The sequence below is a fragment of the Bufo gargarizans genome, chromosome 2 (genome assembly GCF_014858855.1).
Source record: "Bufo gargarizans isolate SCDJY-AF-19 chromosome 2, ASM1485885v1, whole genome shotgun sequence".
Classification (NCBI taxonomy): Eukaryota; Metazoa; Chordata; class Amphibia; order Anura; family Bufonidae; genus Bufo; species Bufo gargarizans.
Genome location: NC_058081.1, coordinates 224,432,499 through 224,504,587, shown reverse-complemented (window position 1 = coordinate 224,504,587; position 72,089 = coordinate 224,432,499).

The following is a 72,089-nucleotide window of genomic DNA, read 5'->3' as shown; positions in this document are numbered from 1 at the left end:
ATTCCAGCAGTAATGTCCTAACTAGCATGTGAGCCTGAGGTGCGCATCCATTTCATTCACACACTATATTGCTGTATTCACAGACACATGTAATATTGTACTATCTATTTTGCCATGGAAGATTCCACATGCAGACACAAATTGTGTTGAAGACTTGCTATAGCAACCTTACTGGAAGTTGACACTGACAAAGATCTCAGAACTTAAAACATGAGACTGTCCCCCAACATGTTTCGCCAGTTAATCTGGCTTCATCAGGGGTGACGGACAGCACAGTCAGCAGAGCGATGTTAGTGTGGGAGCCTGTCATCAGGGAAGAAGGTAAATATTATGTTCCTCCCCCCCCCCCATAAAGTGAGGGTGCACAAAAGAGCATAACCACTGTGAGGGGCACATATCTGGGTATAACAAATACTGTGAGAGGGCACAGATATATAGGCATAACTACTGTGAGGGGCACATATCTGTCATAACTGTTGTAAGGCAGCTCATATGTGGCATAAATATGCGCACATATCTGGCATAACCACTGTGAGGGGCATATATTTGTCATAACCACAATGAGGGGCACATCTGGCATAACTGCTGTAAAGGGGCTCATATCTGGCATAATTTGGGGCACATATCTGGCATAACTGCTGTGAGGGAGGCACATATTTGCCATAACTATTGTGAGGGGGCACATATCTGGGCATAACGACTGAGGGGGCACATATCTGTGCATAACGACTGAGGAGGCACATATCTGGCTATAACCACTGTGAGGGGCACATATTTGGCATAATGACTGTGAGGGGGCATATATCTGGACATAACGACAGAGGAGGCACATATCTGGCTATAACCACTGTGAAGGAGGCACATATCTGGACATAATGATTGTGAGGGGAACATATCTGGCAAAATGACTGTGAGGGGCACATATTTGGGCATAACGACTGTGAGGGAGGCACATATCTGGGCATAAACGACTATGAGAGGGGCACACATCTGGCCATAACTGTGATAGGGGCACATATCTGGGCATAACGACGTTGAAGCAGGCACATATCTGGGCATAACTACTGTGAGGGAGGCACATATCTGGGCATAACTACTGTGAGGGAGGCACATATCTGGCATAATGACTGTGAGGGGGCACTTATCTAGGCATAATGACTGTGAGGGGACACATATCTGGGCATAACGACTGTGAGGGAGGCACATATCTGGGCATAATGACTGAGGAGGCACATATGGGGTAAAATGACTGTGAGGGGGCACATATCAGGCCATAACTACTGTTAGAGGCACATATCTGGCATAACGACTGTGAGGGAGGCACATATCTGGGCATAACGACTGTGAAAGGGCACATAATTGGGCATAACGACTGTGCGGGGCACAAACCTGGCATAATGACTGTTAGAAAGGCACATATCTGGGCATAACGACTGTGAGAGGGACACATATCTGGGCATAACGACTGTGATGGAGGCACATATTTGGCCATAACTACTGTGAGGGGCACATATCTGGCATAATGACTGTGAGGGAGGCACATATCTGGGCATAACGACTGTGAAAGGGCACATAATTGGGCATAACGACTGTGCGGGGCACATATCTGGCATAACGACTGTGAGGGAGGCACATATCTGGGCATAACCACTGTGAGGGAGGCACATATTTGGCCATAATTACTGTGTGGGGCACATATCTGGCATAATGACTGTGAGGGGGCACATATCTGGCCATAACTACTGTGAGGGGCATATATCTGGCATAATGACTGTGAGGGGGCACATATCTGGGCATAACGACTGAGGAGGCACATATCTGGCTATAACCACTGTGAGGGAGGCACATGTCTGGCCATAACTACTGTAAGGGGGCACATATCTGGGCATAACTACTGTGAGGGGCACAAATCTGGCATAATGACTGTGAGAGGGCACATATCTGGCCATAACTACTGTGAGAGGGGCACATATCTGGGCATAATGACTGTGAGAGGGGCACATATCTGGGCATAACGACTGTGAGGGAGGCACATATCTGGGCATAACGACTGTGAGGGAGGCACATATCTGGGCATAACGACTGTGAGGGAGGCACATATCTAGGCATAACGAACATAAGGGAAGTACATATCTGGGCATAACTACTGTGAGGTAGGCACATATCTGGGCATAACTACTGTGAGGGAGGAACATATCTGGGCATAACTACTTTGTTCTGGATCCAGCAGACATCATGCCGACGCCAGTGACACCCTGGATACGGTAGAACCAGATTTTATTAGGACTGGGTGAGTGTAGCCATGCATTGGGCTTAGGGCTCTTTCACATGAGCGGATACTGTGTGAGTATTCTGCTGCGTAAAAGAGAGCCAACCCCCGCTCCGGACAGCAGAGACACTGAGCAGTAACATGACTGATAATGCTCCGTGCCTCTCTGTGATCATTTTACTACAAAATCACAGTGACACTGTATGTTTTGTATTGCTATAAGTAATGTTAGGACGGAATTGGTTATGTTGAAAACTTGTCTGGAAGGGGAGGGGGCCCAGGCACATTCTTTGCATAGGGGCTCTCTGCTGTCTGTGTCCGCCCCTGCTCCTCATCCTCTGTATCTGCTCCCTCCTCACTCTATGCTGTGTGCACCCCCAAAGGCACCATTACCACCAGCATCACCATAGCCCCTCCACTCGAGTAAGAGGAATTATTTTCCCATCAATTCCCAGACCTTACCGATGCTCACACATTCTTGGCAACGGATGAGGAAGAGGAGGTAGCAACGGCCCAGCGGTCTAACTACAGTTCCCAGACCATCCCAAGGAGGGTGGTACCCGCTGTTGCTGCCTACTCCAACATCTCTATTGTCAGTGGTGGTGAAGGTTACGATGATGACATTTCGATGGATGTCACGTGGGTGCCCACAAGCGAGGAAGAGGAGGAGAGTTCAAAGGGAGAGACGGAGCAGCAGATAGGGAGGAGAAGGAAGAGAAGCAGGCAGAACTCGCAGTGCACAGGAGGCAAAAATCAGACTGCAAATGTATCTGGAGCGAGCCATCCACCATGTACGGTCACATCTTGCGCTCTCAGGATTCTGGCACATGGCTCCGCAGTGTGGGCTTTTTTTTTACTTGTCAGCTGCTGATAATAGTGTTGCCATCTGCAGCCTGTGCTGTCAACGCACAGGGACGACCGCCTTAAGAAAGCACCTGGACTCCCATCACCGAGCCCAGTAGGAGGAACGCCATTAGAACCCACAAAGCCACACTCCTGGTGCTCCACGTCCTGCCTCTTCTTCTTATACTTCTCCTCTTTCCTCTCATTTGTCCTCCACTCCACCTTCTACCGTGCCATTGTCGCGTTCATCTAGCACAAGGCAGGCTTCCGTGGCCCAAATGTTCGAGCGCAGAAAAACGGTGACACCGGATAATCCTCTTGCCCAACGGCTGACCTCTGGCTTGTCGGAACTGCTAGCCCCCCAACTACTGCTATATAAATTGGTGGACTCAGAAGCCTTTAGAAAATTTGTGGCCATTGGCACACCACAATTGAAGATCCCCGGAAGGAAACATTTCTCCCAGAAGGGCATCCCTTAACCATATGGCCATGTTCAGCGGCAAGTTAATATATCTCTGGCACACAGTGTCGGCGCCAAGATACATCTGACCACAGACACGTGGTCTAGAAAACATGGGCAGGGGAGGTACATAACTTTTTCTGCCCACTGGGTGAACCTTCTGATGGCCATCAAGCATGTAACTCGTGGCACCCGTGTGGCTTTAATGTTACCACCACGGATTGCATGCAGGCCTGCCTCTTATTCTTATCCTCCTATTCCATCCTCTGTCTCCTCCTCAGCTGACTCCTCCTTTTCCACTGCTACCACCTTTTCCGCTGCACCCCCCAAGCTCCCAGAACCTATTTGACGCGCCAGGTGAGACGTTGCCATGTTAAGCTGCGGCTGTGGTGCCTGGAAGCCAAGAGCCACACCGATTCTGCACTGCTTTCAGCTCTGCTGTCACAGGCTGATCAGTGGTTAACCGCACTCAATTTGACAGTTGGTAAAGCGGTGTGTGACAACGGTGCCAAATGATACACATGCCATGAATGGCACACAACCTAAACTTAGTCATGCAGCGATTCTTTGCTAAATACCCCGGGGTCCATGACATCTTGCGGCAGGCCAGGAAAATCTCTGGCCATTTTAGAAGATCTTACACGGCCATGGCTCACCATCCTGACGTTCATCGGCAACACCACTTGCCCATCAGACGTCTGATTTTTGACTGCCCAACACGATTGAACTCCATTTTGTATATGCTTGATAGGCTTCTCCAGCAGAAAAGTGCTGTAAACGACTACCTGTATGAACTGTGCGGCAGGACAAGTTCTAGGGAGCTTGTATTTTTTTCACCGCGCCAGTGGCTGTTCATGCGCGAGGTCACCAAACTGGTCAGTCTCAGCCAAGGAGTCATCAGTGACATTGTACGTTACGCCTTCTTTCTGGAGCATGCATTGCGTTGTGTCATTGATCAAGCCGTCGAGGAGCAGGAAGATGAGGAAGTCGCAATTCTGAATAAACTCCCAGGGGGGCTACTCCATCTGAGACAAGTCAGCAGGAGTCTGAAGAGGAGTAAGAGGAGGATGGTGCCTGGAGGGAAGAGGAGCAATAAGAGCAGGCTTTAAACTTTTCTGGGATTCCTGATGTTATCCGTGGATGGGAGGAGGAGACCGAGGATGAAATTCTCATGAGCGATGAGCATGAGCCAGGCTACTCCACCACTTCCAATTTAATGCAAATGGGGCCTTCATGCTCCAGTGTTTGAAGAGGGACCCCCGTATAAAAAGCATAAAGAGCAAGGACCAGTACTGGGTGGAGACGTACTTAGACCGCCGCTACAAGCACAAATGGCGGACATGTTACCAGCATCACAGAGGGCCGTCAAAATGCAGCATTTCCAGGCCTTGCTGCGAGAGATGCTGCATTCTGCTGTTGCGCGCGCTGGCAGAGGATTATCCACCCACAGAAAAACTGGGTGCCCAGGCTTGACCTGTGGCCAGAGCTGGCACAATTTGCATGGAACTCTTGGCTTGTTCGAGAGGACGTTCAGCGTAGCAAGGGGGATCGTGAACGATAAGCACACTCGCCTAGCTCACGACACTGTGGACTACCAAATATTTCTAAAAAATAATAAGGCATGGATCTCGGAGGAATTCAACACCTGTGATGACCACATTTAATTGAATTTCCTCATGACAGCCCACAAATATCGGCCACCACGCACAACACATAATGGTCCCTGTCTTAGGTGAATACAGCAGCATAAAAGGCCTTTTCTGAACCATGAATGCCTAATGTTTGGGTCTCAGAGGAATTCAACACCTGTGACACTATTATCATTTGTGTTTTTTTTAAAAGGGGGGATTTCGGTAGAGATGCCCTTGTGGTTCGCCCTGGTGATCGTTTTGTGGTGAACGTTGCTCATTCGCCGAACGGGCGAACATATGGCAATGTCTGCCAGCGCCATATTCTTTTATATTGTGAAGAACTTTGACCCATGACACATCTATCACGTGGCATAGGACAGCCAATTCAGCACATGGACATACCCCCTACCCTATAATTAAACCTGATCTGGACGCCACTTTACATCAGACTTTTGCCAGTGTAGGGAGAGGTTGCTTTGTGGAGCAGGGACAGACTGTTAAAAACTCCAACTGCTAGCGAATAGGGCCATAAAAGTCCTTTTAAGGACTCATATAGGTGTGCTATCGATAGGTGTGTCTTACTGAGGGGTGCAATATACTTATAATTTACTTTCTAACATAGAAATTATATTATAGTGCATTTGTATTGTGCAGCAGTTTTGCACGGTTCTACTACGATACTGCAGCTACACAGAGTGCAAAACGCTATTGGAACAAATAATTTCTACTGGTGTGATATACCAGTTGCCCCCCAAGAAAACCGATTGAAGCAGGTGTGTGATATACCAATAATATACTTTCTATATAGTGCATTTGGGTAGTGCTGCATTTTTTTGTGGTTTAGCTGCAGTACCTCAGCTACAGATAGTGACAAACGACATTGGAACAAATGTTTGTTTGTGGTTTAGCTGTGTTACCTCAGTGACAAATGCCATTGGAACAAATCATTTCTACTGGTGTGATATACCAGTTGCCCCCCCAAAAAACTGAATGAAGCAGGGGGTGTTATATACCAATAATATACTTTCTAGTTAGTGCATTTGGGTAGTGCAGCATTTATTTGCGGTTTAGCTGCAATACCTCAGCTACAGATAGTGACAAACGACATTGGAACAAATAATTTGTTGGTGCCCCCCCAAAAAAGTGAAAAAAAAAAAGTGGGCTTCAGTAAAATTGTTATTCAGTGACTGCATAATGTACTTAGAGCCACATAATCACAATTTATTTTAATTCAGGTGAATGCCTAATTTTTAAGGCCAGTACTCCTGTGGCCTAAAATAAAAATTTCCCTGATTAAGATACATATTTTTTGTTGGAATTTTTGTCATTGATACCCCTTTAGTATGTCATTGTCCATGTTATGGGACTATTTGTACACTTCTTCTAAGTATTTGGTGGCTGCAAATATGACCTGAAGGTTTTTAAGGTTCACCTGCCATTAAAGTAAATGGGACCCGCTGCAAACTTGTGGTTCACAAACATTTTATCGCGTTCGGGTGATAGAGTTTGTGAACCGTCCCGGCCGATGTTAATCAATCACTTGATTTCGTTAGCCATCTTTTTAATCCAATTTTATATTTTTTGTTCTTTTAAACATATGAATTTGACTTCTTTTTGCCTACAGCCACATAATTGCTTGTTCTATTCTGTCCAGTGAATGCCTAATGTTTGGGGCCTGTAGTCCACTGGCCTGCAGTAAAATTGATATTAAATGGCCGTCTAATATACCTCCAGCCACATAATCACTTGATCATTAATGTACGGTGGAATGCATACATTTTGGGGCCTGTAATCTAACTGGCCAACAGTAAAATTGTTATACGGTGACCGCTTAATTTACCTCCAGCCACATTATAAATTGTGCTTTTCTGTACGGTGAATTAATAATTATTGGGGCCTGTAGTCCACTGGCCTGCTTTAAAATTCATATCCATTGACTGTCTAATATACCTCTGGCCACATAATCACTTGATCTTTTATGTACGGTGAATGCATAATTTTTGAGGCCTGTAATCTAATTGGCTAACAGTAAAATTTGTTATACGTGATTGCCTAATTTACCTCCAGCCACATTATCAATTGTGGTTTTCTGTACAGTGAATGAATAATTTTGGGGGCCTGTAGTCCACTGGCCTGCTGCAAAATTGATATCCATTGACCATCTACTATATACCTCCAGCTACATAATCACTTGATCTTTTATGTACGGTGAATGCATAATTTTTGTGGCAAGTAATCTAACTGGCCAACTGCAAAAATGTTATACGGTGACCGCCTAATCTACCTCCAGCCACATTATCAATTGTTCTTTTCTGTATAGTGAATTAATAATTTTTGGGGCCTGTAGTCCACTGGCCTGCAGTAAAATTGATATCAATTGGCCGTCTAATATACCTCCGGCTACATAATCACTTGATCTTTTATGTACGTTAAATGCATAATTTTTTAGGCCTGTAATGTAACTGGCCAACAGTAAAATTGTAATACGGTGACCGCCTAATCTACTTCCAGCCACATTATCAATTGTTCTTTTCTGTATGGTGAATTAAAAAATTTGGGGGCCTGTAGTCCACTGGCCTGCAGTAAAATTGATATCCATTGGCCGTCTAATATACCTCCGGCTACATAATCACTTGATCTTTTATGTACGGTGAATGCATAATTTTTGGGGCCTGTAATTAAACTGGCCAACAGTAAAATTGTTATACGTGACCACCTAATGTACCTACAGCCACATAATTTTTTGTTCATTTAAACATATGTATTGGACATCAATTTGTACTGGCCTGCAGTAAAATTGATATCCAATGACCGTCTAATATACTTTCAGCCACATAATCACAATGTTTTCTGTCAGGTGAATGCCTAATTTTTGGAGCCTGTACTCGCGTGGCCTAAAATAAAAAATTTCTAGGCTCCAGCAGGGCACATTTCTGAGAATTTCCCTTTAAGACGCATAAAAATGGCCCCTCATTAAAATACATATTTTTGGGGAGAATTTTTGCCAATGATCCCCCTCTGGTATGTCACTTTTCATGTTGTGGGGCGATTTGTGCACTTCTTGTAAGTATTTGGTGGCTGCAAATATGACCTGAAGGTTTTTCAGGTTTGCATGCTATTAAAGTGAATGGGGCCTGCCGTGAACCTGTGGTTCGCGAACATTTGATTGCGAGTCGTCTCGGCCGATGTTCGTCCTTCACTAGTGATGACTATTATAGGCTATGTAATGCTCCTTTTGGTCCTCATAAAAATATATGTAAATTAGTATGTGTTAAATCAACTGATATCAGAAAAAAATACTTTATCTTTTTGTCAGGAAAGCTAATTTACATATCTTTAATTTTTTGGGGGACATATTTAAATTGTCTTTTCTGACAAAACGGATAAGAAAGGTAATTCTGATGCCAGCTGATTTTAGACATGCTAATTTGCATATATTTTTGCCCAGAAAGCAAGGGTAGCATTGCCTAGCCTACATTAGTAATCACATATGTTAACTAGTCTGCATAATAGACATAGTACCCACCCAAAGGACCCCAAGGCCTCTCAACTGGAAAATCGGGCTTTTATTCTGTAAGAGCTAAGTATAGATATTAGACTGAATTACCTATTTGCTACTTTTGTTTTGTAAGTCTCTTTAAAAAGTTGTGAAACACTCTGTTTTATTAATTTATTTCAGAAGAATGAATTGAAATTCATTGTATGTTAGGTGATTTTGCTCTTGGGTTATAGGAAAAATATATGTAACATTAACATTAACATTGTTTTCATTTTTGAAAGAAACTAATTTGAATATTGTTCCCTTAAACCCAAATATATCCAAATTTGCTTGCCTGACTTAACAGAAAACAAAAGATACCCTGTCTAATGCCAGCAGAGTTAAAGGGGTTGTTTCAATTCAGCAAATCGCATTCATCATGTAGAAAAAAATAATAGAAGGCACTTATAATGTATTATGATTGTTCATATTGCCTCCTTTGTTGGCCTGATTCATTTTCCCATGACATTATTCACTGCTTGCATCCATGGATACAACCTCCCTTCTAAGGGAAAGCGCTGGTGGTCTTGGCCACCAGACAGGCCAGCGTTTCTTCCTATAGTGTTAAATCATGACGACTGCTGCTGGATTGCAGGGTAGTATAGTATAATGTGATAGAAAAATGATTCAAGTCAGCAAAGGAGGTACATTAGTAGATGCCTTGTATTAACTTTGTCTTCATAATGAATACCATTTGCTGAAATTAACCCAGCCCTTTTAGTACATGCACATTTGCATATATTTCTAGAAATAAACAGCAGTGTTGCTTGGCATACAATGCTTATCATGAATATTTTTTGTCTCCATAGTGATAAAGAACACTGTGAACAGTTCTCCCTATGGCCAGACAGAGAAGCAAAGCAATTGAGATGTTCTGGTTCTTTTGTCATTCTGAAAATAAATCTACCTTACATGTCTCATTGATGCAAGAGTAATCCTTTGTAGGATATTTGACTTCTCTTGTTTTAAATAGGTCTGCACATTTTAGTTAAGTAATATGTGGAGGTTGGGCTCTTGCTCCTCTTCTAGACTAAAACTGTTAAATCTGTGCTTTTTTAAGACTTTTTTTTATCTATTACTATGCTTGCATCACCACATAGTGCTACTCTGTAAAAGAGACATGCAAGCTAGTCTCCTTTACCAAATAAAAGGAAACAGTGTCTCATACCTGGATCCCAGATCTGTCTGGGTAAGTACATGTGAGCCGAGCAGATAAAACTAGTTTGGCTGCCTTGAGAGGCCTTGGTTATAATATTATTTCTATTTTGGAGGGTGCAGACTGCTGTTTCAGAGTTGCTCTGTTCATTGTGATGGGGGCATTGTGTACCCTACACTAGCTGTTACACCACCATAGAACAGCTATAGTTGCAGAACATCTAATTACATGCTGCCTGCAGAACATCTAATTACACACTTCCAGAACTTTTTTTTTGTTCATATGAACAGAAAATCAGCAATTTTTTCCCCACACCATGTAATTTTGTCAGATTACTCACAAGTGAGCGCTGTACATTTTACACATCTGTCTGTGGTGAATCCATACGTCAAGTGTTGGGGAAATTATTTCTGACGTCTGCATTATTCACAAAGTAATTTCTCAATAGCGCTGTCTTCAGTGTATTTTGATGAAAGCAATTAAAAATAAATGTCTGGAATATATAAGGCTTCCAAACGAAAGACCACCCAGGCCTTGTCCTTCAAAACTCAGAATGTGGCTAGTAGCAGCAGCAGCAGTAGTAGTAGTAGTAGTAGTAGTAGTAGTAGTAGTAGCAGCAGCAGTAGTAGTAGCAGTAGCAGCAGTAGTAGTAGTAGGTCACAGTTCCCCCGGCCCCCAAAAGGCGTGACACTATCATTGAGGAGAAAGATAATTAGACTGTGTACTTGATGACTTAGTCTTCCTCTCAGTGACAGCAGAATGACGTGCCTTCTGAGTCAAAAGAGCCTCCCTGTTGATGACTTGTGTAGGAGCAGACAGTGTTTTGACTGCCCAGAGGAGAAGGTTGAGTGAGAGGCGGGGGACCCCATGCAAAGCTGTATTGGTGGTAGAAGTAGTAGCACTTGTATCCATGGTGGTGGAAGTAGGGCAGTGGCAGATACAGTGGAAGTGAGTACATATTAAGATATTAAGAGGGGAATCTGGAGGGGGCCAAGGAGCCCAACATGAGCTATCACTGTCTGATAAGTGGCAGGGAGGGTGAGGAGGACCACGTGGATGATTGTATGTGGGCTAGGACCTGGGAGCTGGATCAGGGTGCTGAGAAGGAGGAGACATCAGTGGACAAGGGTTGTGGTGGCAGTGGCAATATAAAACAGAGGCAATGTGTGACCAAAACCTCTAAAAGATCTGTCAGGGCCAGATGCTTCTATTGTGGGCAGCTCGGGAATTGGTGATGCCGCTAAAACTATGGGCAGGCATTGATTCAAAATGTGTCAGGCCAAGGCCAAGCTGTGCTGTCTTTCACCTTGTGCCAGCTAGTTCCATCTTCCATTTTTTTCTCCAAAAGGCAGGCACAATAAACCACAGCCATGTGCTAAATCTATGGGATTAAAATAATGATGGGGTCGGACATTTAAACACAATCATATCATAGTGCTCTATTGCACCACATACGGCATTATCACCAGATCCTCTTGTAAAATAGAACTTGCCAGCATCCCTAAACACAACAAGTCTATCCTCCTTCTCCTGGTCTTTCTTGTGGCAGCCAGCCTGCATCCTCAAGCTGTACAGTGTCCTTGTCACCATCATCAGCTGTATCTTCTGCTACTCAGACTCCTCCCTCTTCTCCCTGTTCTCCACTCCATTGTGAAACATCCATAACAGAATGTTTAGCCCTGAGAAAACTTTTTGAGACTAGGAATGAGGACCAGGAATAGGGAAAAAAAATATATATATTTTTTTCTTTTTGGCTTGGACTTTTGGTCAGACATGAAAGGGTACCACTTTTATATGAAATTTTAAGGCATAAAACTGTAATCTGATTTACTAGCTGCTGTTAGAGCACATGTCTGTCATGCACCACTGAGCAACAAGGCCATGTTCTTTTGATGCCTTCACCTTTGTGTTGTCCTGCCTCCCACACCAGCCACATGGCTTGTTCATTGTACTTGTATTTACAGTACAATCCAGGAGAATTTACAGGCAGCTCCAGCTATTCATGCTATAGTACACCAAATTTTACTTTATATGGGCGCTGACTGGGGCTTTTGGACGGACATGCATTGGTACACCTTGTATCCGATATTTTAAGATATTAAACTGCCTAAAAAAATATTTATACTTAATCTATTTGGCAGACAGATCAGTGGCACTTCTGTGCTTTCAGCTGCATTTAAATTTCAGAGGGCTCAGAGCCTCTGGCCCAGGTCGTATGGTCTCTGGTAGGGCTCCTGGATAGACATGTAATGGTACCCCGTGTATGAGAAATTTGGCCTTATTAAACTGGTGAAAAAAAACATACTGTAATCTGGCTGTTCTGCTGGTAAGGTGCATTGCTGTGCCTACACCCAAATTTTAAGCTGTCTTGTCTCGGCTACAAGTAGCAGAGGCCTCAGCAGCCACTTCAGTTTGCTAGTCGTTACATGCTGCAACATGTTCTGCTACAACTGAGACACTTGCCAATTAGGAAATGTGCTGGAGCTATGGCCAGCTGCTTCTCCTTGCTGCTAATCCCCTACTACCACCACAAATAATGCTAAATATCTGCCACTACTATTACTACTACTACTACCTGTAAACTGTCATGTTATGTTGATACCGCTGCCACAACTGTTGTGGTCACATGCCAATAGTCACCATTAACACACTTTAATCCTGATGATCTATGCTTGGTTCCAACAAGCCACCCTTTCTTCTAACAATTAACACTGCGTGCATTCTGGCCCCTTGAAGGCATAATTTTTGGATGCCTGGTCCCTCATCAAGCAATTTTTTTAAATAACACTGTGCTTTTAAACTCTATCTGCCGACAATAAGGGGCATTTTTGGGAAGCTTTGGAATAGGAAAAAGCATAACACATAAAACAACATGGTATGCTTTTAAACACAACACTTTTTAATGCCATCAAACATGCCTTTACTCAAAGCTATGTTTGCCATTGTCACTCTGACATGATTTGCTATTGCTGTCATTGCAACCGAGAGCTCAGGGAGGGTGGAGGGAACATGAAAAAATATTTCAATAAAACATTTATAAAATGAGATAGGTTATTTTCCTAACAATTCTAAGGCTTAGAGAACTAGAGAGGGGTATATTCCAGGGCAATTGGAGCCACTCAGGTCTGAACTGAACATTTAAAACATTTTGGCAAATCGGATCAGAACCAAATGTTTAGTTATTAGCTAATCTCTAGTTACTAGTGTGAGTAGTTCCTTTCAAAACAATAGACGCATTGGTGGAACCTGAAAGACCCAATTTTAAATTACTGGGTCATTTGAATGCCACTGGTTTCACTATGGATTGGCTCTGTGTAAAGCAGTGGGTTTGGATACACTCATAAGTTTATCTGGACTTTGCTGAAGATGTCACAAGGCCGCTATTATTAGGGGTAGTCTCAGTTCAGAGGCTAATGATCAAAAGACACTGGCACCAAAGGGGCAGGCAAAAGCATGGTCACAGAGCAATCCAAGGTTAGAACTGAAAGAATTTGGGCAATAGGATAAACGCAGGGTAAGATAAGGGCAGGAAGAACAGAGTCAATATGGTAATCAGGTAGAGATAAGGACATGCACAGAATCAGTATGGTAAATGGCTAAAAGTCAGGCATAGGGATTCAGAACATACAATAGCATACTTCTGTAGGACTAAGCAAGCTGCTGGAGTAACCTGTTGCTTAAGCCTCTTCGATAGGAGAGGGTACCATATACTTCCCAGCCAACACTGTCATTGTGTGTGGACAAATTAGAATGTGCTGGCCTTTTAAGAGCTGGGAAGATCACAAACCCTATTGGAATTTGTGCCAGTTGGAAAGCAAAGGGGAAGGCAGCAAGCAGCCTAAGGCAGAAAGCAGCCTAAGGCAGAGAGAAGAGTGAATATTCCAGAGGCTGTATCCACCAGGCTAAAAGGTGCTTGCAGGTACAAACTACCAGCATCACAATCAGGCAAAGCATTGTTTGTACTAGAGATTATCAAATCGATTTCGATTCGAATTTCAGGAAAAATGTTATTCGCCTTAAAGCCGAATTTCCTTGTGCTTTGTGTCAGCAAATTGGTTTAACCGGAAATAGTGTAAAAAATAAATAAATAAAAAAAATCATACTTACCTCCTCCATTTGCTCGCGACTGGCCACCAGCCTCCATCTTGATTGAATATCTCGGCCGAAATCCTGTGCGTGGTGACGTGAGAAGTCACCACGACGGCTGGTGTGATGACGTAATGCCGCCCTGCGCAAGATTTTAAGATGGTGGTGGCCGGCCCGTCGCAAGCAAATGGAGGAGGTAATTTTTATATACATATATATTTTTTTACACTGTTTTTACACTCAGATGCCACGATCATGTATGAATGCGGCATCTGAGGGGTACAATGACGGGGGGGGGGGGGGGGGGGGCGGCGCTATCGCTGCTTCCTGTCATTGCGCCTGCTACTTACAAAAAAATGCACTTCATGACAAAGTTCATCGTCAATAAGCAAATTATTTTTGAAAATTCGGTGAATCATCAGAAATCGAACTTTTCATAAGTTTGCTCATCTCTAGTTTCTACCATTGTAAGTAGGAGCAACAACACAGATCTGAATATAGTCTTAGTCTTTCAATAAATGTTTGAAATGATCAAAGTTGATACTTTTTAACTCTGTACTGTGTAAGTTAGAATCCTACATGTTAGGCTACATGCTCACAACTGTAGTGTGTTTTGCGGTCCGCAAATTGCAGATTTCCACAAAACACGGATGGCATTCGTGTGCGTTCCGCAATTTGCGGAACGGCATGGACAGCCATTAATATAACTACCTATGCTTGTCTGCAAAATGGACAAGAATAGGACAGATTATATTTTTTTTCGGACCACGGAATGGAGCAACTGATGCGGACATCACACGGAGCATCTTTTGCAGCCCCATTGAAGTGAATAGGTCACCATCCAAGCCGCAAAAACTGCGTCCAAAACAACGGTCATGTGCATGTAGCCTTAATATGTTAATGAATGTCTTATCTTTTATGTTAATGAGCTTCTTAAATTTAACATGACAATTAAGTCCACATTTTCATATACTAATGTAAGGAGTGTCAAGTATTATCAGAGGTTAATGACACTGACATTATGGGCCCAGCTTTAGCATTTTGTGCAAGTGTTGGACACAGCTCAACCTATGCTGGAATTAAGCTAGCATGAGTATGGTTTTTGTAGGAAACAAAAATCAAATATCCTTGGACAGATTTGAACCTATGACTCCAAATATTTATTTGTAGGAACTACTGTTCATTCATCAGGTAATTGATCAGTTATTTTCCAGTATTGAGCACCTAGGATGGAACTCAATGCCAGAAAAGAATAACGCTAGTGTGAAAGTACCCTTAGCTAGCATAACTGACGCTCAAAATAACTGATTAATTTTTTTCTGTTTTTTCTGATGGATCAGAATAACGGAATGCTAAATGGTGATGTGGACCTAAAGGTCCCTTTACTCAGGAAGATTGTCGGGAAGGAAGCAGTCGTTCCAAACAATCTGCTAATTGCTAACAGAGGAGACCACTGCATTTGCATGCAGCTCCAACATCCATTGTGTTTACACTGGGAAATGATGATCTTTTGTGCTGCACAAAAGATCATCGTTTCCCAGTGTAAACACAATCTGATGCAGGAAAATAATGAGACAGTATGGGGAAGAGCGATGGCATTAGCGATCGCTCCTCCTCATACTCTGGAAGAGCTGGATGTTGGAGCTGCATGCAAATGCAGTGGTCTCCTCTGTTTAACTGAGTTCCATCCTAGGGGTTCAATACCAGAAAAGAACTGATCAGTTTTATCCCCATGCATTCTGAATGGAGAACAATCCGTTCAGGATGCATCAGGATGCATCAGTTCAGTCTTTTTAACTTTTCAGGACAGAGATAATACCGCAGCATGCTGCGGTTTTATCTCCGTCCAAAATTCCTGTATCACTTGCCGGAATGCCGGATCCGGCATTTTTTACCATTGACATGCAAAACGGATCCGGCATTGCGGTTTGCTCATACTCAGACTGTAAAAATGGGGGGAAAAAAATGCCGGATCCGTTTGTCCGGATGACACCGGAGAGACGGATCCGGCATTTCAATGCATTATTGTGGCTTCTTGAGTAATTTTTATTTGATGTTGAAATGGCGCTTTTATATAAACACTGAGCTTAATTATAGTTTAATAAGATACTTCTGGAAAATATATGTTAAGCCAATATTTATAAAGTAAAGCATGCAGAATTATAATTACAATAAAATGGGAAAAAAAAGTCAACATAATATCCTAAAGAATATCACAATGTTACCAGTTTAATAACAATTTTCACAAGTATCACTAATGGTTGTTTTATTTTACCATTTACCAACTAGGTACAAATTTAGCTACACCAATTATCACCAGTGTTGAGCGCGAATATTCGAATAGCGAATTTTAATCACAAATATCGGCACTTCGAGAATTCGCTAATATTTATAGTATAGCGATATATATTCGTAAATTAGAATTTTTATATATATATTATTTTTTTTTCACAGTACACATGATCCCTTCCTGCTTCTTGCTTGTGGGCCAGTGAGAAGGCTGCACTATCTTTGTGTTAGCTTAGCAACATCCCTAGCAACCAATAGGAAAGTTGCCTACCCCTTACTATATAACAAAATTTCCAGCAGCCATTTTGTGCTGTTTCATGCAGTTGTGAGAGAGAGAGAGAGAGAGAGAGAGGGGTGTGATAATTGTGTTGTGCTGAATTGCTGTTTTATAATACTTTGTATAAAATTCAGATATTTAGTGGTAGATAGTGTAGGTTAGTTAGGGAATAGGTTAGCTGATTAGGTTCCAGTGTAGGGTGTTAGGAACATTAGATAGATAGTTCAATAATATATATAATCTAGATAATTAGTGGTAGATAGAGATGGCCTTGCAGTTCACCATGCGGGCGATTTGCCGAACATTCGAACATATGGCGATATTCGCACCAGCCATATTTTGACTCATGACACATCCATCAGGTGGGACAGGACAGCCAATTGAGATGTTTTAGCCGCCATTTTACATTCAGTCTTTTGCCAGTGTAGGGAGGGGTTGCTGTGTGGAGAAGGGACAGGCTGTTAGAGAGTATAGGGACACAAAACGCTAGCTAATAGGGCCACAGAAGTCCATTTAAGAACTGGTATAGGTGTGCTATTTATAGGTGTGACTTACAGAGGGGTATGATATACCTATAATATACTCTCCATATAGTGCATGTGTATTGTGCAACATTTGTGTGCGGTTCTGCTGAGAAACTACAGCTATAAAGAGGAACAAACACTATTGGAACAAATAATTTCAACCGGTGTGATATACCAGCTGCCCCCCCCCCCCCAAAAAAAAAACTGAATAAGGCAGGGGTGTGATATACCTATAATATAATTTCCATATAGTACATTTGTAATTTGCAGGAGTTGTGCGCGGTTCTGCTGAGATACCCCAGCTATACAGAGAGACAAACGCTATTGGAACAACTAATTATACCAGTGATATACCAGTTGCTCCCAAAATAAAAATGATTAAGGAGTTTGATATACCTGCTTCCAGCAAATAATCATTAAGCGGTTCTATATACCTGCTTCCACAAATACTGCTCTTCTATAGGGACTTTGTCACAGGGTCATTTTGAAAATGACAGACAGAAGAAGAGGCCGGCCATTCCGCAGGGATGGTAGGGGTCGGGCAGGTGCACCAGGCCGGAGCCCAAGTGGGAGAAGGTGCATGCGATTAAGTCACATGACGCACCAGAGTTAGTTGAGTGGATCACTCAGCCTTCCACTTCTGAACCCTCCTCATCCTCTGTATCTGCACCCTCCTCACTCTCTGCTGTATGCACCCCGAAAGACACCACCACCAACACCACCATAGACCCTCCACTTGAGTCAGAGGAATTATTTTCCCATCAATTCCCAGATCTTACTGATGCGCAGCCGATTCTTGGCATCGGATGAGGAAGAGGAGGTAGCAACTGCCGCCACCCAGCAGTCTGACGACGGTACCCAGATCAGCCCAAGGAGGGTGGTCCCCGCTGTTGCTACCTACTCTGAGATCTCTAATGTCAGTGGTGGTAAAGGTGACGATGATGACGTGTCGATGGATGTCACATGGGTGCTCGCAAGAGAGGAAGAGGCGGGGAGTTCAGAGGAAGAGACGGAGCAGCAGATAGGGAGGAGAAGGAGGAGAAGCAGGCAGAACTCGCAGTGCACAGGAGGCAAAAAACAGACTGCAAATGTATATGGAGCGAGCCATCCACCATGCACGGCCACATGTTGTGCTCCCAGGACACATGGCTCCACAATGTGGGCTTTTTTTTTACTTGTCAGCTGCTGATAATAGTGTTGTCATCTGCAGCCTGTGTTGTTAACGCATAAGTGGCGGTAAGCCCAACACTCACATAGGGACGACCGCCTTAACCTCCTCACGACCGCCGTACGCAGGATTGCGTCTTCGCGGCGGTCGTGCTGTTCTGGGTGGACGCGCCGGTGCGTCCTCTCGCGAGACGCGAGATTTCCGGGTATGCCGGCCCGCGCATGCGCATCGCGGGCCGGCAAAATTCAAAGAAGAACTTCGTCATCAACCTGCCGGCCACGATCATTGGCTGGCAGGTTGATGATTTTCAAAAAAACGAATCAGCAGCCAGATAACCCATCATATTAGTAAATATGATGGGGTTATATGGCTGCTGTGCTCCTCTGCTCCTTCTTTTGGTCGGTTGGTTCCAGGAGAGGAGCAGAGGAGCACATCATTACTGTGAGTACCCACTACAGTACACTTAGCCCCCAGATCACCTCCCAGCACCCAATTAACCCTTTGATCACCCTGTCAATCACTAGTGAAAAGGAAAAAAAGTGATCGGTGCAAACTGTCACTTTTTTTTTTTTCACTGTTATTGACCGTTAGGTTTTAGGTATAGTTTAGGTCCCTTGGTTAGGTAGTTAGCGATCAGTTAGCGCCCAGCCCACCGCACCGCAGTCCGTTATTCGCTGATTAGCGTATCGCTAATCAGCATTTGTACTTTTATAGTATCTGAAAGTGATCAAAACTGATCACGGTCAGATCTATAATAGTACTAGTGTCACTTTAGTTCGCCCTCCACCCAAAACGCAGTGTTTGCCCGATCAGGCCCGATCGGTCGCCCACACGTGCGTTTGCCCACGCCCGCCCCACCGCAGTGACAAAAATATTTTTTTTTTTTGATCACTGCACATTCACTTTACACGCACTGCGGCGATAAAAAAATCAGTTTTGATATTTTTTATCAACCGCAGCGGCCTCCGGTACTTCACTAGGCTCCCCTTTGTAAGACAGGCTTGCTTTTTTTTTCTTGGGTAGTCTCAGGGAATACCCCGAAATTTAGTTGCCCACATGTCTAACAGGGGGTATTCTTCTGAAGAGGCCTACAGGCTTCTGACCCAGTCGGATGAGGAGTGGGAACCCTCATCTGATGAATCCAGCGGGTCAGAATACGAACCTGTAGAAAGCAGTGGCTCTCTGACCCAAAGTTCGGACGAGGAGGCTGAGGTCCCTGATAGCAGCAGGCGTACCCGGCCCCGTGTCGCTAGACCGCAGGTTGCGCAGGATCCGCTTCAAGAGCAGCAGAGTGGGGCTGGTGCTGTCGGATTACGTGGTGAGGCATACACCAGCAGCCCAGCCCTTCCTGGACCTAGTACCAGCACTGCCGTACAACCTGGTGAAGTAGCGAGCACCAGAAGGGCAGTTGAAGCTGGTACGGTGGCACGTGCAGTAGTGACCCCGTCGCAGCCACCGCAAAGACGTGCCCGTAGAGCCCCTAGAATCCCAGAGGTGCTGGCAAACCCTGATTGGCAGTCCCCAACTTCCGCCGCACCCGTAGTTTTCCCTTTCACTGCCCAGTCTGGAGTTCGGGTTGAGACAGCTCAGATCGGTTCGGCCCTGGGATTTTTTGAGCTGTTCTTGACTGCGGAGCTTTTAGACTTAGTTGTGGCCGAAACAAACAGATATGCCACACAATTTATAACCGCTAACCCGGGAAGCTCTTATGCCCAGTCTTTCCGGTGGAAACCAGTCCAAGTTTCCGAAATTAAAACTTTTCTGGGCCTCCTCCTCAACATGGGCCTGACAAAAAAACATGAATTGCGGTCATATTGGTCCACGAACCCAATTCATCACATGCCCATGTTCTCTGCTGCTATGTCCAGGACACGATTTGAGACCATCCTGCGTTTCCTGCACTTTAGTGATAACAGCACCTCCCGTCCCAGAGGCCACCCTGCTTTTGACCGGCTCCACAAAATTCGGCCCCTCATAGACCATTTCAACCTGAAATTTGCAGATATTTATACCCCAGAGCAAAACATCTGCATAGACGAGTCCCTAATACATTTTACCGGGCGCCTTGGCTTCAAACAATACATCCCAAGCAAGCGCGCCCGGTATGGGGTCAAATTGTATAAGCTCTGTGAAAGGGCCACAGGCTATACCCACAAATTTCGGGTCTATGAGGGAAAAGATCAGACCCTGGAGCCGGTCGGTTGCCCTGACTACCTGGGGAGCAGTGGGAAGACAGTTTGGGACTTGGTGTCACCCTTATTCGGCAAGGGGTACCATCTTTATGTGGACAATTTTTACACAAGTGTGGCCCTCTTTAGGCATTTGTTTCTAGAACGGATTGGCGCCTGTGGTACCGCGCGAACTAGTCGCGCGGGCTTCCCCCAACGGCTCGTTACCACCCGTCTTGCAAGGGGGCAGAGGGCCGCACTGTGTATCGAAGAACTGCTCGCGGTGAAATGGAGAGACAAGCGTGACGTTTACATGCTCTCCTCCATTCACGCAGACACGACAATCCAAATTGAGCGAGCAACCCGTGTCATTGAAAAGCCCCTCTCAGTCCACGACTATAACCTCCACATGGGAGGGGTCGACTTCAATGACCAGATGTTGGCTCCGTATTTAGTTTCCCGACGCACCAGACGCTGGTATAAGAAGGTGTCTGTATATTTAATTCAATTGGCTCTGTACAATAGTTTTGTTCTCTACAGTAAGGCTGGGAGAACTGGATCCTTCCTCAAATTTCAGGAAGAGATCATCGCGAACCTCCTGTATCCAGGAGGTTCCGTGGCCCCATCCACCAGTGTAGTTAGCCGTCTACACGAGCGACACTTCCCCAGTGTCGTTGCTGGTACCTCAAACCGACCGCCACCCCGAAAAAAATGTCGTGTCTGTAGCAGGAGTGGAATAAGGCGTGACACCCGCTATTTCTGTCCTGACTGTCCCGACCACCCTGCCCTATGCTTTGGAGAGTGTTTCCAGAAGTACCACTCACAGGTACACTATTAGCATAGGGATCATCTCACCAGGATAGGCACACAGGGCTATTAGGGCCCATTCACTCACAGCTGCTGCAAACGTCTCCTTTCACATGGGACAAAGTGCATAACGCACTTCGCCACATCTTTGGGCGATTTGCGCTTTGCACATTGACCCATGGGGAAGGAGAGGTTTGTTCTATAAAGGTAAAAAAAAAAAAAAAAAAAAAAAAAAAAAAAAAAACAGGTAAGCAAACAGGTTAATGTTTAGTTCCAAAAGTTAAAGTTACATGTTCTGTTCCAAAGTTAATAAAATTATTGCGTTGTGGCCTGGTTTTTTCATTTTTATTTTTTTTTGTCTTTTTACCTTCCAGGTGGACCAACCGATCGACCAGCTGCAGCACCGATGTGCATTCTGACAGAAGCATTGCGCTGCTGTCAGATTACACGCAAGTCGGTGTATGCGGCGCTGCAAGACGGGATTTTCTCCTCTGCAGTGACAGATACGTTTGCCGAGGCATACGAGCTGAGGAGGAGGCGGCGTTCCTATGCTTTGGCAAACACTTTGTATATATATATAAAAAAAAATAAAAAATCCCGGCAATGATTTATTCATCCACATCGATTGATGCGAATGGAGAAATCTGGTTTGCCAGGGCATACGAGCTAAGTGGGTATGGATGTAGGGCGGAGCTCCTATGTCCTGGCAGACGCCTTTCCCCTCCATTTTTTTTTTTGGGCAGAGATTTTTTCATCCACATTGATCGATGCGAATGAAGAAATCTGTGCCGTTCATTTTTTTCTTTCAGCCCAGAGGCTGAACGGAAAAAAAAATCTCATTACCTGTATGCTCAATATAAGGAGACTAGCAGAAACTCCTAATGCTGGCCATACATGTAATGATTGCGGAGACCCTCAAATGCCAGGGCAGTACAAACACCCCACAACTGACCCCATTTTGGAAAGAAGACACCCCAAGGTATTTGCTGAGGGGCATATTGAGTCCATGAAAGATTGAAATTTTTGTCCTAAGTTAGCGGAAAGTGAGACTTTGTGAGAAAAAACTAAAAAAAATCAATTTCCGCTAACTTTTGCGAAAAAAAAAAAAATTTCTATGAACTTGCCAGGCCCCTCATTGGATACCTTGGGGTGTCTTCTTTCCAAAGTGGGGTCACATGTGGGGTATTTATACTGCCCTGGCTTTTTAGGGGCCCTAAAGCGTGAGAAGAAGTCTGGGATCCAAATGTCTAAAAATGCCCTCCTAAAAGGAATTTGGGCACCTTTGCGCATCTAGGCTGCAAAAAAGTGTGACACATCTGGTATCGCCGTACTCAGAAGAAGTTGGGGAATGTGTTTTGGGGTGTCATTTTACATATACCCATACTGGGTGAGATAAATATCTTGGTCAAATGCCAACTTTGTATAAAAAAATGGGAAAAGTTGTCTTTTGCCAACATATTTCTCTCACCCAGCATGGGTATATGTAAAATGGCACCCCAAAACACATTCCCCAACTTCTCCTGAGTACGGCGATACCAGATGTGTGACACTTTTTTGATGCCAAGGTGGGCAAAGGGGCACATATTCCAAAGTGCACCTTTCGGATTTTGCAGGCCATTTTTTACACATTTTGATTGCAAAGTACTTCTCACACATATGGGCCCCTAAATTGCCAGGGCAGTATAACTACCCCACAAGTGACCCCATTTTGGAAAGAAGACACCCCAAGGTATTCTGTGAGGGGCATGGTGAGTTCCTAGAATTTTTTATTTTTTGTCGCAAGTTAGTGGAATATGAGACTTTGTAAGAAAAAAAAAAAAAAAAAAAAAAACATCATCATTTTCCGCTAACTTGTGACAAAAAAAAAAATTTCTAGGAACTCGCAGTGCCCCTCACGGAATACCTTGGGGTGTCTTCTTTCCAAAATGGGGTCACTTGTGGCGTAGTTATACTGCCCTGGCAATTTAGGGGCCCATATGTGTGAGAAGTACTTTGCAATCAAAATGTGTAAAAAATGGCCTGCAAAATCTGAAAGGTGCACTTTGGAATATGTGCCCCTTTGCCCACCTTGGCAGCAAAAAAGTGTGACACATCTGGTATCGCCGTACTCAGGAGAAGTTGGGGAATGTGTTTTGGGGTGTCATTTTACATATACCCATGCTGGGTGAGAAAAATATCTTGGTCAAATGCCAACTTTGTATAAAAAAATGGGAAAAGTTGTCGTTTGCCAAGATATTTCTCTCACCCAGCATGGGTATATGTAAAATGACATCCCAAAACACATTCCCCAACTTCTCCTGAGTACGGCGATACCAGATGTGTGACACTTTTTTGATGCCAAGGTGGGCAAAGGGGCGCATATTTCAAAGTGCACCTTTCGTATTTCACCGGTCATTTTTTACAGATTTTGATTGCAAAGTACTTCTCACACATATGGGCCCCTAAATTGCCAGGGCAGTATAACTACGCCACAAGTGACCCCATTTTGGAAAGAAGACACCCCAAGGTATTCCGTGAGGGGCATGGCGAGTTCCTAGAATTTTTTATTTTTTGTCGCAAGTTAGTGGAATATGAGACTTTGTAAGGAAAAAAGAGAAAAAAAAAAAATCATCATTTTCCGCTAACTTGTGACAAAAAATAAAAAATTCTAGGAACTCGCAGTGCCCCTCACGGAATACCTTAGGGTGTCTTCTTTCCAAAATGGGGTCACTTGTGGCGTAGTTATACTGCCCTGGCAATTTAGGGGCCCAAATGTGTGAGAAGTACCTTGCAATCAAAATGTGTAAAAAATGCCCTGCAAAATCCGAAAGGTGCACATTGGAATATGTGCCCCTTTGCCCACCTTGGCAGCAAAAAAGTGTGACACATCTGGTATCGCCGTACTCAGGAGAAGTTGGGGAATGTGTTTTGGGGTGTCATTTTACATATACCCATGCTGGGTGAGAAAAATATCTTGGTCAAATGCCAACTTTGTATAAAAAAATGGGAAAAGTTGTCTTTTGCCAAGATATTTCTCTCACCCAGCATGGGTATATGTAAAATGACACCCCAAAACACATTCCCCAACTTCTCCTGAGTACGGCGATACCACATGTGTGACACTTTTTTGCTGCCAAGGTGGGCAAAGGGGCGCATATTCCAAAGTGCACCTTTCGGATTTCACCGGTCATTTCTTACACATTTTGATTGCAAAGTTCTTCTCACACATTTGGGCCCCTAAATTGCCAGGGCAGTATAACTACCCCACAAGTGACCCCATTTTGGAAAGAAGACACCCCAAGGTATTCTGTGAGGGGCATGGTGAGTTCCTAGAATTTTTTATTTTTTGTCGCAAGTTAGTGGAATATGAGACTTTGTAAGAAAAAAATAAAAATAAAAAATCATCATCATTTTCCGCTAACTTGTGACAAAAAATAAAAAGTTCTATGAACTCACTATGCCCATCAGCGAATACCTTAGGGTGTCTACTTTCCGAAATGGGGTCATTTGTGGGGTTTTTCTACTGTTTGGGCATTGTAGAACCTCAGGAAACATGACAGGTGCTCAGAAAATCAGAGCCGTTTCAAAAAGCGGAAATTCACATTTTTGTACCATAGTTTGTAAATGCTATAACTTTTACCCAAACCATTTTTTTTTTTGCCCAAACATTTTTTTTTTTATCAAAGACATGTAGAACTATAAATTTAGTGAAAAATTTATATATGGATGTCGTTTTTTTTGCAAAATTTCACAGCTGAAAGTGAAAAATGTCATTTTTTTGCAAAAAAATCGTTACATTTTGATTAATAACAAAAAAAGTAAAAATGTCAGCAGCAATAAAATACCACCAAATGAAAGCTCTATTAGTGAGAAGAAAAGGAGGTAAAATTCATTTGGGTGGTAAGTTGCATGACCGAGCGATAAACGGTGAAAGGAGTGTAGTGCCGAAGTGTAAAAAGTGGCCTGGTCATGAAGGGGGTTTCACCTAGCGGGGCTGAAGTGGTTAAGAAGGCACCTGGCCTCCCATCACCGAGCCCAGTGGGAGCAACGCCGTCAGAACTCACAAAGCCACAATCCCGCCGCTCCACGTCCTGCCTCTTCTTCTCCTCTCTCGACCTATTTATCCTCCACTCCACCTTCCACCGCGCTGTCGTTGCGTTCTTCTGGCTCAAGGCAGGCTTCCGTGACCCAAATGTTCGAGTGTAAAAAAATGATGACGCCAGATATTCCTCTTGCCCAATGGCTGACCGCTTGTTTGTTGGAATTTCTAGCCCGCCAACTACTGCCATATAAATTGGTGGACTCGGAGGCCGTTAGAAAATTTGTGGCCATTGGCACGCCACAATGGAAGGTCCCCAGACAGAAATATTTCTCCCAGAAGGGCATCCCAGAGCTATATGGCCACGTTCAGCGGCAAGTGAATTTATCTCTGGCACACAGTGTCAGTGCTAAGATATATCTGACCACAGACACGTGGTCTAGCAACACGGGCAGGGAAGGTACATAACTTTTACTGCCCACTGGGTGAAACTTCTGACGTCAAGCATGTAACCCATGGCACCCATGTGGATTTGGTGTTACCGCCACGGATTGCATGCAGGCCTGCCTCTTCTTCTCCTCCTACTACTCCATCCTACGTCTCCTCCTCGGCTGACTCCTCCTTTTCCACTGCTACCGCCTCTTCCGCTGCACCACTCTAACTCCCCAGAACCTATTTGACGTGCCAGGTGAGACGTTGCCATGCTGTGGCTATTGTGCCTGGAAGCCAAGAGCCACACTGATCCTGCACTCCTTTCAGCTCTGTGGTCACAGGCCGATCAGTGGTGGTGCACAGGAAATCTAGCGGAAGGCCAGGAAAATCTCTGGCCATTTTAGAAGATCTTACACGGCCGTGACTGGCCTTGCTGACGTTCAGCGACGACACCACTTGCCCGTCAGACGTCTGATTTGTGACTGCCCGACGTGCTTGAACTCCATTTTATATATGCTTGATAGGCTTCTCCAGCAGACTACCTGTATGAACTCTGTGGCAGGACAGGTTCTTGGGAGCTTTTTTTTTTTCACTGCGTCAGTGGCTGCTCATGCGCGACACATGCAGACTTCTGCGGGCATTTGATGAGATCACCAAACTGGTCAGTCACAGCCAGGGAGCCATCAGTGACATTGTACCTTACGCTTTATTTCTGGAGCATGCATTGCATTGTGTCATTGATCAAGCCGTCGAGGAGCAGGAAGATGAGGAAATTACAATGCTGAATGAATTCCCAGGGTGGCTACTCTATCTGAGACAAGTCAGCAGGAGTCTGAGGAGGAGTCAGAGGAGGATGGTGCCTGGGGGGAGGAGAAGGAGCAAGAAGAGCAGGCTTTAAACATTTCTGGGATCCTTGGTGTTTTCCGTGGATGGGGTGAGGAGACAGAGGATGAAATTCTCGTGGGCGATGAGCAGGAGCCAGGCCACTCCACGGCTTCCAATTTAGTGCAAATGGGGCCTTCATGCACCAATGTTTGAACAGAGACCCCCGTATGAAAAGCATAAAGGGCAAGGACCAGTACTGGGTGGCAACGTACTTAGACCCCCGATGCAAACACAAAAGGGAGGACATGCTACCAGCATCACAGATGTCTGTGAGAATGCATCATTTCCAGGCCTTGCTGCGAGAGATGCTGCATTCTGCTATTGTGGGCACGGACAGAGGAATTTCCACCCACAGAGAAACAGTTGCGAGTACCAATCCTACAGTGTATGCAAGAATAAGGCGGTTTGAAAATGTGTTGGTCTCTTCGGATATGAGATCATTCTTGCATCCAACCCATCGACAGCTGCCCTCCGGATCCAGCCTCAGGGAACGCCTAAACCGACAGGTGTCTGACTACATCTGGTTAACTACCGATGTGGACGCTCTGAGAAGCGAGGAGCCCCTGGACTACTGGGTGTGCAGGCTTGACCTGTGGCCAGAGCTGGCGCAATTTGCCATGGAACTCTTGGCTTGCCCCTCGTCAAGTGTCCAGTCCGAAAGGACGTTCAGCGCAGCAAGGGGGATCTTGAACGATAAGCGCACTCGCCTAGCTCATGACAGTGTGGACTACCTCACATTTCTAAAAATTAATGAGGCATGGATCTTGGACGAATTCAACACCTATGACAACCACGTTTAATTGAATCTCCTCATGATTCACAAATATCCGCCACCACCCAGAACAAATAAAGGTCCCTGTCTTAGGTAAATACAGCAGCATAAAAGGCCTTTTCTGACCGGTGAATGCCTAATGTTTGGCGACCACATGTTATCGAATTTCATCTAATATCATTTGTTTTTTTTTAAAGAGGGGGGATTTTGTTAGCCATGTTTTTAATCCAATTTAAAGTGGATCCGAGTTTGTGGATCAGGACGTGATCCTCTAAAACTGTTTTTTAGCGAGAGGACACCCAGATTTATTTCTAAGGCCAGCTTAAAGGGAACCTGTCACCCAAAAATCGCCTATTAAGCTGTTTACAGTACCTTATAGTGCTGTATAGTCGTTTCCTGATGCACTTTTTGTTAGTTTTGCAGCATGTATGCTCAGTCAGAAATCGATGTTATATTCAGCTGCTGCCCCGTGCTTCAAGTCAGGCTTGAAGTCACGGGGGCAGCGGCCTCGGCGTCTTACATGGCCCTCTCCCCGCCCCCTGCCTCTGTGACTGACAGCCGAAATCCGATTCCGGGACCGCGCTCAACGGCCGCATGCGCAGTAAAGGGCGGCAGGAGCGCGGTCCCGGCTGCCGCGCGTACTACGCGCCGTCTTACTTTCGCCGCACTGCGCATGCGCCCGACATCCTGTATCAAACGCGCCCGCGCCCAGATGCCGGGCGCGGGCGCGTTTGATACAGGATGTCGGGCGCATGCGCAGTGCGGCGAAAGTAAGACGGCGCGTAGTACGCGCGGCAGCCGGGACCGCGCTCCTGCCGCCCTTTACTGCGCATGCGGCCGTTGAGCGCGGTCCCGGAATCGGATTTCGGCTGTCAGTCACAGAGGCAGGGGGCGGGGAGAGGGCCATGTAAGACGCCGAGGCCGCTGCCCCCGTGACTTCAAGCCTGACTTGAAGCACGGGGCAGCAGCTGAATATAACATCGATTTCTGACTGAGCATACATGCTGCAAAACTAACAAAAAGTGCATCAGGAAACGACTATACAGCACTATAAGGTACTGTAAACAGCTTAATAGGCGATTTTTGGGTGACAGGTTCCCTTTAACAAACTTCCCTGTCATCTACACGCACTGAACTATTAGTCCCTAGAACTAAACCGGATGTAAAGCAAAAAATTTGGCTAATAGCTACTGTCGATGAGGTGGCTGGCCCAATGAGAGACATTCTACAAAAACATTCTGCTAATGGACCCGGATGTTAAGGAGAGTATTCATGACTACCCACAGATTTTTTAAGGTGAGGAAATAGCTTGCATGACATTTTGGCACACAGCCACTACAACCCAACACCAAAGGATGGCAACAAGCCACAACTTTGTCACAAGCTATTGAAGCATCTTATGTCAGTGGCGTGCCTTGTGGCCCCGTTTTGATTACGCGAGATGTATTCGCACACATCATCAATGAACTCCTCCCCAGGCAGGCACTCTCGTTATCTGATGTCACCGCGCTGCGTCTCAGGTCTCGTTATGAGACCGGGTTTCCATTTAAATTCCGGGCGGGCGGCTGTTGGTAAACAGATTATCTTATTGCCTCAAGAGATACACCAGCCCACAGGACTGGCAGTTTCCTTTTCATCACAAGGTTCCCCCATTATCTGGCAAGTGCCCCACATCGTATGGTACTTGTATAGGCCCAGAATTTAGGAGTGGGGCTTACATTTTGGGCTACCACTTGTATTGAAACAGCCCAAACTATCTTTCTGGCATTTATACACATTATGTACTAGAATCCATTTGTACATTGACTTAACTTTTGCCCTTATGGATATGGTGTTTTGGATATGGATATTTCCTTTTCAGTTCATGTTTCCCCTGAAGAGAGTAAAATCGAAAACTGCATGCAGGAACTAGCTACACTTTGGCACCTGTCTGGCACTTGCTCTATTTTACAGGATCATACCAATCGTTGTAATTCTACAAAGTCCAGATGAACCTTATTATCTGGTAGGACTATCAGTTATTTTTTGGTGCCGCCGTGCACCTTTTTGTTGGATTTTATTGAGTACTCTGATAATTTGAACATTGTTTTTGTTTTGATACATTTTAAGGGATTATTATTAATCTGACTGATTCAAAGTTATGTTTTATTAAGGATCAACGTTTATTCTCTTCAGTTTCTGTAACTTGTGGTGATAATGTTATAAATTATCATACTGTACTTCCTGAATTGATTATATAGTTGGTTAATTAGTTATAGTTCAGTATAGTATAATGTTATATAGTTGGTTAGCTAGTGATAGTTCAGTAGAGTATAATGTTAATTACTTGAAAAGTTAATGGTTTTTATGTCGATCACATAGTGTCCAGTGTTCTTGTTTTCTATGACTGTAGTGTGTATTGTCCCATCAATGTTGGCCTATTCAATGTTTATGTACATGTTATGGATGCATAATTATATTGCTAATATTAATCACAAAATGGTCCAAGGCACTTCACCACAGGAAGTATGACAGTAAACTCCTCAGCATACTACCAAACACCATAAAAAATGTAGTGCAACAACACCTTAACCGTTTAAAAAAAAATATATATATATTTATTAAATGCAATCTTAAAAAATAATCATCATGACATTACATAATATAGTGTGATGGCAAGGAACAACAGCAGCACCCCACCTCTGTGACTCCCTCAAAACTAAAAGGAGGAATATATAGGCCATACCAAAAGCTAATATTGAACCGAACATATCCACATCAACAAATAGAGAGCAGTCAGCACTTACTAATTTGCTCAGTACTCACCTAGTGCCGCTCTAATATGCGACCAAACACATGCCTCATATCCTATATAAATATTCAAACCTTAATATATGGTAAACATACCTAATGAAAGATAGTGGGTGCAGAGGTGGTGGCGCTCCTCGACGTGCGTTCGCTTCCTCAGGAGGAGTGGTAATTATAATTATATTGCTGTGTGTACATATTTACCCTCCTGGCGGGGGCTGATGACATCCTACTCATCCTTCTCCTTATCATGAGCTGGGGGAAGGGAATCCAGCTGCTGGGAGGGTCTGGCCTGATCCAGCTCCGCCTCCACTACTTCAACAACTTCAGGTTAGGGGGGGGGGGGGAGACCACAGGCTTGGATGGTAAAGAATACAAATCGTCTAAGTTACTAGGTAGGATGAGGTAGCAGGGGATCGGTTAGAAAGTTGTACTATAGTTTACTGTTTTTGGGTTATTGAAGTTTACCCGACCAAAGGAACAATTAGGAGATTGGATAAGGGGTTATTGGGTGGTGTTATGGTTAGGGTTGAGCGAACTGTAAAGTTTGGGTTCATACCGAACTTTAGGTTTTTTGGACCCTTTTCAGTAAAAGTTTGAGTTCGGTGTTCGGCAATTTAATGGCGCTTTTTGAAAGGCTGCAGAGCAGCCAATCAACAAGTGTTTAACTTGTGTGCCCTTAGAAGCCATTACAACCATGCCTACTAAAGACATGGCTGTGATTGGCCAGTGCAGCATGTGACCCAGCCTCTCTATAAGCTGGAGTCATGTAGCGCTGCCCGTCACTCTGCCCTGATTAGTGTAGGGATAGGATGCTGCTGCTGTGAGAGAGAGAATAGGACAGAATCTTTAATCTGAAGTGCTTGTTAACTCAGTGATCTACAGGTCCTTCTAAAAAAATTTGCATATTGTGATAAAGTTCATTATTTTCTGTAATGTACTGATAAACATTAGACTTTCATATATTTTAGATTCATTACACACAACTGAAGTAGTTCAAGCCTTTTATTGTTTTAATATTGATGATTTTGGCTTACAGCTCATGAAAACCCCAAATTCCTATCTAAAAAAATTAACATATTTCATCCGACCAATAAAAGAAAAGTGTTTTTAATACAAAAAAAGTCAACCTTCAAATAATTATGTTCAGTTATGCACTCAATACTTGGTCGGGAATCCTTTCGTAGAAATGACTGCTTCAATGCGGCGTGGCATGGAGGCAATCAGCCTGTGGCACTGCTGAGGTGTTATGGAGGCCCAGGACGCTTCAATAGCGGCCTTAAGCTCATCCAGAGTGTTGGGTCTTGCGTCTCTCAACTTTCTCTTCCCAATATCCCACAGATTCTATATCGGGTTCAGGTCAGGAGAGTTGGCAGGCCAATTGAGCACAGTAATACCATGGTCAGTAAACCATTTACCAGTGGTTTCGGCACTGTGAGCAGGTGCCAGGTCGTGCTGAAAAATGAAATCATCTCCATAAAGCTTTTCAGCAGATGGAAGCATGAAGTGCTCCAAAATCTCCTGATAGCTAGCTGCATTGACCCTGCCCTTGATAAAACACAGTGGACCAACACCAGCAGCTAACATGGCACCCCAGACCAATACTGACTGTGGGTACTTGACACTGGACTTCAGGCATTTTGGCATTTCCCTCTCCCCAGTCTTCCTCCAGACTCTGGCACCTTGATTTCCGAATGACATGCAAAATTTGCTTTCATCCGAAAAAAGTACTTTGGACCACTGAGCAACAGTCCAGTGCTGCTTCTCTGTAGCCCAGGTCAGGCGCTTCTGCCGCTGTTTCTGGTTCAAAAGTGGCTTGACCTGGGGAATGCGGCACCTGTAGCCCATTTCCTGCACACGCCTGTACACGGTGGCTCTGGATGTTTCTACTCCAGACTCAGTCCACTGCTTCCGCAGGTCCCCCAAGGTCTGGAATCGGTCCTTCTCCACAATCTTCCTCAAGGTCCGGTCACCTCTTCTCGTTGTGCAGCGTTTTCTGCCACACTTTTTCCTTCCCACAGACTTCCCACTGAGGTGCCTTGATACAGCACTCTGGGAACAGCCTATTCGTTCAGAAATTTCTTTCTGTGTCTTACCCTCTTGCTTCAGGTCGTCAGTCTTACCCATGATTGCGGTTTTGAGTAATGAACCAGGCTGGGAGTTTTTAAAAGCCTCAGGAATCTTTTGCAGGTGTTTAGAGTTAATTAGTAGATTCAGATGATTAGGTTAATAGCTCGTTTAGAGAACCTTTTCATGATATGCTAATTTTTTTAGATAGAAATTTGGGGTTTTCATGAGCCAAAATCATCAATATTAAAACAATAAAAGGCTTGAACTACTTCAGTTGTGTGTAATGAATCTAAAATATATGAAAGTCTAATGTTTATCAGTACATTACAGAAAATAATGAACTTTATCACAATATGCTAATTTTTTTAGAAGGACCTGTAGCTAGATTTTGTTTTGTGGGTGCAGTGCACAATCTTTTTACCCTGCTCTGAGCTCAGTGACCGTGAAAAATAACTACTATCTGTCTGTTAGTTAGGTGGGCGGCGGCAGCCGTTTTATGCAAGTTCTGTGCACCAGCACAACATATGTGCATTTGTGACAGTCAAATAGAAGCTTGAAATACTGCAATTATATTATGGGTTTAAAAAAATCTCCCATTTTTGGCAAGACCCTACATCTGTTTCCTTTGCAGCATTTGTCTGTGTGCAATTTAAGCTTGAAATACTGAAATATTTTCTGGGTTTTAAAAAACACCCATTTTTTGCAATACCCTCCATCTGGGACCTATGCCACATTTGTCAGCTTGCAATTTAAGCTTGAAATACAGCAATAATTTTCAGGGTTTAAAAAAACACCCTTTTTGGGCAAAAGACAAAATTTTACAGCCCTTGCTGCATCTGTCAGTGTGAAATACAAGTGTTATATACTGCTGTCATATTCTGTTATAAAAAAAAAAACATTTAGGGCAAATTCCAAATTTTGTGGCATTTGCTGCATATGTCATTGTTAAATACAAGCTTGAAATACAGCAATCATTTTTTGGGTTTAAAAAAGCACCCATTTTTGGCAATACCCTCCATCTGGGGCCTATGGAGGTTTTGTCAGTGTGCAATTTAAGCTTGAAATACTGCAATAATTTTCAGGTTTTTAAAAACACCCATTTTTGACAATACCCTTCATCTGGGACCTATGCTACATTTGTCAGTGTGCAATTTAAGCTTGAAATACAGTAATAATTTTCTGAGTTTTAAAAAACAGCCTTTTTAGGCAAAAGACAAAATTTTACAGCCCTTGCTGCATCTGTCAGTGTAAAATGCAAGCGTTATATACTGCTATCATATTCTGTTATTTAAAAAAAAAAAACCATTTAGGGCAAAATCCTAATTTTGCGGCGTTCGCTGCATCTGTCATTGTCAAATACAAGCTTGAAATACTGCAATAATTTTCTGGGTTCAAAAATGCACCCCTTTTTGGCAATACCCTCCATCAGGGGCCTATGCAGCATTAGTCAGTGTGAAACTTAAGCTTGAAATACTGCAATCATTTTTTTGAGCTAAAGACTACATTTTACAGCCCTTGCTGCATCTGTCAGGGTAAAATACAAGCGTTAGATTCTACTGTCATATTCTGTTATTTAAAAAAAAAAAGCACCCATTTTGGGGAAAATACTAAATGTGTGGCGTTTGCTGCATCTTTCATTGTTACATATAAGCTCGAAATACTGCAATAATTTTCTGGGTTTAAAAAAAACAACTCAATATCCTTCATCTGGGGCCTTTGCAGCATAAGTCAGTGTGAAATTTAAGCTTGAAATACTGTAATGATTTTCTGGGTTTAAAAAAAAACACCCTTTTTGGGCAAAAGACAAAATTTTACAGCCTTTGCTGCTTCTGTAAGTGTGAAATACATGTGTTAGAACTGCTGTTATCTTCTGTTATTAAAAAAAAAAACACCCATTTTGGGCCAAATACTACATTTGCGGAGAATAAGGAGAGCGTCAAATAAGGAATGTGGCCCGGATCGTGGTGCTGCTGGTAGAGCTCCTGTTGCAGGGAGAGGACGTGGCCGATCTGTGCCTAATGCCTTTACGAATGGTGATGCCAGAACAAGTACAGGCGATAGTAGATTGGGTTGCTGACAGTGGCTTCAATTCCTTCACATTGTCTCCCACCCAGTCTCCTGCTGAAAGATCAGAGTTAGCACCTGCAGCCGATGTCCATCATTCTTTCACCTCAACCCCTTGCAAATCAGCCAAGCAGTCTGAGCCCCAAGTCATGCAGTAGTCTCTTCTGCTTTTTGATGACTCTGCTAGCAGTGTTTCCCAGAGCCATCCACATAGCCCTGCCCCAGAAGTGGAAGAGAAAGGCACTGATGCCCAACCACTTATCTTTCAAGATGATTACATGGGAGGACCAAGTCTCGGATGATGACGAAACACAGGTGCCAACTGCTGTGGCTTTCGAAAGTGTGCAGACCGACAAGGAGAGCAGGGGTGAAGACAGGGTGGAAGATGATGTGGAGGACGATGAGGTCCTCGACCCCACATGGAATCAAGGTGATGCAAGTGACCTGTGTAGTTCGGAGGAAGAGGCGGTGGTCGCACAGAGCCACCAACACAGCAGACGAGTGAGCAGGGTGCAAAAGCGGAGTGGCCGTCCTCTAGACAGTACGCCTGCTACTGCCCAACGCAGCAAGGGACCGAACACACCAAATCCAACTCCAAGGAGTTCCCTGGCATGGCAGTTCTTCAGACAATGTGCTGATGACAAGACACGAGTGGTTTGCACGCTGTGAAATCATAGCCAGAAGCGAGGCATAAACGTTCTCAACCTGAGCACAACCTGCATGACCAGGCATCTAAGTGCAAAGCACTGTGCAATGCCATCTGTAGCAAGGTCCACCGAACTATGGATACGTGGACCAGTAAGCACGGTCAGGGACGTTATATCTCCCTAATAGCACACTGGGTAAATGCAGTGGCGGCTGGGACTGAGGCGTATAGCAGTTTGGTGCATGTCCTTTCACAACCAAGGATCGCAGGACGTTTCAGTTTGCCTCTTGTTACTTCCTCGTCCTACTCTGCTTCCTCATCCTCTACTGTCTCCTCATCTGGTCAGCGTAACACCTTCACCACCAACTTCAGCACAGCCAGGGGTAAACAACAGCAGGCAGTTTTAAAACTTATCTGATTGGGGATAAATCCCACAAAGCGCAGAAGCTATGGACGGGCATGGAACAAAAGACCGATGAGTGGTTGGTGCCAGTGAGCCTCAAGCCCGGCCTGGTGGTGTGCGTTTATGGGCGAAATCTTGTAGCAACTCTGGGACTAGACGGTTTGACGCATGTCCCTTGCCTGGCACATATGCTGAATTTGGTGTTGCCGAGGTTCCTTAAAAATTACCCCGATATGCCAGAGCTGCTGCAGTAAGTGCGGGTCGTCTGTGCGCACTTTCGGCGTTCTCACTCTGCTTTCTTCTCAGCGCTGCAGTGTAACTACGACCTTCCCGCTCACCACCTCATATGCGATGTGCCCACAAGGTGGAACTCCACCTTACACATGCTGTCCAGACTGTGCGAGCAGCAGCAGGCGATAGTGGAGTTTCAGCTGCAGCACGCATGGGTGAGTCGCTCTGCGAAACAGCACCACTTCACCACCAATGACTGGGCCTCCATGCGAGACCTGTGTTCCTTGCTGCGCTGTTTCGAGTACTCCACCAACATGGCCAGTGCCGATAACGCTGTTCTCAGCGTTACTATGCCACTTCTCTGCCTCCTTGAAAAAACACTTCTGGCGATGATGGAAGAGGATGTGGCACAGGAGGAGGAAGAGGGATCATTTCATAGGGTTTCCGGCCAGTCATTGTACTGCTGAGGATGGGGGAAACCCTCAGCCGTGCGATGCCAGAAGATGTTAGTGGGTGCTTGGCCAGAACAACAGAATTAGGGAGCAGGTCACCTCCTAGTGCATCCCTAATCTGACCCTGACTCCTAGCTGTATGAGCCGACCTTGATGGTAGAAGGGCTCATACTCAGGAACCTCGGATCCCTACTGACCCTCCGACAGATCCCTGAGCTAGATGCTGGGTAGACAACCTGTTCCTCCTGGACGCAGAGAAACAGGAGTCTAAAGTGGCCCAGCTACATAGAAAGGGGAACCTAAACAACTTATGGCAATGGCAGGTAAATGCAACAAGAATAACACCTACCTGTCGCAGACACAAAGCCTGGAACACATGTGCAAGTGCTGCTGTCCACACCAAACATAAACGGACACAGCACACAGCACACATCACACAGGAACCCAGGACCATAAGCTGCAATAGAGAAGCATACAAAAGACACACCTTCATAACATCGTGTATAACATAAACTTATACTTGTGGTCAGTACCTATTATTAGAAGATGCCCAACCACCACCCCTCTACCTGATAGGCCTGAGGTGTGCCTTGGCCTCACTAGGTCGGTATGCCTGAAAAAGGGGGCATACTCTGATTGTGACGCTTAAATGACTGAATGAAGAATGGGAATGGGTGGGCAGGGAACGTCCGAATGCCGACGTGCTGCCTGAGTGAGCCGGACCGCTTAAGACAGGTACCGGCCCCTCCCACAAATCCAGGCTAGCCTGCAGCCAGCCTTAACACTTGAGGTCAGTACCTATTATTAGAAGATGCCCAACCACCACCCCTCTACCTGATAGGCCTGAGGTGTGCCTTGGCCTCACTAGGTCGGTATGCCTGAAAAAGGGGGCAAAGACCCACCAGTGAGGGAAGGATTGGTCTGACGTGTTACTCTGCCAGTGAACTGAACGTCTGGACCAGCTCCGCCTGTGGCTCCGAGATGTACCGTACAAAGCACCCCGAGCGCCAGCGCCCCAAGTGTTTGATGATATGCACTGGGACCCCATGCTTGGATGCTGCGGATGCTGCCCCAATGCGGAAAGAATGCCCCGAGAAATGCACCGGATTTAACCCTGCATTGGTCAACAGGATTCGGATATGCTTGATGAACTGGCTAGACGTCAGTGGACCATCAGGAAATGGGAGTAACGGGTCAGTGGGGCTGTGAAGCCTAATGGCCAGCAAGAGGTTGTCCAAGACTGTCACTGGACACCACGCGTTTGTAGTCTGAAAGAACTTTACTTCGTGGCCGGGACCAACCTGCCTGGTTTTGTTGTGAGGCAACTGTAAGTGATAGTTGCTGCCCACCCTAACTAAATCTCCCTTGCGGAGAGCCACCGTCCCTTGTCTGGCCTGAGTCACTTCACCTGGTCTCAAGAACCCGTAAAGTGCCAAGTACATTGCAGCTTTGATCACCAGGCTGGGAAGGACTCCGAACGGTGACAATGTGAGAACTTCCGACAGACTGCGAAACATGTCCCCCGTAATAGGTCGACGGACCGACTTGTCCGTGACCTGGCTTTTCTAAATGCCTCTGAGGACGGCCTTGATCGGGTGAGCCGAAAATATAGAGGGTCTATCAGGCTCTTGAAGTGCCAAAAAATGCTGCACCCCTGCCAGATATAGCCTAATAGTATTGTAGGATAGAGCCAATACCGAATGACAATATGACACGAAAGCCACCATATACTTGACCTGACCAGTGTCACCCCTAGGATATACCAACTGGAAGTCTGAGAAAACCATCCACGCTCGGCGGTATGACCTCAATATACTGGTCGACAAAGACTTTGTAATGAGTGAACTGGTGACCACCATCAGAGAGTCTAGTCCAAGACCAGCAGCCACCAGTCCGGTACCGGGGTGCCCACTGAGTCTGCTTCTGGGTTCTGTAAGAAAAAGCGTGAAAAATCAAAACGAGATAAAGCATCAGCTGCAATATTGCTGACCCCATCCAAAAACAGGGCATGAAAATGAAACCCCTGTTCCAGGGCTATCCAGGTCAACCTATGCATGAAAGACATGATGAGTAACGATTTAGATCTACCCTTGTTAATGATCTCTGCAGTCGCCATGTTGTCAGTGTGGAAAACCACCGTGTGACCCGACCACCTATGCCCCCAAACTATAGCAGCTGCTACGATAGGATAGATCTCGAACAATGCCGACGTCTTAGAAAACCCCGGCATCTGTAGTACATGCGTGGGCCATGAGCCAGCGAACCAATGTGAGCCAAATATGGCCGCGAAACCTATCGACGCAGCTGCGTCTGAAAATACGTGTGGAGAATCAGAAGTGGCCCTTGGAATAAACATGGAAATGCCATTCCACCCACTGAGAAATCTGTCCCACATGAACAGATCTGCCCAGGCATTGGCATTGAGATGCACTGATGCGTCCAAATCACTGGTCTGTTGTAGTAAGACTAACAGTCTTGAAATAAATGATCTACCCTGAGGAATGATCCTCATGGCAAAGTTTAACATACCCAACAGAGACTGCAATTCTCTCTTGGTGCAAACCTGAGACATGAGCAAGGAACGGACACCTGACTTGATCCTGTCGAGTTTGTCTTGTGGAAGACTGGCCGACATGTCGCGTGAATCCAGGGAGATCCCCAAGAATGTGACAACCTGCGCAGGCCCTTCTGTTTTGTGGGCAGCCATCGGAATTTTTAACTCCTTGAAAATTTGCAAGAGAACCTGCAAGTCAACAGAAAATCATCCAGGTAGTGAATGACATTCTGGCAACCCCGTACTTCCAACAAAATCTATGCCAGAGCCTGCGCTAATTTATCAAACAGACTGGGGCTGCTCTTGGAACCAAACGTCAACTTGGTGGCGAAATAGTAAGCATCTCTCCATTTGATGCCATGCCACTGCCAGAGAGATGGGCTAATGGGCAGCAGTTTGAACGCATCAGAGACATCTGCTTTGGACAGCCAAGCACCCTTGCCTGTCTGTAGAATGACCTGGATAGCCTGGTCCACGGAAGTATATTTCAACGAAAATTCCTCAGACGGAATCAATGAGTTAAGACTTGGAACGTGGGAAGAATGTGGAGCAGACAAATCATAAATCAAACGAAATTAATTGGAGTATTTCCCCTGCACCACCCCCACCGGGCTCACCCTCCATGTGCAAAAAGGAGATGACTGGAAAGGACCAATTATGAAGCCTTTCTCCAGGTCACTTGCCAACAGCAGATCCACCAGACCAGCATGTTTGGAAGCCGACTGCAGGTTGGGGCATTCATAAGTCTGCTGTGGCAAGGTGATGAGCCCAGTGTGGAACCCCCGTGAAAATCCTTCCACCAGAAAAGCGCGAACGGCTGAACCGGATGAAGCCGCAGCAGCTGGTCTAGTACCTCGACATTCACCCGGCTCAGTCATGCCGGCTTCAAGGTGCAGACCGTGACCGGATGTGCCCTGAAACATGTGGCACAGATATGCAGGAGCCTGCACTGGCTGAAATTGCAGACAGCATAGTTAAAGTTATTGCAGAGCTGGGCTTTTCCCAAGTAATGAATGGGTCTCCCCAGCTTGTCAGCTTGACTGCTGGCTAGGACCCGGGTTGATCCCACCTCTGGAGGTACTGGGGGCAGCTGTAAGGTCAGCCAATGGGCACCAGGCGGTAGTATGAGCAGGAGACTGACATGTGGCGCACCCTGGGGACTTCAAGCTGGCGAAGTGCCTACAAAATAACTCCATGTCAATATTGCTCCAGTCCGTGACTACCTGGAACTGGGCCCAAATGGCTGCCGCTTTGGCCGAGAAGGACCTATGATAATCATAGAACGCTGTACCCCCGTACTTGTGTGCCAAATCTACCACCCTGTAGAGGTAAATGTCCAACTCTTCTCTCCTGTTGGGGCTGGCAGAACACAAAACGTCTCTGAACAGGCTGAAAGCCAGGACGAACTCGGCCAGGGTCAGCTTGCGACTGAGCCTGGGGTCTTTGGACTTAAGTACCACTGATAACTCGCTACAGCCGAAGGACTTGTTTTCTGTTACGTCATGGGACGTAATTAACAAGGATGCCAAGTTGACATCCTTGCCCTCTAAGATGCCTTTTTTTATGCTGGGCCTAACAAAATATACCGGCGCCACTGAAGGTACTCCCCCGCCCTGTGACAGGTTAGCTGTCGATAGTAGAGTAGGCACAGTACCTGTGAGCACAGCCGGAGGTGCCGCGCCACCAGCTGGCCCAACTGCTGGGGGGGGGGGGGGTTGCGAAGCTGTTCCATTACCTCCACCCGGGCTTGTAAATCCTGGATGGAACTAGTGAGTGTGTTCAACACCGAGTGAATCTGTACCAATGGTGGTATTGTCGCTGGTAGCGGCAGGCCTGGCCTGTGGTGTAGCGGGAAAAAGAAGTCTAAATAGTTCCGCCTTTCTGGCTGTAGCTGCGAACGGAATCACCCTCCTGAGCAATTCGGCCGTCAATTTAGGCACTGTCCAAGCCCTGAGGGATGGAGTGCTGCTGTGTTTGGACCCTCTTGGAGACGGAGGCAAGGACACAAACTCCTCAATATCTGAAGGCTGAGACATGACGACAGAAACAACACAACAACAAAACAACGAAGAAAGAAAAAGAGAAGAGAGAGGAGAAAAAACAAACAAAAAAAAAACCTGTTAACCCTACGACCTGCTGCCCATAAGCCGACAGACAAGGTGACAGAATCTAATCTCCCCCCAACAGCGTGAAAAGCCGACGAGGCTGACAGGGAGTATGATAGTCGTTACCACTGACGTATGAGACGAGCCCGAGTTTGTCTGAATCAGTGACGTGGCAGATTCATTAAAAACTAACACTGCGGGCTAACGAACCTACAGACGTGGTAGGTGATGTATGTAAGTATAGGATTTGTGGAAAACAGACCGTATGACGTATGACACTATTCTACGAGATGATGCGAGGTGTCTCTGACTGTCGTGCGAGAGTGTGGCTGTACTAGCGAATGTACCTATGCTAGTGGTGTATGCATGAAGCTTGGTGGAAAAAGGTTTCCGCGTTACCTTAATTTATTTTTAACCACCTCCCGACCGCCTAACGCAGATATGCGTCCGGGAGGTGGTTGCTTTACTCCTCCTGGACGCATATACGCGTCATCTCGCGAGACGTGAGATTTCCTGTGAACGTGCGCACACAAGCGCGCGCGCTCAGAGGAACGGAAGGTAAGCGAGTGGATCTCCAGCCTGCCAGCGGCGATCGCTCGCTGGCAGGCTGGAGATCCGAATTTTTTAACCCCTAACAGGTATATTAGACGCTGTTTTCATAACAGCGTCTAATATACCTCCTACCTGGTCCTCTGGTGGTCCCTTTTGTTAGGATCAGTAAAGTCGCACCAAACACTACACTACACTACACCCCCCGTCACTTATTAACCCTTTATGAACCCCTGATCACCCATAATCACCCCATATAAACTCCCTGATCACCCCCCTGTCATTGATCACCCCCCTGTCATTGATCACCCCCCTGTCAGGCTCCGTTCAGACGTCCGTATGATTTTTACGGCTCCACGGATACATGGATCGGATCCGCAAAACGCATACGGACGTCTGAATGGAGCCTTACAGGGGGGTGATCAATGACAGGCGGGTGATCACCCATATACACTCCCTGATCACCCCCTGTCATTGATCACCCCCCTGTCATTGATCACCCCCCTGTAAGGCTCCATTCAGACGTCCGCATGATTTTTACGGATCCATGGATACATGGATCGGATCCGCAAAACACATGCGGACGTCTGAATGGAGCCTTACATGGGGGTGATCAATGACAGTCGGGTGATCACCCATATACACTCCCTGATCACCCCCCTGTCATTGATCACCCCCCTGTAAGGCTCCATTCAGACGTCCGCATGTGTTTTGTGGATCCGATCCATGTATCCATGGATCCGTAAAAATCATGCGGACATCTGAATGGAGCCTTACAGGGGGGGTGATTAGTGACAGGGGGGTGATCACCCTGATCACCCCCTGTCATTGATAACCCCCCTGTAGGGCTCCATTCAGACGTCCGCATGTGTTTTGTGGATCCGATCCATGTATCCATGGATCCGTAAAAATCATGCGGACGTCTGAATGGAGCCTTACAGGGGGGGTGATCAGTGACAGGGGGGTGATCACCCTGATCACCCCCTGTCATTGATAACCCCCCTGTAAGGCTCCATTCAGACGTCCGCATGTGTTTTTTGGAACCGATCCATGTATCCATGGATCCGTAAAAATCATGCGGACGTCTGAATGGAGCCTTACAGGGGGGGTGATCAGTGATAGGGGGGTGATCACCCTGATTACCCCCTGTCATTGATCACCCCCCTGTAAGGCTCCATTCAGACGTCCGCATGTGTTTTGTGGATCCGATCCATGTATCCATGGATCCGTAAAAATCATGCGGACGTCTGAATGGAGAATGGAGCCTTACAGGGGGGGTGATCAGTGACAGGGGGGTGATCAGGGAGTCTATATGGGTGATCACCCCCCTGTCATTGATCACCCCCCTGTCATTGATCACCCCCCTGTAAGGCTCCATTCAGACGTCCGCATGTGTTTTGCGGATCCGATCCATGGATCCGTAAAAATTATACGGACGTCTGAATGGAGCCTTACCAGGGGGGTGATCAATGACAGGGGGGTGATCAGGGAGTCTATATGGGTGATCACCCCCCTGTCATTGATCACCCCCCTGTCATTGATCACCCCCCCTCTAAGGCTCCATTCAGACATTTTTTTGGCCCAAGTTAGCGGAAATTTTTTGTTTGTTTTTGTTTTGTTTTTTCTTACTAAGTCTCATATTCCACTAACTTGTGTCAAAAAATAAAATCTCACATGATCTCACCATACCCCTCACGGAATCCAAATGCGTAAACATTTTTAGACATTTATATTCCAGACTTCTTCTCACGCTTTAGGGCCCCTCAAAAGCCAGGGCAGTATAAATACCCCACATGTGACCCCATTTCGGAAAGAAGACACCCCAAGGTATTCCGTGAGGGGCATATTGAGTCCATGAAAGATTGAAATTTTTGTCCTAAGTTAGCGGAAAGTGAGACTTTGTGAGAAAAAAACAAAAAAAATCAATATCCGCTAACTTATGCAAAAAAAATTAAAATTTCTAGGAACTCGCCAGGCCCCTCATTGAATACCTTGGGGTGTCTTCTTTCCAAAGTGGGGTCACATGTGGGGTATTTATACTGCCCTGGCTTTTTAGGAGCCCGAAAGTGTGAGAAGAAGTCTGGGATCCAAATGTCTAAAAATGCCCTCCTAAAAGGAATTTGGGCCCCTTTGCGCATCTAGGCTGCAAAAAAGTGTCACACATGTGGTATCGCTGTACTCAGAAGAAGTTGGGGAATGTGTTTTGCGTTGTCATTTTACATATACCAATGCTGGGTGAGAAAAATATCTTGGTCAAATGCCAACTTTGTATAAAAAAATTGGAAAAGTTGTCTTTTGCCAAGATATTTCTCTCACCCAGCATGGGTATATGTAAAATGACACCCCAAAACACATTCCCCAACTTCTCCTGAGTACGGCGATACCAGATGTGTGACACTTTTTTGCAGCCAAGGTGGGCAAAGGGGCACATATTCCAAAGTGCACCTTTCGGATTTCGCAGGCCATTTTTTACAGATTTTGATTGCAAGGTACTTCTTACACATTTGGGCCCCTAAATTGCCAGGGCAGTATAACTACCCCACAAGTGACCCCATTTTGGAAAGAAGACACCCCAAGGTATTCCGTGAGGGGCACGGCGAGTTCCTAGAATTTTTTATTTTTTGTCACAAGTTAGCGGAAAATGATGATTTTTCTTTTTTTTTCTTTTTTCCTTACAAAGTCTCATATTCCACTAACTTGCGACAAAAAATAAAAAATTCTAGGAACTCGCCGCGCCCCTCACGGAATACCTTGGGGTGTCTTCTTTCCAAAATGGGGTCACTTGTGGGGTAGTTATACTGCCCTGGCAATTTAGGGGCCCAAATGTGTGAGAAGTACTTTGCAATCGAAATGTGTAAAAAATGACCGGTGAAATCCGAAAGGTGCACTTTGGAATATGTGCCCCTTTGCCCACCTTGGCTGCAAAAAAGTGTCACACATGTGGTATCGCCAGTACTCAGGAGAAGTTGGGGAATGTGTTTTGGGGTGTCATTTTACATATACCCATGCTGGGTGAGAGAAATATCTTGGCAAAAGACAACTTTTCCAAATTTTTTATACAAAGTTGGCATTTGACCAAGATATTTTTCTCACCCAGCATGGGTATATGTAAAATGACACCCCAAAACACATTCCCCAACTTCTCCTGAGTACGGCGATACCAGATGTGTGACACTTTTTGCATGCCAAGGTGGGCAAAGGGGCACATATTCCAAAGTGCACCTTTCGGATTTCACCGGTCATTTTTTACACATTTCGATTGCAAAGTTCTTCTCACACATTTGGGCCCCTAAATTGCCAGGGCAGTATAACTACCCCACAAGTGACCCCATTTTGGAAAGAAGACACCCCAAGGTATTCCGTGAGGGGCATGGCGAGTTCCTAGAATTTTTTATTTTTTGTCGCAAGTTAGTGGAATATGAGACTTTGTAAGAAAAAAATAAAAATAAAAATCATCATCATTTTCCGCTAACTTGTGACAAAAAATAAAAAGTTCTATGAACTCACTATGCCCATCAGCGAATACCTTAGGGTGTCTACTTTCCGAAATGGGGTCATTTGTGGGGTTTTTCTACTGTCTGGGCATTGTAGAACCTCAGGAATCATGACAGGTGCTCAGAAAGTCAGAGCTGCTTCAAAAAGCGGAAATTCACATTTTTGTACCATAGTTTGTAAACTGCTATAACTTTTACCCAAACCATTTTTTTTTTTGCCCAAACATTTTTTTTTATCAAAGACATGTAGAACTATAAAGTTAGTGAAAAATTTATATATGGATGTCGTTTTTTTTGCAAAATTTTACAGCTGAAAGTGAAAAATGTCATTTTTTTGCAAAAAAATCGTTACATTTCGATTAATAACAAAAAAAGTAAAAATGTCAGCAGCAATAAAATACCACCCAATGAAAGCTCTATTAGTGAGAAGAAAAGGAGGTAAAATTCATTTGGGTGGTAAGTTGCATGACCGAGCGATAAACGGTGAAAGTAGTGTAGTGCCGAAGTGTAAAAAGTGCTCTGGTCATGAAGGGGGTTTCAGCTAGCGGGGCTGAAGTGGTTAAGGAGTCTTACAGGGGAGTGATCAATGACAGGCGGGTGATCACCCATATACACTCCCTGATCACCCCCTGTCATTGATCACCCCCCTGTCATTGATCACCCCCCTGTAAGGCTCCATTCAGACGTCCGCATGTGTTTTGCGGATCCGATCCATGTATCCATGTATCCGTAAAAATCATACGGACGTCTGAATGGAGCCTTACAGGGGGGTGATCAATGACAGGGGGGTGATCACCCATATACACTCCCTGATCACCCCCTGTCATTGATCACCCCCCTGTAAGGCTCCATTCAGACGTCCGTATGATTTTTACGGATACATGGATACATGGATCGGATCCGCAAAACACATGCGGACGTCTGAATGGAGCCTTACAGGGGGGTGATCAATGACAGGGGGGTGATCACCCATATAGACTCCCTGATCACCCCCCTGTCATTGATCACCCCCCTGTAAGGCTCCATTCAGACGTCCGCATGTGTTTTGCGGATCGGATCCATGTATCCATGGATCCGTAAAAATCATACGGACGTCTGAATGGAGCCTTATCAGGGGGGTGATCAATGACAGGGGGGTGATCAGGGAGTCTATATGGGTGATCACCCCCCTGTCATTGATCACCCCCCTGTCATTGATCACCCCCCTGTCATTGATCACCCCCCTGTCATTGATCACCCCCCTGTAAGGCGCCATTCAGACGTCCGCATGTGTTTTGCGGATCCGATCCATGTATCCATGTATCCGTAAAAATCATACGGACGTCTGAATGGAGCCTTACAGGGGGGTGATCAATGACAGGGGGGTGATCACCCATATACACTCCCTGATCACCCCCTGTCATTGATCACCCCCCTGTAAGGCTCCATTCAGACGTCCGTATGATTTTTACGGATACATGGATACATGGATCGGATCCGCAAAACACATGCGGACGTCTGAATGGAGCCTTACAGGGGGGTGATCAATGACAGGGGGGTGATCACCCATATAGACTCCCTGATCACCCCCCTGTCATTGATCACCCCCCTGTAAGGCTCCATTCAGACGTCCGCATGTGTTTTGCGGATCGGATCCATGTATCCATGGATCCGTAAAAATCATACGGACGTCTGAATGGAGCCTTATCAGGGGGGTGATCAATGACAGGGGGGTGATCAGGGAGTCTATATGGGTGATCACCCCCCTGTCATTGATCACCCCCCTGTCATTGATCACCCCCCTGTCATTGATCACCCTCCTGTAAGGCTCCATTCAGACATTTTTTTGGCCCAAGTTAGTGGAAATATATATATTTTTTTGTTTGTTTTTTCTTACAAAGTCTCATATTCCACTAACTTGTGTCAAAAAATAAAATCTCACATGAACTCACCATACCCCTCACGGAATCCAAATGCATTTTTAGACATTTATATTCCAGACTTCTTCTCACGCTTTAGGGCCCCTAAAAAGACAGGGCAGTATAAATACCCCACATGTGACCCCATTTCGGAAAGAAGACACCCCAAGGTATTCCGTGAGGGGCATATTGAGTCCATGAAAGATTGAAATTGTTGTCCTAAGTTAGCGGAAAGTGAGACTTTGTGAGAAAAAAAAAAAAAAAAACAATTTCCGCTAACTTAAGCAAAAAAAAAAATAATTTCTAGGAACTCGCCATGCCCCTCATTGAATACCTTGGGGTGTCTTCTTTCCAAAGTGGGGTCACATGTGGGGTATTTATACTGCCCTGGCTTTTTAGGGGCCCGAAAGTGTGAGAAGAAGTCTGGGATCCAAATGTCTAAAAATGCCCTCCTAAAAGGAATTTGGGCACCTTTGCGCATCTAGGCTGCAAAAAAGTGTCACACATCTGGTATCGCCGTACTTGGGAGAAGTTGGGCAATGTGTTTTGGGGTGTCATTTTACATATACCCATGCTGGGTGAGAAAATATCTTGGTCAAATGCCAACTTTTACAGATTTTGATTGCAAGGTACTTCTCACACATTTGGGCCCCTAAATTGCCAGGGCAGCATAACTACGCCACAAGTGACCCCATTTTGGAAAGAAGACACGCCAAGGTATTCCATGAGGGGCACGGCGAGTTCCTAGAATTTTTTATTTTTTGTCACAAGTTAGCGGAAAATGATGATTTTTCTTTTTTTTTCTTTTTTCCTTACAAAGTCTCATATAAAAAATTCGAGGAACTCGCCATGCCCCTCACGGAATACCTTGGGGTGTCTTCTTTCCAAAATGGTGTCACTTGTGGCGTAGTTATACTGCCCTGGCAATTTAGGGGCCCATATGTGTGAGAAGTACTTTGCAATCAAAATGTGTAAAAAATGGCCTGCAAAATCTGAAAGGTGCACTTTGGAATATGTGCCCCTTTGCCCACCTTGGCAGCAAAAAAGTGTGACACATCTGGTATCGCCGTACTCAGGAGAAGTTGGGGAATGTGTTTTGGGGTGTCATTTTACATATACCCATGCTGGGTGAGAAAAATATCTTGGTCAAATGCCAACTTTGTATAAAAAAATTGGAAAAGTTGTCTTTTGCCAAGATATTTCTCTCACCCAGCATGGGTATATGTAAAATGACACCCCAAAACACATTCCCCAACTTCTCCTGAGTACGGTGATACCAGATGTGTGACACTTTTTGCAGCCAAGGTGGGCAAAGGGGCACATATTCCAAAGTGCACCTTTCGGATTTTGCAGGCCATTTTTTACACATTTTGATTGCAAACTACTTCTCACACATTTGGGTCCCTAAATTGCCAGGGCAGTATAACTACCCCACAAGTGACCCCATTTTGGAAAGAAGACACCCCAAGGTATTCCGTGAGGGGCATGGCGAGTTTCTAGAATTTTTTATTTTTTGTCGTAAGTTAGTGGAATATGAGACTTTGTAAGAAAAAAAATAATTAAAATAAAAATCATCATTTTCCGCTAACTTGTGACAAAAAATAAAAAGTTCTATGAACTCACTATGCCCATCAGCGAATACCTTAGGGTGTCTACTTTCCGAACTGGGGTCATTTGTGGGGTTTTTCTACTGTCTGGGCATTGTAGAACCTCAGGAAACATGACAGGTGCTCAGAAAGTCAGAGCTGCTTCAAAAAGCGGAAATTCACATTTTTGTACCATAGTTTGTAAACGCTATAACTTTTAACCAAACTATTTTTTTTTTTTGCCCAAACATTTTTTTATTTATCAAAGACATGTAGAACAATAAATTTAGCGAAAAATTTATATATGGATGTCGTTTTTTTTGCAAAATTTTACAGCTGAAAGTGAAAAATTTCATTTTTTTTGCAAAAAAATCGTTACATTTCGATTAATAACAAAAAAAGAAAAAATGTCAGCAGCAATGAAATACCACCAAATAAAAGCTCTATTAGTGAGAAGAAAAGGAGGTAAAATTCATTTGGGTGGTAAGTTGCATGACCGAGCGATAAACGGTGAAAGTAGTGTAGTGCTGAAGTGTAAAAAGTGGCCTGGTCATGAAGGGGGTTTTAGCTAGCGGGGTTGAAGTGGTTAAGGACTTGGCCATTTTTTGCAAATCTGACCAGTGTCACTTAAGTGCTCATAACTTTAAAACGCTTTGACTTACCCAGGCTGTTCTGAGATTGTTTTTTCGTCACATATTGTACTTCATGCTAAAATTGGGTCAAAAAAGTAGTATTTTTTGCATAAAAAATACAATTTATACCAAAAATTTAGAAAAATTTTCAAATTTCAAAGTTTCAGTTTCTATACTTCTGTAATACATAGTAATACCCCCAAAATTTGTGATGATTTTACATTCCCCATATGTCTACTTCGTGTTTGTAGCATTTTGGGAATGATATTTTATTTTTGAGGGATGTTACAAGGCTTAGAAGTTTAGAAGCAAATTTTGAAATTTTTCAGAAATCTTCAAAATCCCACTTTTTATGGACCAGTTCAGGTTTGAAGTCATATTGTGAGGCTTAGATAATAGAAACCTCCCAAAAATGACCCCATTCTAGAAACTACACCCCTCAAGGTATTCAAAGCTGTTTTTTCAAACGTTATTAACCCTTTAGGTCTTCCACAAGAGTTAATGGCAGATTGAGAAACAATTTCAAAATTTCTATTTGTTTGAAAATTTTCCAATATAATCAATTTTTTTCAGGAGTAAAACAAGGGTTAACTGGAAAACAAAACTCTAAATGGGTTGCCCTGATTTTGTAGTTTGCAGAAACACCCCATATGTGGTCGTAAACTACTGTTTGGCCGAACGGGGGCACATAGAAGGAGGGGAACACCATATGGGTTTTGGAAGGCAGATTTTGCAGGACTGGTTTTGTTTATACCATGTCCCATTTGAAGCCCCCTGTTGCACCCCTTGAATAGAAATTTCAAAAAAGGGACTCCATCTAAGAAAGTACACCCCTCAAGGTATTCAAAACTGGGTTTACAAACTTTGTTAACCCTTTAGGTGTTCCACAAGAGTTAATGGCAGATGGAGAAACAATTTTAAAATTTAAATTTTTTGGAAATTTTTCCAATATAATCATTTTTTTCCAGGAGTAAAACAAGGGTTAACTGCCAAACGAGTAAATGACAGATGGAGAAACAATTTGGAAATTTCTATTTTTTTTTAATTTTCACCCTTACTTTATTACTGGAAAAAATGGGTTAACAGCCAAACAAAACTCAAAATGGGTTGCCCTGATTCTGTAGTTTGCAGAAACACCCCATATGTGGTCGTAAACTACTATTTGGCGAAACGGCAGGACATAGAAGAAGAGGAACGTGGTTTTTGGAAGGCAGATTTTGCTGGACTGGTTTATTTACACCATCTACCCTTTCAAGCCCCCTGATGCACCCCTAGAGTAGAAACTCCATAAAAGTGACCCCATCTAGGAAACTACGGGAAAAGATGGTTGTTGTTTTGGGACTATTTTAGGGGTAAATATGATTTTTGGTTGCTCTATATTACTCTTTTTTGAGGCAATGTAGCAAAAAAATGAAATTCTAAAATTGTTTCTACATTCGCTATTTAGTTTTGTGGAACACCTAAAGGGTTAACATAGTTTGTAAAGTAACTTTTGAATACCTCGAGGGGTGTAGTTTCTTACATGGGGTCACTTTTTTGGAGTTTATAGTCTAGGCTACATCAGGGGGGGCTTCTAATGGGACATGGTGTAAAAAAAAAAAAAAAATGTCCATCAAAATCTGCCTTCCAGAAACCGTATGGAGTTCCCTTCGTTCTATGCCCTGCCGTGCGGCTATATAGCCATTTACGACCACATATGGGGTGTTTCTGCAAACTACAGAATCAGGGCAATAAATATTGAGTTTTGTTTGGCTGTTAACCCTTGCTTTATTACCGGCAAAAAGGATTCAAATGGAAATTTTGCCCAAAAATTTGTGTTTTTGGCACCGTTTTTATTTTATATTTTTAACACCGTTCATCCGAGGCGTTTGGTCAAAAGTTATTTTTATAGCGACGACTTTTACATACGCGACGATGCCCAATATGTATGGCTCTCAGACTTTGAAGACACTAAGCAGGCATCCTAAAAACTGCGGCCCTCCAGATGTTGTAAAACTACAATTCCCACCATGCCCTGCTGATGGCTGTAGGTTGTCTGGGCATGCTGGGAGTTATAGTTTTACAACACCTGGAGGGCCGCAGTTTGAGGATGCCTGCACTAAAGCTAATATTTTTTGTGGAAAAAAAAAATAAAATTGTGTCTCCAAAGTCTGAGAGCCATAGTTTTTTATGTTCTCTAGTGGACTGTTGGGGATTATAAAAATTTAGTACTCCATGGAAGTGTGATACTCCCTGAAGCAATCGATAATGCAGAGGCCCGGATGATCGGGGCACGTGTCGCACTGAGTGGTGGTGTCCTACCGTATCCCCCTCCTGCGACACACTCTGCACTTTTTTTGAGTTCGTCCCTTCTTTCCAGTATGGGGGACCACACCTGGAAAGTGTTGGCCAGGGATGATCCGGGCGCCTCCAGTTCCCGAGGTACTCCAGCCTGCTCTTTCCCGGTCCGAAAAGATCAGGTCCTTGAGGACTGCCTCATAGAATTGGAGGAATGTCCCTGTGCTGCCAGCGCTTCGGGATAGTACAAAAGAGTTGTACATGGCAACTTTTTTGCACCATGCCCGGGTTTTGCGCATGGCGTTATGTGGCTTGAGGACTTGATCAGAGAGATCAACTCCTCCCATATACCGATTATAGTCGACGATACAATCGGGCTTGAGGACCGTTGCCGTGGTACCTCGCACAGCGACTGGGGTTGTGCTGTTACCGTGGATTGTGGACATCATAAGGACATCCCTCTTGTCCTTATACCTGACCAGCAACAAGTTTCCACTGGTAAGTGCACGGGTCTCACCCCTGGGGATAGGTACCTGGAGGGGGTAGGCAGGGAGGCCGCGTTGATTTTTCCGCACGGTCCCACAAGCGAACGTGGATCTGGCGGCAAGGGACCTGAACAAGGGAATGCTGGTATAAAAGTTATCCACGTACAAGTGGTAACCGTTATCCAGCAGTGGGTACATAAGGTCCCACACGAGTTTCCCGCTAACACCCAGAGTGGGGGGACATTCTGGGGGTTGAATACGGGAATCTCGCCCCTCGTACACACGAAATTTGTAAGTGTACCCTGAGGTACTCTCACAAATTTTGTATAGCTTCACGCCATACCTTGCCCGCTTTGTGGGAATATATTGGCGGAAACTGAGTCTCCCCTTGAACGCAACAAGAGACTCATCAACCGCGACCTCCCTTCCATGTACGTAGGCCTCCATGAATTTGGCCCCAAAGTGATCGATGACCGGCCGTATCTTATACAGCCGGTCATAGGCAGGATCACCTCGGGGTGGACATGCTGCATTATTGGAATAATGCAGACATTTCCGGGTGGCCTCAAACCGGGGACGTGTCATGACCATACTGTACAGTGGGGTCTGGTATAGGACGTCTGGTATAGGACGGTGGTGGGGGGCTAGTAGGGGGGGCAAGTGGCGGGGGGGGGGGCTGGGGTCTGATAGATGGATCAAAGAAAGTTTGGAATAAAAGTGATTTTTTTCCCCCCTTCTTTCCCTGCCTAACGGGGCCTCTCCCTCTCTGACCCTAACCTACCTGGGTGGTGATGGGTGCAGGAGGGTGATGGATGGCGATTAGGGGGACACAGGAGCTGGTTCTGGACGATGCTGCCGGGTGCTCGTGCAGAACAGGAAGAGGAGGGGAGAGAGGAGCGCAGGAAGTTTGAATCTCACGCCTCTCTCCCCTGCACCAATCAGCACCCTGGACAGCAGTGTTCAGCACCAGGGCCAGCACTGCCTCTCCAAATCTTCGCACTGCGATTGGTGGTGTGTAATCACGCCACTGATCGCAGTCTTTTCCGGTTCATCGGGTCACAGGACCCCAGAATGGACCGGAAATGCAGAAAACCGCAGGTCTGAATTGACCTGCGGTTTTCTGCGATCGCCGATACAGGGGGGGTCAAATGACCCCCCCCTGCGTTGTTACGGGATGCCGGCTGAATGATTTCAGCCGGCATCCCGTTGCGATTAACCCCAGCGCCGCCGGAATCCCGATTTAAAGTTAGGACGTACCGGTACGCCCTGAGTCTTTAAGGGGTTAATCCTGCAACATCCACCCCTGTCATTGAAGCTCAAAGTCTCTTTTCAGATCTCTGGAGATTGTCAACATCATCCGCTCCATTTTGAGACCTTTCTTATGCTTCAAGATGGCTCCAAACCGGAGATACAAGTGAGGCCTAGCTGAAGAAGAGACCTCGGCCTAAATTGGATCCGGAGCTCGGCTGTACCCGATCGCTACACCTGCAATTCTCCTCCCTCAAGGACCGCAATACTGCCTACCAAGGTATATTAATCTAAGTGGCGCCTTCTTATGATCTCAGACTCTGCTTTGAGCTCAGCCAGTCTCCCGTTCCCTCAGCAGTCCCAGGACCTATATTACAGTTGACCTCTCCCTGCTAATGGGAGTCCTGTTGATCGGTCCTGCCGGTATTATCATAGCGGTGCAGTGTCAGAATAACCGGTGCATCACATTGCAGCCACTGTTGGCTGAGGGGCTGCTGGCAGTTTATTCAGACTTTCCTGGGATGAAAAGCAGCATATGCTTACCCTGCACTTATTCAGCTGCATACTGGGAAATTATTAAAAGGTTCACCAGCTTTAATATACTGTGTTTTTCATATTACCTTCACATTTAAAGGGCCAGCAACGCTGCTGTTTTAAGTGCATCTTTAGTGCTTCCTATTGAAACATCAATTTCAAGGTCGCATGATGTTATAGCCAGTGGATTTGAACCAATATCCACATAAGAACTCAGGAATGTATTAATGCACCTTTAATAAATAAAGTAGTGAGTAATCTGCATCAGGGGCTTTTCATATGCACTTATGGTGAAAGTTGGAAGATATAGGGGGGCTTATCAGGACTCTCACAGACAACCAAAGGCGCCTTCCTTAGCACAGTCTGATTTAGACAGATTTATGATGAAAAAAAAATCCGGGCAATCAAGGGGCATCCCTGGCCACCCCTCAAAGTAATTCCCAAAGACAACCGTCATCTCATCAAGAAAGGGATAGTGATGAAGATCAATTAGATATAGCATCTGACCTCCCAAAATCAAGATCTGTCATCTCTCAAGCTTTAGCTAAAGCATTAAATCCTGTTCTAGAGGAATTATCTGAAAGTAAGAAAGAGGTGAAGTCCGCTCAATCCGCAGTAGCTGACTACACCAGTAAAAATTCAACTGCTCTCTCTGTCTACCAACAACACATCAATTATCTGTACGACTATATTGAGGATCAGGAAAATAGAGGGAGGAGAAATAACATCCGCATTAGAGGAGTCCCAGAGACTGTTGCTATGGAAGCTGCACCTTCTGCTGTAAAAGAGATATGCCTAGCCTTGTTGGGTGAAGAATATACAGATAGAGTTGAGCGAACACCTGGATGTTCGGGTTCGAGAAGTTCGGCCGAACTTCCCGGAAATGTTTGGGTTCGGGATCCGAACCCGATCCGAACTTCGTCCCGAACCCCATTGAAGTCAATGGGGACCCGAACTTTTCGGTACTAAAAAGGCTGTAAAACAGCCCAGGAAAGGGCTAGAGGGCTGCAAAAGGCAGCAACATGTAGGTAAATCCCCTGCAAACAAATGTGGATAGGGAAATGAATTAAAATAAAAATTTAATAAATAAAAATTAACCAAAATCAATTGGAGAGAGGTCCCATAGCAGAGAATCTGGCTTCACGTCACCCACCACCGGAACAGTCCATTCTCAGATATTTAGGCCCCGGCACCCAGGCAGAGGAGAGAGGTCCCGTAACAGAGAATCTGTCTTCATGTCAGCAGAGAATCAGTCTGCATGTCATAGCAGAGAATCAGGCTTCATGTCAGCCACCACTGCAACAGTCCATTGTCATAAATTTAGGCCAAGCACCCAAGCAGAGGAGAGAGGTCCCGTAACAGACAATCTGGCTTCATGTCAGCAGAGAATCAGTCTTCATATCATAGCAGAGAATCAGGCTTCACGTCAGCCACCAATGCAACAGTCCATTGTCAGATATTTAGGCCCAGCACCCAGGCAGAGGAGAGAGGTCCCGTAACAGACAATCAGGCTTCACGTCAGCCACCAGTGCAACAGTCCATTGGCATATATTTAGGCCCAGCACCCAGGCAGAGGAGAGAGGTCCCGTAACAGAGAATCTGTCTTCATGTCAGCAGAGAATCAGTCTGCATGTCATAGCAGAGAATCAGGCTTCACGTCAGCCACCACTGCAACAGTCCATTGTCATAAATTTAGGCCAAGCACCCAGGCAGAGGAGAGAGGTCCCGTAACAGACAATCTGGCTTCATGTCAGCAGAGAATCAGTCTTCATATCATAGCAGAGAATCAGGCTTCACGTCAGCCACCAATGCAACAGTCCATTGTCAGATATTTAGGCCCAGCACCCAGGCAGAGGAGAGAGGTCCCGTAACAGACAATCAGGCTTCACGTCAGCCACCAGTGCAACAGTCCATTGGCATATATTTAGGCCCAGCACCCAAGCAGAGGAGAGAGGTCCCGTAACAGAGAATCTGTCTTCATGTCAGCAGAGAATCAGTCTGCATGTCATAGCAGAGAATCAGGCTTCACGTCAGCCACCACTGCAACAGTCCATTTTCATAAATTTAGGCCCAGCACCCAGGCAGAGGAGAGAGGTCCCGTAACAGACAATCAGGTTTCACGTCAGCCACCAGTGCAACAGTCCATTGGCATATATTTAGGCCCAGCACCCAGGCAGAGGAGAGAGGTCCCGTAACAGAGAATCTGGCTTCATGTCAGCAGAGAATTAGTCTGCATGTCATAGCAGAGAGTCAGGCTTCACGTCACCCAACATTGGAACAGTCCATTGGCATATATTTAGGCCCCGGCACCCAGACAGAGGAGAGGTTCATTCAAATTTGGGTAGCCTCGCAATATAATGGTAAAATGAAAATAAAAATAGGATTGAATGAGGAAGTGCCCTGGAGTACAATAATATATGGTTAAGGGGAGGTAGTTAATGTCTAATCTGGACAAGGGACGGACAGGCCCTGTGGGATCAATGCCTGGTTAATTTTTATGAACGTCAGCTTGTCCACATTGGCTGTAGACAGGCGGCTGCGTTTGTCTGTAATGACACATCCTGCCCTGCTGAATACACGTTCAGACAAAACGCTGGCCGCCGGGCAGGCCAGTACCTCCAAGGCATAAAAGGCTAGCTCTGGCCACGTGGACAATTTAGAGACCCAGTAGTTGAATGGGGCCGAACCATCAGTCAGTACGTGGAGGGGTGTGCACACGTACTGTTCCACCATGTTAGTGAAATGTTGCCTTCTGCTAACACGTTGCGTATCAGGTGGTGGTGCAGTTAGCTGTGGCGTGTTGACAAAACTTTTCCACATCTCTGCCATGCTAACCCTGCCCTCAGAGGAGCTGGCCGTGACACAGCTGCCTTGGCGACCTCTTGCTCCTCCTCTGCCTTGGCCTTGGGCTTCCACTTGTTCCCCTGTGACATTTGGGAATTCTCTCAGTAGCGCGTCTACCAACGTGCGCTTGTACTCGCGCATCTTCCTATCACGCTCCAGTGCAGGAAGTAAGGTGGGCACATTGCCTTTGTAGCGTGGATCCAGCAGGGTGGCAACCCAGTAGTCCGCACACGTTAAAATGTGGGCAACTCTGCTGTCGTTGCGCAGGCACTGCAGCATGTAGTCGCTCATGTGTGCCAGGCTGCCCAGGGGTAAGGATAAGCTGTCCTCTGTGGGAGGCGTATCGTCATCGTCCTGCCTTTCCCCCCAGCCACGCACCAGTGATGGACCTGAGCTGCGTTGGGTGCCACCCCGCTGTGACCATGCTTCATCCTCATCCTCCTCCACCTCCTCCTCATCCTCGTCCTCCTCGTCCTCCAGTAGTGGGCCCTGGCTGGCCACATTTGTACCTGGCCTCTGCTGTTGCCAAAAACCTCCCTCTGAGTCACTTCGAAGAGACTGGCCTGAAAGTGCTAAAAATGACCCCTCTCACCGGCAGCAACCACTCGTCGGTCTATTGTTCTATACCCTGCCACAACTCCTGTGCGGTGTGGGGCCTGTCCCCAAACATATGAGTTTCAGAATGGCCTGCTGACGTTTACCCCGGGCTGTGCTGAAGTTGGTGGTGAAGGTGTGTGGCTGACTAGATAAGCAGGTGGAAGAAGAGGAGGAGGAAGATGAGTAGGAGGAGGTGGCAACAGGAGGCAAAGAATGTTGCCCTGCGATCCTTGGCGGCGGAAGGACGTGCGCCAAACAGCTCTCCGCCTGGGGCCCAGCTGCCACTACATTTACCCAGTGTGCAGTTAGGGAGATATAGCGTCCCTGGCCGTGCTTACTGGTCCACGTATCTGTGGTTAGGTGGACCTTGCCACAGATGGCATTGCGCAGTGCACACTTGATTTTATCGGATACTTGGTTGTGCAGGGAAGGCACGGCTCTCTTGGAGAAGTTGTGGCGGCTGGGAACAACATACTGTGGGACAGCAAGCGACATGAGCTGTTTGAAGCTGTCTGTGTCCACCAGCCTAAATGACAGCATTTCATAGGCCAGTAGTTTAGAAATGCTGGCATTCAGGGCCAGGGATCGAGGGTGGCTAGGTGGGAATTTACGCTTTCTCTCAAATGTTTGTGAGATGGAGAGCTGAACGCTGCCGTGTGACATGGTTGAGATGCTTGGTGACGGAGGTGGTGGTGGTGTTGGTGGTACATCCCCTGTTTGCTGGGCGGCAGGTGCCAACGTTCCTCCAGAGGCGGAGGAAGAGGCCGAGGCGGCAGCAGCAGAAGAGGCCGAGGCGGCAGCAGCAGAAGAGGTAGCAGGGGGAGCCTGAGTGACTTCCTTGGTTTTAAGGTGTTTACTCCACTGCAGTTCATGCTTTGCATGCAGGTGCCTGGTCATGCAGGTTGTGCTCAGGTTCAGAACGTTAATGCCTCGCTTCAGGCTCTGATGGCACAGCGTGCAAACCACTCGGGTCTTGTCGTCAGCACATTGTTTGAAGAAGTGCCATGCCAGGGAACTCCTTGAAGCTGCCTTTGGGGTGCTCGGTCCCAGATGGCGGCGGTCAGTAGCAGGCGGAGTCTCTTGGCGGCGGGTGTTCTGCTTTTGCCCACTGCTCCCTCTTTTGCTACGCTGTTGGCTCGGTCTCACCACTGCCTCTTCCTCCCAACTGTGAAAGTCAGTGGCACGACCTTCATTCCATGTGGGGTCTAGGACCTCATCGTCCCCTGCATCGTCTTCCACCCAGTCTTGATCCCTGACCTCCTGTTCAGTCTGCACACTGCAGAAAGACGCAGCAGTTGGCACCTGTGTTTCGTCATCATCAGAGACGTGCTGAGGTGGTATTCCCATGTCCTCATCATCAGGAAACATAAGTGGTTGTGCGTCAGTGCATTCTATGTCTTTCACCGCTGGGGAAGGGCTAGGTGGATGCCCTTGGGAATCCCTGCCAGCGGAGTCTTCAAACAGCATAAGAGACTGCTGCATAAATTGAGGCTCAGACAGTTTCCCTGGTATGCATGGGGGTGATGTGACAGACTGATGGGGTTGGTTTTCAGGCGCCATCTGTGCGCTTTCTGCAGAAGACTGGGTGGGAGATAATGTGAACGTGCTGGATCCACTGTCGGCCACCCAATTGACTAATGCCTGTACCTGCTCAGGCCTTACCATCCTTAGAACGGCATTGGGCCCCACCATATATCGCTGCAAATTCTGGCGGCTTCTGGGACCTGAGGTAGTTGGTACACTAGGACGTGTGGATGTGGCAGAACGGCCACGTCCTCTCCCAGCACCAGAGGGTCCACTAACACCACCACGACCATGTCCACGTCCGCGTCCCTTACTAGATGTTTTCCTCATTGTTATCGTTCACCACAACAACAAAAATATTATTTGGCCGAATGTATTGTATTCAAATTCAGCTGAATATAAATTTGAGGCCTAGTATTTAGGCGCTGGGTGACCGGTATGGATTTACTGACAGAATTAGACATGGAAATGCACAGTAGCGTGTGTGTGAAGTTATTCTGAATGACCCTATGTGCACCTTGAATATTATATACCCTTTTAGGGATAGATTTCAAATAGCTCTGATACAGCAGAAACCACTAAATTATGAAATTGCTAAATTGGGAATTGTATTTCAACCCAGAACAAAAAATGTGCTTTGACGGACACTAAATAACTTGCCCAGCCAGAACAGTACAGCGGTAACGACAGATTTAGCGGGATATAAATTTGAGGCCTAGTATTTAGGCGCTGGGTGACCGGTATGGATTTAGTGACAGAATTAGACTTGGAAATGCACAGTAGCGTGTGTGTGAAGTTATTCTGAATGACCCTATGTGCACCTTGAATATTATATACCCTTTTAGGGATAGATTTCAAATAGCTCTGATACAGCAGAAACCACTAAATTAGGAAATTGCTAAATTGGGAATAGTTTTTCAACCCAGGACAAAAAATGTGCTTTGACGGACACTAAATAACTTGCCCAGCCAGAACAGTACAGCAGTAACGACAGATTTAGCGGGATATAAATTTGAGGCCTGTATTTAGGCGCTGGGTGACCGGTATGGATTTACTGACAGAATTAGACTTGGAAATGCACAGTAGCGTGTGTGTGAAGTTATTCTGACTGACCCTATGTGCACCTTGAATATTATATACCCTTTTAGGGATAGATTTCAAATAGCTCTGATACAGCAGAAACCACTAAATTATGAAATTGCTAAATTGGGAATTGTATTTCAACCCTGAACAAAAAATGTGCTTTGACGGACACTAAATAACTTGCCCAGCCAGAACAGTACAGCGGTAACGACAGATTTAGCGGGATATAAATTTGAGGCCTAGTATTTAGGCGCTGGGTGACCGTATGGATTTACTGACAGAATTAGACTGGGATATGGCCAAAAAATAACCACACTATTGCTGGTTAAATGCACTTGGTGTGACAGCTTGACCAACCACACTACTGAGGGTTAAATGCACTTGGTGACAGGCGCAGCTTGCCCCTGATGTAGTATATGGCCAAAAAATGAACAGACTATTGCTGGTTAAATGCACTTGGTGACAGGCGCAGCTTGCCCCTGATGTAGTATATGGCCAAAAAATAAACAGACTATTGCTGGTTAAATGCACTTGGTGTGACAGCTTCACCCTGATGTAGGCTTTAGCAAAAAAACAACCACACCATTGAGGGTTAAATGCACTTGGTGACAGGTGCAGCTTGCCCCTGATGTAGTATATGGCCAAAAAATGAACAGACTATTGCTGGTTAAATGCACTTGGTGTGACAGCTTGACCAACCACACTACTGAGGGTTAAATGCACTTGGTGACGGGCGCAGCTTGCCCCTGATGTAGTATATGGCCAAAAAATGAACAGACTATTGCTGGTTAAATGCACTTGGTGTGACAGCTTGACTAACCACACTACTGAGGGTTAAATGCACTTGGTGACGGGCGCAGCTTGCCCCTGATGTAGTATATGGCCAAAAAATGAACAGACTATTGCTGGTTAAATGCACTTGGTGTGACAGCTTGACCAACCACACTACTGAGGGTTAAATGCACTTGGTGACGGGCGCAGCTTGCCCCTGATGTAGTATATGGCCAAAAAATGAACAGACTATTGCTGGTTAAATGCACTTGGTGTGACAGCTTGACTAACCACACTACTGAGGGTTAAATGCACTTGGTGACGGGCGCAGCTTGCCCCTGATGTAGTATATGGTCAAAAAATAAACAGACTATTGCTGGTTAAATGCACTTGGTGTGACACCTTGACCAACCACACTACTGAGGGTTAAATGCACTTGGTGACGGGCGCAGCTTGCCCCTTATGTAGTATATGGCCAAAAAATAAACAGACTATTGCTGGTTAAATGCACTTGGTGTGACAGCTTCACCCTGATGTAGGCTTTAGCCTAAAAACAACCACACCATTGAGGGTTAAATGCTCTTGGTGACAGGCGCAGCTTGCCCCTGATGTAGTATATGGCCAAAAAATAAACAGACTATTGCTGGTTAAATGCACTTGGTGTGACAGCTTCACCCTGATGTAGGCTTTAGCCAAAAAACAACCACACCATTGAGGGTTAAATGCACTTGGTCGCAGCTTGTGCTGGCGCACCACAAGACACAAATGGCCGCCGATCACCCCAGAAAAAAGCGACTGACAAACGGTCTGGGCAGCCTAAAAACAGTGAGCAATTGAGTATCAGCAGCTCAATGATCCACAGCTGCAGATCGATCAATTAATCAAGTCCTTTGGAGGAGTTAATCTGCCTAATCTCGCCCTACTGTCGCAGCCGCAACCTCTCCCTATGCTGATCAGAGCAGAGTGACGGGCGGCGCTATGTGACTCCAGCTTAAATAGAGGCTGGGTCACATGGTGCTCTGGCCAATCACAGCCATGCCAATAGTAGGCACGGCTGTGACGGCCTCTTGGGGCAAGTAGTATGACGCTTGTTGATTGGCTGCTTTGCAGCCTTTCAAAAAGCGCCAAGAAAGCGTCACAAAAGCGCCAAGAAAGCGACGAACGCTGAGCCCGAACCCGGACTTTTACGAAAATGTCCGGGTTCGGGTCCGTGTCACGGACACCCCAAAATTCGGTACGAACCCGAACTATACAGTTCGAGTTCGCTCATCCCTATATACAGACCCAATCACCATTGAAAGAGTCCACCACGCTTTACGTCCCAAACCTAAACCTGGTGACCCCCCAAGGGAGATAATTTGCAAGCTTTCAAACTTCGCGCAGAAGGACCTCATTATGAAAAGAGCCAGAGAAAGCGGCAATATTGAGTATGAGGGTTCCCAAATCCTGTTATTTCAAGATTTTGCCCCTGCTACTCTTAACAAGAGACGCGCTTTAAAACCACTCACTGACCACCTCAGACAGAAACGAATCACTTTTAGGTGGCTGTTTCCATTTGGGATGCTGATTACCTACAAGGAAAAGAAATACATCTTAAGATCTCCTAAAGACCTTCCAGATATCCTAGCAGCATTAGAAATACAAGATGTGGACATACCTGACTGGTCAGCCACTAATGATGTTACGATCCCTCAAGACATCATGCCTCCTGCTGTGTGGGAAACAGTAGGGGGTGGAAAATCGCAGAAATCTAAGAAAAAACAAGAGAAACTCACTCCTAGATGCATTATTCCAGAGGAAGATTGATCATATCTATGTACTTTGGAGAGGCCTTTGTTCTTCCTTTTGGTAACATTTAACTTTAATGGATATGGTGACATGATTGCTGATTAAATTAAACCGCAATTATTTCTCACTTCCTTTAGTAATCTCGTGAGGTTTTTCTCAACCTCATAGTTTCTTTCTTTATAAGAGGGATAGACAACCAACAATCTCTGTCCTATATGTGATCCTATGTGATCTTTATGCTATGAGTATTTGTGTCAGTGAGTAATGATTTATCTCATAAATTACTCACTTCTTCTTCTCCAATTCCAGTTTGGATTGACGTTAACTTATCCTATGTTTTCCCTGAAGGATATTCAGGGCTTGTTACCTCTGCTACCACTGTCCTCGCTTAGAGGACCGGACCTGGTAAGGTCTCAATATGGGATGTTAAAGTCCTTAGTTTCCACCTCTAGCAGAGGATTGTTATTGTTATTGTTCGTGCAATTTTTTCCTTGCATACTGATGACTTTGCTTTTACCTTATAGCTCCTCCCCCCCTCCATCTGTAATTCACTCAGTACAAGTGACTCCAGTAACCTATTTTGTGACCACTTGCTTCATCCACAGGCCCAGGCAGCCGGTTATATGTAAGTACAAAACCTTACCTTTTCAGTCACCACCATGGCAGATATGCATATAGCTACATACAATGTCAAAGGCTTTAGAGCCCCCGCAAAGAGAAGCCAGATCCTACATTACCTACATAAAGAAAAGGCCAAAGTGATCTTTATCCAGGAAACACATTTTAAAAACAATAAGATTCCAAATCTGTCTAGATCTTACTATAATTTGTGGTACCACAGTTCCTCAGAACATTCTAACAGGCTAGGTGTAAGTATTGGTTTCCACAAACATATTGACTTTACCTTGACAGGTGTAAAATCTGACCCCTTAGGACATTTTTTATTACTAAAAGGGACAATAAATTCCCAAATGTATACGTTCATAAACTTATATGCTCCTAATGTATCCCATAAAGTTTGGTTTAAAAATACCTGGCAATTATTTGAGGAATTTAGAGAGGGGATAGCTATTGTAGCTGGCGACTTTAACATAGCCCTAAATCCTCAATTCGACACCTCAACAGGTAGATCAATGGTCCCCTTAAAAGCACAGTAATCTTATAGACGCCTGGAGAGCGAATAATCCAAGTGAAAAGGATTTCTCCTTTTATTCTCATCCTCATAACACATATCATAGACTATGCCCCAAATACAAGATTGTACGGAAACACACATTGGCAGTATAGTGCACTCTGATCACGCACCAGTATTTCTGACCTTGAAAGCCCTTGACACACCTCCTAAGGCCTCTTTCACACTTGCATTCTCCAGATCCGGCGTGTACTCCACTTGCCGGAATTACACGCCGGATCCGGAAAAACGCAAGTGTGCTGAAAGCATTTGAAGACGGATCCGTCTTCAAAATGCTTTCAGTGTTACTTTGGCACCCAGGACGCTATTAAAGTCCTGGTTGCCATAGTAGGAGCGGGGAGCGGGGGAGCGATATACTTACAGTCCGTGCGGCTCCCGGGGCGCTCCAGAGTGACGTCAGAGCGCCCCATGCGCATGGATGACGTGCCATGCGATCACGTGATCCATGCGCTTGGGGCGCCCTGACGTCACTCTGGAGCGCCCCGGGAGCCGCACGGACGGTAAGTATGCTGCTCCCCCGCTCCCCACTACACTTTACCATGGCTGCCAGGACTTTAGCGTCCCGGCAGCCATGGTAACCATTCAGAAAAAGCTAAACGTCGGATCCGGCAATGCGCCGAGACGACGTTTAGCTTAAGGCCGGATCCGGATCAATGCCTTTCAATGGGAATTAATTTCGGATCCGGCCTTGCGGCAAGTCTTCAGGATTTTTGGCCGGAGCAAAAAGCGCAGCATGCTGCGGTATTTTCTCTGGCCAAAAAACGTTCCGTTCCGGAACTGAAGACATCCTGATGCATCCTGAACGGATTTCACTCCATACAGAATGCATTAGGATAAAACTGATCAGTATTCTTCTGGCATAGAGCCCCGACGACGGAACTCTATGCCGGAAGAAAAGAACGCAGATGTGAAAGAGCCCTAAGACATACATCTGGAGACTAAATGAGACATTACTAGATGACCAACAAGTAAAAGAAAAAGTAGAAACTAAACTGAGGGAATTTTTCTCTATAAACAACTCTGAGTCAATATCCTCTGATATACTTTGGGAAGCCCATAAATCGGTGATTAAGGGGGATTTTATAGCAATTGCTTCTCACGTAAATAGACAAAGACGTGCTAAGGTTGTGGAACTATATAATAGAATTGCGGAATTGGAATCTTCTCATAATATAAAAAATCTCTGAATAAACAACTTTTATTGGAACTTTCAGCTACTAGGGACAAGCTTAGGGAACTCCTAAATAAGAAGTCAGCTAAGTTATTCCTAGCCCTCCAACAGAAGTTTTTTGCCCATGGAAATAGGCCCGCTAAGTTTATGCTTGCACTAATAAAACAACGTAAAAGGAAATCTAGGATTGCTACGATTTTTTATGAACATAAGGTGCTAGTGAGAAACGATATCGAGATAGCAGAGGCCTTCCAACAGTTCTATTCAGAGCTATATAATATAGATAAATCTGACTCTGCCACCCTTAAAGATGAAAAAAAGATGAAAAAAAATTAATTGACCAAAGAGTTCCTTAGCAAAATACATCTTCCGTCCTTGTCATCAGATCAAGCTATCAGCCTTTGCTCACCAATCAAATCAGCTGAGCTTTCTGATATTATTTTAAAAAATGGTAAATCCCCCGGGCCAGATGGCCTCCCAATGTTGTATTATCTCTCTTTCAGAGAGATTTTAATGCCCTACCTACTTAAATCCTTCAACAATGCACTTACAGGTAAACCTTTTCTCCCACAAACTGTTAACACACATATTACGCTGATTCCCAAACCACAAAAGGACCCTAACAGATGCTCCAGCTACAGACCTATATCTCTGTTAAATTTAGATATAAAATGTATGCTAAGATACTGGCGAACAGGATTAAACCCTTATTGAAGGACCTCATTCACCCTGACCAAACAGGAATCATTCCTGGGCACAAAAGTAAAGATAATACTTATAAAGTCATAAACTCTATTGCATTAGCAAAAAAGAATGGGATCCCTTTTGTGGTTTTGGGAACGGAGGCTGAAAAAGCATTCGACAGAGTGGCATGGCCCTTTCTTAAAAATACTCTTTCTAAGTTCGGCCCCCCCCCCCTTTTATTGAGGCTGTTTTTTCTGTGTATGTCTCACCAAGTGCCAACATTAAAGTCAATGATATTCTCTCTAAACCTGTCCCGATAAATAATGGAACAAAACAGGGTTGCCCACTATCACCTCTTCTCTTTATTCTCACAATCGAACCTCTTTTACAATTCATTAGACAAACTACAGAGATAAAAGGTTTGGTCTGTGGAAATCTAGAGATTAAACAAGCAGCATATGCTGATGATCTACTGTTAATGATTTCCAATCCTGCCCAAGCATTCCTGGTCATTATTAAGACTTTTACCACTTTCGGCTTAATCTCAAACTTCAAGATAAACCTATCCAAATCGGTAGCAATGAATATCACTCTCTCACTCAAGCTTTTACAGAAACTCAAAGAAAACTCCCCCTTCAGGTGGACACACTCCCACATAAAATTTCTAGGAGTTAATATTACGCCAGATTTGAATCGTCTTTATGAGGCAAATTTCCCCCCTTTATTAAAATCCATACCTGACACACTAAATTCATGGTCCCCCTCTTTTATTTCATGGATAGGTAGACGCAACATTTTTAACTCTTTAATAGTCCCCAAAATCACGTACTTAATGCAAGTTCCCCTGATAAAATTGGCAAGTAGTTTCATTTAATTCTTTTAGGAAGATTTGTTCCTCTTATATTTGGGGTAACAAAAAACCTAGAATCGCAAATAAAATCCTGATTCATCCCTTCCTAAAGGGAGGTATCGGCTTTCCTTCCATCAAAAGATATCATAAGGCGGTACACATAAACAGAATCATTGACCTGCTGAGAAGACCAAAACATAAACTTTGGATTCCTTTAGAGGAAAAACTGGTAGGTTGCCCGATTAGACCCCTTCTTCTATTATCAGAACCTGGTAAGACTAATTTTTCAGGAGATTTTTTGATGTCAGCTACATTGGCTGTCTGGAATAATGTAGATATAAGAGGTACGTGCTTGTCGTATCCCTCCCCACTTCTAACTATAAACGATTGCCTCAGCCTCAATCCGGATAATGCCCTGATCTTGCCCCCCCAATTATGTTATTCCAACCTTCCGCCCCACGAACTATGGGATAGTGAGGGTACCTTTCTTGACCTCATTTCTGTAGCAGCGAAATTTAAACTAAAAAGCTTTAATCAGCTGCAATTTTCTTACCTTAAAGCCGTCATTAACCCTATTCTATCTAAATATCAAGCTATTATACCACTAACTTGGTTTGAAAAACTTGTCTCACAATCGTTGTATCCAGCAAAGATTATCTCCAGCGTATCTAGAAACCTAATTTCACTGGAGCTATCTTCCCCCTTTACTTTTTAAAGGAGTGGGAGAAAGATCTAGACGTTAAATTCTCGGATAAGGAAACTCATATTATTTTAAGTACTCCCAAGAATATATCTAGGTGTGTAACTATACAGGAGAACGCTTACAAAATCCTCACAAGATGGTACTTAACCCCGGTAAGACTGAGTTTGATGTATGAAGGTACTTCAAACTGTTGCTAGAGATGTCTTTCTGGTAACGGATCCTTCTTACATATATGGTGGTCTTGTCCTAAAATTAAAATCTTCTGGGATTTTGTTTTTAAGATAATAAGAGATATTTTTGAGCTAAATGATGGTCTACTCCCTAGCAGTCCAGGAATAGCTCTTCTGACTCTATTACCCAATCCTTTAGCAAATCTGAAACTTTCCCTCCTGAGAGTTTTACTGGCAGCGGCTAGATTACTAATTGCTTCTAACTGGAAATCAACTACAACCCCATCAATCTCTCATTGGAGAGGAAAAGTCGAAGCTCTAGCAAGACTAGAAGAATTATCACATTGGGAATTACCGTCACATCACAAATATATTAAAATTTGGCTTCCCTGGACAGCTAGGAGAGATACCATGAACCCGCTCATACTTAAGGAGTTGAATATTTTAGGATCCTAACCACCTAGGTCTCACAGTATTTATTATCTTCTCCACTGAATCAATATATATATATATATATATATATATGAATGCAAGGCTCTACAACTGGCTGCCCGGTCTCTACAGCTACCTTCCTTACTTGTATGATGGTATTTTACTGGTTTCAAAGAGTCAGATACTTAATGGACCTGATGTCATTTGTACCCACCCTTCCCTTATATTTTCCATCCTCCCACCTCCCTCCCTCTTGCCCCCCCCCCCCCTTCCTCTGGTTCCCTGGTTCTTGTGTTCCCCTCAGTTTTCTTTGTTGGATTACCAAGCTCATTTGAAAAAACTTCCAATGTGTACTGTGCAACGTATAGCTTACATGAGAAAGACAGGTCTACACTACAGACCTAGTATCTAAATTTAGTGGGATCCTTCTCGCCTGCATTACGCTGGTGTCTTTTCTGGCTTAAGTTCTTGCCAATTTTATGGTTTGTTCTCCTTTGGCGCTTATTAAAGCCCCTCTCTAGCTTGTGAGGAGTCTTTCTCATCTGCGATATACGCTTAGTCCTGCTAATGTAATGTACTACTTTTTGCATAAGATCTCTGTCTTTGCCTTTATTCATTGATGAAGCCTTGCACATCATTGGTTTGCATACCATTGTCTGTAATACTTTTACATGTTATAAATCAATAAAAAGATTTTTTTAAAGAAAGAAAGTATATTATAGTTCATTTTATTGTGCGGCAGTTGTGTGCGGTTCTGCTTCGATACTGCAGGGATATTGGAACAAATAATTTCGACTGGTGTGATAAACCAGTCGCCCCCCCCAAAAAAAACTGATTGAAGTGGGGTGTTTTATACCAATATACTTTCTTTATAGTGCACTTGAGTACTGTATAGTGCATTTGGGCATGCGTGTATGCGAAAATTATATTGCCGATATTTTGCATTGAAAAAAATTAAAAATGGAGACCGCAAATTTGAATAATACATCTGGTATGTCACTGTCCATGTTGTGGAACTATTTGTGCACTTCTAGTAATTATTTCTTGGCTGCAAATATGAGCTGAATGCTTTTCAGGTTCGCCTGCTATTGAAATGAATGGGACCCGCCGCAAACTTGCGGTTCGCAAACATTTGATCATGTTCATGAGATTGCGAACCGTCCCGGCAGATGTTCGTCCAACACTAGTCGCCAACGCAGCTGGGGCACAACCAGCAGTCAGAAGGCAGGGTTAGCATGGCCGAAATGTAGAAAAGCTTTGTCAGCACGCCACAGCAACCAGCACCCCAACCTGATATGGAATGTCTTAGCAGGAGGCAGCATTTCACCAACATGGTGGAGCAGTATGTGTGCACATGCCTACACGTACTGAATGACGGGTCTGCCCCCTTCAACATCTGGGTCTCCAAATTGGGCACATGGCCTGAGCTTGCCCTTTACGCCTTGGAAGTGCTTGCCTGCCCTGCAGCCAGTGTATTATCTGAATGTGTGTTTAGCACGTCAGGGGGCGTTATCACAGACAAGCGCAGCCGCCTGTCCACAGCCAATGTGGACAAGCTCACGTTCATTAAAATGAATCAGGCATGGATCCCACAGGACTTGTCCGTACCGTGTGCAGAATAGACATGTATACCGGCACTAACCAGCCATTGTTATACTGAAGCACAATTGCTCATTGTTCTATTTTTGATATTTTTCACTCTTTTGGGGTGTACCCTAATAAAAAATCAAAAAAATTAAATTAAAACAAAAAACTAGTGTTGGCTACCTCATCCTTCCCCACTGCCGCTTCAACATACACCGCTATGTCCACTGCCTCCTCAACCACTTACTCCATATGGACCTCCACCTCATACATCAAGATTTTTTTTGTACGTATTTTATGTCATTTCACTAATTTGTCTACTACATTTTCGGCTGAAATTCACAAATTTTTCGCTGTGATATACCCCTACTCTACCTAGTAGATAGGTAAACAAATTTCACTAATTTGTCTGTTACATTTTTGGGTGGCATTCACCAATTTTTTGCTGTGATATACCCCTGCTCTACCGAGTAGACAGGTTAATACATTTCACAAATTTTTCTGTTACATAGTTGGATGACATTCACCAATTTTTTACTGTGATATACCCTTGCTCTGCATAGGTGACAGGGACATACATTTTAAAAAATCATCTGTTCCATTGGTTGGTGACATTAACCCATTTCTGGTGATGAAAAACCCCTGCTCTGCATAGGTGACAGGGACTTAAAATTGTAAAATTTGTCTTTAATTGGCCCATTCATTTGATCCTTCTGGTTTAATAACTTGTCCCACATTTCCGCTCGATCACATTGCAGCCATTGACCTCTATTGGATGTGGTCTCCCTTTCTCACGCTCCTTCTCCGGTGTGGATCCCTGATTTGCCGCTAACCGTGATCAACATGGTAGGCGCAGAAAAGAACATTGAAAGTTGATAAAAAAGATATCCCATTGAAAATCGTTCAGAATAGGATCCAATCCGAGCTACGATGGGCCTCAGAGGGGGAGGAAAGACATTTTGGATAGGGGTCTGTATAAACAGCTTGTCACAACCATGCTACATGATATACAGGTGTATACCCGATTATCTGGGGATCCTCTTATACCCTTTCAACGTAAAATGAGGAGTATTTTGGAAACAGGAGTGTCATCTGGATATCTTAGCAGTAAAGAAAAGGAATACATTTATGTGGAACACCCGGTGATCCCAATTTTTCATGCAGTGCCTAAGATCCACAAAAATGTCTTTCCTCCCCCTCTGACGCCCATCGTAGCTGGGATTGGATCCTATTCTGAACGATTTTCAGAGTGGGTAGACTCCCTCCTTCAATCCCTGGTCCAGTTGATCCCTGGATTTTTACAGGATTCACGGTCTGTATTACAGGCCTTTTCAGGTTTTGAATGGAGGGAGGATTTTGTGTGGATCACAGCAGATATTAAGTCTCTATACACCAACATTCCACACAACTTAGCCCTTACGTCTCTAAGTTGGTTTATGAACCATTATAGTGATTACACCCTTGAACTCAGAGCATACATCATCTCAGTTGTGGATTTTCTCCTCAGGCATAATTATTTTTTATTTGACAATACTTTTTTCTTGCAGTTGTCAGGGGTGTCGATGGGGGCTAAGTTCTCTCCCTCCATTGCCAATATATTCATGGCATGGTGGGAGAGTTGCTTCCTCCTCGACACCTCTCTTTTGTGGATCGCCTGCTCTAGTATGGGCGGTACATTGATGATCTGCTTATGGTATGGTCTGGGGGTGTGGCGTCCATACCAGAGTTGGCTGCTTATTTCAATTCTTGCTTGGATCCCATACAATTTATTTTTCATTTTGACACTGCAGAAATTCAATTTTTGGAACTATGCCTGAGGGGCAACCCCCTAACTTGTAGGGTTAATACATCCACCTACTGCAAAGAATTGGCAGGTAACACCACGCTATTTGCACACTCATGCCACCCACCCCACACCATCCGTAATATTCCCAAGGGAGAACTGATACGGGCACGCCGTAATTGTTTGGACATTAATACTTACAACAGGGAAGCTTCTGAACTACAAACTAGATTGTTGTGAAGAGCATATACATCTAGCAACATAGAACGAGCCAACAGAATTGTCTCGGATATGGATAGAAACCAGTTGGTATTTCCTAAGCCTCGTACTGATCGTGCCGGTGCCAGCGCTTCCAATACGGGAAAATATACCACCCACTTTGTAATGCAGTGCAGTCAGGAATTTCCTGAGATCTGTAAAATCATGAATTTTTTTTTTTATGTTTTAAATTTTGATGGACAGTGGGCTAATGTGGTATCCGATGGCATGAGATGTGTTGCAAGAAGAGCTCCTACCGTAGGTAATTTAATTAGTCCGAGTTTTTTCACTGAGGAAAAACCTACACAACCTACATGGCTCAATTTTAAAGGTAGCTTCAAATGCGGACACCGCAAATGCATTTGCTGCGAGCATATGGTCACTGATAAGGTTTTCAGGTCCACAGCGGATGGCAAAACATTTAATATACAATCATATGTCAATTGCAATACTAAATATCTGGTGTACTTGATTACCTGTGAAATATGCTCACTGCAGTATGTAGGCTGCACAATCAAAAATAGGCTACGCAAGTATATTTTGGACATGCCGTATCATAAAAGTCACAACGTTTCAGCTGCTAGTCTACACTTCGCGGTATTACATGCAGGGGATGTATCTGGTCTGAAAGTTCAGGGTATAGAGAGGGTTTTTTTTACCACCAAGAGGGGGTGATCACAGAAGAAAACTTCTGAATAGAGAGGTCTTTTGGATCTTTCAACTGGGATCCCGTCAGCCAGCAGGTCTTAATAAATGCCATGACCTTATTTTACAAAACTGAAATGGCTGAAATTATTAGTACTATTCAGTATTATTATTTTCTGCCCTTTGTATGCATTCATTCCATTTCCTTCTATGTTCCTATATTTTGTACTTGTATCGAGACGTATATATTTATTTGTCAAAATATCTATGAACCCATTATTTCCTCTCACGATTTTAATCACTAAGCCACATTTTGTATTTTTTAACTGAGGACATTGCGGGACCTCCCCCTGATACCTCCCTTTCCCAGGTGATACACATCATTCTGTGATTGGATAGGGATTTATTAGAGAGGACTCCCTTTACATTTTGTGTTTGTCATGAAGAAGGACCCTTATGCTATAGAGGTCTGAAAAGCGTCACTGTTTACACCTTGTTGTATGGAAATTTTATAACTGCTGGAATAAAAAAGCCACGTATTTGCACCTGAACTAAGCTGGACTTCTCCTTCTTTTTCATACTAAGAACTGTGTACATAACTGACCCCTGCTGCCTGGCAGCACCCAATATCTTACAGGGCACTGGCCACCAATGATTTTAATACTGGGGAGG